At 48.8% G+C, this 71,116-nt stretch overlaps 2 protein-coding genes across 2 annotated transcripts; both read right to left on the minus strand.

The window, feature by feature from the left end:
- Positions 1-16,628: 16,628 nt before the first annotated feature.
- Rpl14 (ribosomal protein L14) lies at positions 16,629-19,767 on the minus strand. The gene is made up of 6 exons (XM_050141730.1): positions 19,676-19,767; positions 19,058-19,159; positions 18,474-18,568; positions 17,395-17,494; positions 17,257-17,310; positions 16,629-16,951 (listed from the first exon to the last, which is right to left on the minus strand). Exons 1-6 carry the CDS (start codon positions 19,676-19,678, stop codon positions 16,664-16,666), a joined length of 642 nt encoding a protein of 213 aa, XP_049997687.1. The 5' UTR covers positions 19,679-19,767; the 3' UTR covers positions 16,629-16,663.
- Positions 19,768-24,083: 4,316 nt separating this feature from the next.
- Entpd3 (ectonucleoside triphosphate diphosphohydrolase 3) lies at positions 24,084-51,312 on the minus strand. Its single transcript, XM_050141584.1, has 11 exons — positions 51,117-51,312; positions 50,340-50,391; positions 46,915-47,042; positions 37,307-37,424; positions 35,912-36,062; positions 33,914-34,073; positions 32,878-33,111; positions 31,229-31,501; positions 30,963-31,073; positions 29,873-30,010; positions 24,084-26,041 (listed from the first exon to the last, which is right to left on the minus strand). Exons 2-11 carry the CDS (start codon positions 50,377-50,379, stop codon positions 25,805-25,807), a joined length of 1,590 nt encoding a protein of 529 aa, XP_049997541.1. The 5' UTR covers positions 50,380-50,391; positions 51,117-51,312; the 3' UTR covers positions 24,084-25,804.
- Between the last annotated feature and the right edge of the window lie 19,804 nt (positions 51,313-71,116).

Raw genomic sequence — 71,116 nt, forward strand, 5'->3', positions numbered from 1 at the left:
AACTCATTCTGCAGCGCAGGTTATGATCCCCCTGTCTCAACCTCCAGAATGATGATATTATAAACGTGTTTTAGGTTTCACTGCCTGGGGGGATAAGCAGCTCAGGGCTCAAAGGGAAATCCATGGAGTCGGCATATTGTGACCTTTCTATCTCAAAAGGGTCAGGGAAAACCACACACTCTTGTTTTCCTTCTTCTTCTGTATTCTCCATTCTGTGTTCCACATTCTCTTTTCTTATCTCTATCCGGAAATGTCTCTTCTGTCTCTAGATGTTTTCCTTCTATCTTTGTTCTTCATTATTCGCTCATCTTGATGTTTTTCTTCTGATCCTATCTCTATTTTTCCTCTACAGCTTACATACCCCAGCAAAACCTTTCAGGTAATATAGAAATTATAGTGTGATTACATTCTTTTTCAAGTGAGTAATTACAATGACTACAAGTAAAGAAACCAGCATGTTTTCCATCTCCCTTACATGGTTAAACAGTGCATGTTTTACATGTGAAAAATAAATTATCCCAAGAACCATGTACATTCATACCCACGCAACTTGTTACAGATTAACAAAGGATAAGTGAGCAAGGTGTTCTTTTCCTGGCAGACTGTGTTTTGCAGTTGCAAAAGAACCAATCATTTTATTATTTATCTCAAAAGGTAATCTGATAATAAATCTTTTTTTTTTAAAGATTTATTTATTATGTATACAGTGTTCTGTCTGCATGTATGCCTGTAGGCCAGAAGAGGGCACCAGATCTCATTACAGATGGTTGTGAGTCATTATGTGGTTGCTGGGAATTGAACTCAGGACCTTTGGAAGAGCAGCCAGGGCCCTTAACCTCTGAGCCATCTCTCCAGCCCCTGATAATAAATCTTAAAGGAATCACAAACCTAAACTTTTATAAATGAAAACAATCAGTCAGCTCTACTTTTTTTTTTTTTTTTAAATTTTTCGAGACAGGGTTTCTCTGTGGCTTTGGAGCCTGTCCTGGAACTAGCTCTGTAGACCAGGCTGGTCTCGAACTCACAGAGATCCGCCTGCCTCTGCCTCCCGAGTGCCACCACCACCCGGCCAGTCAGCTCTACTTTAAATCTCTAGGGTGCATACCCACTCATCAAGAGTTGTTTTACCAGGAGTCTGAGGATAGAAATGGGTATGAGGAATTGATCATCAGCTTTGGTCATCAACCAATCCTAGCAAAAAAGTACCTCAGCTAATGATAACGGGGCTGCTTTCTTCTTGTTCCCTGACCTTAAAGAGTTCCACACTCAACTATGTGCCTTCCAAAAACTTTAGATTGTCTTCTCGGGTTTTTAACTTCAAAGCTGTTTGATAAAAACATCTTAGTCTAATTTTGTTATTTTCCAAACTTTGTTTCAGTTGCAATGCACCCCGAATCCTGTGAACACCATTCCCAGCACTGAGGTTAAAGGAACTGAAGCTAGCAGGGTTCCTGGGAGCGAACCGGTTTTCTTTAACCCTTTGTGGTGATATTTTGTTTGTGTTTTAACAAATAGAGCTTTCCTGAAGATAAGAGTGCAGAGCTAAGCCATGAGAGGCCAGGCAGTGGTGGCTCACATATTTAATCCCAGGACTCAGGAGACTGAGGCTGATGGATCTCTGTGAGTTCAAGGCCATCCTGGGCTACAGGAGATTGAACCTGTCTAAAAGACAAACAGAGCTCACACAGAGGTGATCCCAGTACTTGCAATCACACGCCTTTAATCCCAGCACTAGGGAGATGGAGATAGGAGTGATATGGCTAGGCAGACAGAGGAATATAAGGTGAGAAGAGACAGGCGCTCAGAACAGTTTGAGACAGCAGTCTGGCGCGGTCAGTCTGAGCAAGCAGTCTGGAGATGCAGTCTGAAGATTCATAGAGATAGGATCACTCCTTCAGTCTAAGGATTTGGTAGAGGTAAAAAAAAAAAAACCCTATAGTGTCTGGCTGCTCTGCTTCTCTGATATCTCAGCTTTCACCTCCTAATAATTGACTCTGGGTTTTTAATATTAAGAACAATTAGAATTCATGCTACAACCATTAACCTAAGCCACAGTCTACACTGCTCCTCAACAGAAACTCCTGTGTTCTAGCTGTGTGATTCTTCCTTGTTTTATTTTTAATCCTCTGCAGCCTCTGCTTTATCAGAGGCAGGGGCAATGTTTTATCCTATATGTTGATTTTCCCACTGCACTAACCTCTATCATTCATAACCCCTTACTATATTTACTTAAAGTCCTCGATCACAAAGTCCTATTTAAACTAACACTGTTATTGTATAAAATCATTGCTTCAGTTAAACAGCACAGTTTAGGAGGAAATCCTCTTCACAATGGTCCACAGGTGATATAAAATGCCCAGTAGAAAGGGGTATTTCCAAGATACGATTATACTGCATTAAGGGCAGTGGGGATCTCCCCACACCCGTTCATACCACTGCAGAGATACCAGAGAAAGACGGTGGTAGCAAACTTGTGAAGGCAGAGCAGAAACAAGAGACATTCTGGGGCCTGGGGTCTCGGCAGGGGGTGGGGGGCCTTGCCTATCTGAAATGTGCCCATCAGAGTTTTGTTCCCTGCAGCCAATTGCCATCTGCTGCTCCTCTGACATGGCCACCAACGTTAATGTAGGATCTCTTTAGACTCCTTTTCCTATGGTTACCTACTTATTTATTTAGGACAGGGTTTCACTATGTAGCTAGCCCTGGCTGTCCTGGAACTCACTCTGTGGACCAGGCTGGCCTTGAACTCACAGACGTCTACTGACTCTTGCCTCCCAAGTACTGAGATTAAAAGTGTGCACAACACCATGCCTGGCCTACAGACATATTAATAAATAAAATTATATGCTTTCTGAGAATCGCATCAAAATAACATCCAGGATTACTACACAGCAATAAGAACATACATGACTCCATGGGTGGTTATTATCTACACAGGTGACTTAAAGAAATGGGACTGGGGATGTGGCTTAGTCAGTACAGAGCTCACTTAGGAGTTATGAAGCCCTGGATTCAACCCTTAGCATCACAGAAACACAAAACCAGTGCCTGAGGTAGAGGCAGGAGGATCAGGAATTCAAGGTCACCTTCTGCTACTTGGGGAGTTTGAGGGTAGCCTGAACTATGTGAGACCTCGTGTCAAAAGAAAATAAAACCAAAAAGCTGATTGGTATTTGTAAGTAGCTAGACACAGACCTGTCATGCCGGCACCTGAGAGACTGAGACAGGAAGGTCGCCCCAAGTTTGAGATCAACTCAGGCTTCATGGAAAGATACCTCCTCAAAGAAACAAGCAGAGAAACAAAGAAGCTACGTGCTAACTGGGTGGTGGTACAGGCCTGTAATCTCAGTATTGGGTGATGGAGGCAGGCGGATCAGGAGTTCAAGGGCAGCCTGAACCACGGGAGACCCTACCCCAAGGAAGACGTGAAGGCTGAGAGCAAACAAATCAGCCCTTTGAGATACAAGTCAGCACAGTGTCCACCTCACAGGACAGGCCGTCAGAGCCTGCGAATGACCCTCCCTGGGTCTTGTTGCAAGGGGCTGGGTGTGAACTGCCCGCGCTGGTGCCTGTTAAAACTTCGTGCAACTTCTCCTGTTAAAACTCTTCAAACGCTCCCTATGCAGGGACTGGCGGGGTGGCTCAGAGGTTAGGAACAATCGCTCTTCCCAGACAGCCGCCATGACACCTGTCACTCCAGCTCCAGGGGATCCGGCACCCTCTTCTGGTCTCCAGTGGGCATGCATGCACTTGAGCATACATGCACTCGAGTGCGCGCGCGCGCGCACACACACACACACACACACACACACACACTGATAAAATTTTAAAATTTAAAATGAGCTTTAAGCGACTTACAGAGAAAGGAAGGGTTTCCCGATCTTGGGAAGAGAGGAGGGCTGGAGAATGACCCCAGCCAAGGTCGCTGGAGTCTCAGCAGGACCTGATGCTTGAGAACTTGCCAGGCTCCAGACTTTCTTGGACATTGTCTGTAGCTCAGCTTATAAACACCGGGCAGTGTTCGCCTGGCGCTTTGTCAATCAGTCCACTGGATAAACAGTGTGAGGTTGGCTGGCTCTCTGCCACCATTTGCTTGTCAAGAATAACTTAGTAGAACTATAAAACTGATTCAGCTTCAATCTCATGCTTCAACTCGTGCACAGATAGACATGAATCATCTTCATCCACACGCCAGGGTGGGGTTCCAGGGGGAGAACAGGCCAGACTGTCTCCCATAAAATCACTTACTGGCACCAGCAAGCTGGCTTGGTGTAGAAAACCACTGGCCACGCAAGCTGGATGAGTGGAATCCAATCCCCAGCACCCACGTGAAAATTCAGAAGAGCGCATGTGTCTGTGATGCCGGCATTCCTACCAGAGAAGCGAGGCGAGAGAACCACGCATCTCATGCAAACAGCCCAGGGGCAGAAACACCGTGACAGACCCTCCCCCAAAGGAGTGAGAAGGGAAAGGGCTCCCTAATGCTGTCCTTTTGACCTCCATATATGCACCATGGCATGTGTGTGCCATAGTCACAGACACACACACACACACATATCTTGTGGAAGCTGGGGTCCTCTCCTTCCCCCACATGGGTCCCAGGGTAAACCTTAGTTCCTCAGACTTGACAGCAGGCTCCTTTACCCACTGAGCCACCTCCCTGGCCCCGCGGCCACTACCTTTCTTGTGTTACAAGTCTGAAAAGTCCCATTCTGGAAACATTGTCCATCCAGTTCCTCAGGGAAGCCTATACCCCTGCCCTGGGCACAACACCAGCGGAGGCAAGGAGGAGGTCAGCCGAAGATTTACAGAAAGACAAATAACAAACAACAGAAAGGCTGACTGTTTCTGACGGCCAGTAAGGCTGCGTGCAGACTGCACGTGCCCGGAAAAGGTCGGCCGCGCTCCAAGAAGGACCTGAAGAGCTGCAGGCTCCAAAACAGGGCAACAGAAGGAAAGGCCAGACTTGGAAACTACAAGTCATCAGGTCCATGTCCCTTACCAAGACAGCTTTCTAGGAGCCCACAGGCGCATCTCCCCAAACGGGTCCCTGGAGTAGCAGGCACCCTAAACCGGATTTAACCAAATTGAGTCAGGAAACTACTTTTTTTTTTTTTTTTTTTGCAAGCACACCAGACTCCTAAAGTTTACATATGAACATAAAGGTTTCTGCACCGCATAAAGAAGGAGTGGGCGGGCCCACCAATGTCCAAGAAGGTCACTGCCATGAAGGGTGACAAACTCGGAGCCATTCTGTTTCCAGTCCCCTTCCTTGGGCCCTGTCCACGGCAGTACAGCTTTCTCTAAAGACCAACACCCAGAAAAACTTAAATGCACTTCATTAATATTCCACGCAAGCATTAAGGTTCCTACCAGGGGGCTCTGTATCGTCGCCTGTACTTCTCCAGTTCTCCCCCAAACTCCTGCTCCCTGGAGGCTACATTTGGTGGAGGCTAGTACTTTCCAAACAAACGGGGGGGGGGGGAACTCCATTGGTAAAGCACTCGCCTTACATGAGGACCAACGCGAGTTTTATCCCCAGAGCCCACCAAAAATAAAAAAGCGAGGTAAGCCCTACTAGTGTGGTGGCCTGAGTCAGACATGGTGGCCTGTGCTTTAATCCCATAGCTGAGGAGGCAGAGACAGGAACCTGGGCATGAGAGCCATCCAGTCAAGCAAAATGGTGAGTACCAGGCCAGGGAGACCTCAAGTCAAAGGTGGGCAAGGGCAGCTGAGGCTGGTAGTCCTCTGGTGTCCACACACATGTGCAACATGTCCACACACACCCACACGGGTGCCCATATACATACGAACACACACAAACACACATAATCTTTATAAAATGGCTTTTCTCCAAGAAAAGTTCATACAACAGATACAATAAAAATTAAGACATTTCTGCATATTTGTTTATGAAAACAAAAGTGGAAGAGAAACGGCTAGACATAAGGAGCAAAACCAAAGGAAAACTGTACGTGTAAAGACAGGACTGCACACACTGACATCACAGGTGTTAGCGCACTGCTGTCTGCACTGCAGGGGCCCTCTGACTGCCAGGGGCACCAGCACCCCCACAGTCTGTCGTCCCGACTCCCCTCCTAATCACATCAGCACTAAGAGTCCACAATAAGGGGCTGGAGAGATGGCTCAGCAATAAAGGCACTTGCTCTTCTTACTGGGTCCCCAAGTTCAGGGGTCAGCACCCACATCAGGCTGTTTACAACTACCTGTAACGGGACTTGAACCCCGCTTCTGACCTCTGAGGGCACCTACACACATGTGGTACCTGTACGCACACACACAGGCATGAACACACATTAAAAACAAAACTGAGAAAACTTGAAAAAAGAATCTGCATTGAATTCTAAATTGCATTATTAGAAGCTCACTCTAATTCTCTACTCCTTCAGGTGCTACATTTCTCCCAGCCCGCCTCTTCCTGTATAATTATTTTCTGTGTGTGTGTGTGTGCGCGCGTGTGTGTGTATGCGCGCGCGCGCGTGCGCGCATGGCTGTAGGGGTGCCCGTGTGCCAGGGCACCCATGTGGAGGTTAGAGGATAATTTGGGAGTCAGTTCTCTCCTTCTACTGTGTGGATCCCAAGGAACGGAACTCAGGTTGTTTGGTGTGCTTGCAAGAGCCATCTCACTGGCCCCCAGGTGGCTTCTAATTACAGCGGGCCAGTGCAGGGGCTTCCCAACCTGACCAGCCAGCTCTCCAAGCCCAACAGACTTATGGTGTGGACACAGTCCTTGTTGTGAGTCTGCAGGGGCCAGTGTTCTGTTCTCTGCCCAGGCACAGTCTTTAAGTGAATTCACTGAGTTTATGTGGCACTGAATATTGGTGGAAGAGCCAACTGAAGTGCTAAGACAGAACCGCAGAGGGCCGAGAAGGAACTACCACACCGGGAAGCTTTCACTGTGGAAGGCAGGCCCTGGAAGACAGGCACCATCTGTGCAGACTGAGAGGGTACTCCAAATGCAGGCAGCATCGTGAGCTAAGGGCTGGAAGCAGGAACCACTACCGTGCGAACAAAGGCCAGCGGAGGCAACAGCTGCAGGAGCACAGGAACCAGAGCTAAGGCTGGAGGGAGGTCCTGGGGATCACCCTGAGTCGCCTTGGTCTCCACAAAATTCCTGCGCCTCTTGAAAGCCTTCCTACACACCTTGCACTCATAGGGTTCTCCCCCGTCTGCTCTCTCTCTGGTGCCGGAGGGATGTCATGTGAGAGAGAAGGCCTCGCCACACTGTGGACACTGATAAGGTTTCTCCCCCATGTGGATCCGCTGTGACCTGCAGTTAAAGGCAACGTGGCACGTCTGACATTAGAAGAGCCTCTCCCCCATGCAGCCTGTGGTGCTGGAAGAAGGAGGAGCTCCTCCCGAAGGCCTTGCCGCACTCCCGGCAGACGCAGGGCTTCTCTCTGCTGTGGACCATCTGGGGCTGGGTTAAGACACTTCCCACACGGCTTGCACTCATGGGCCCCTCTCCAAAGTGACTCTTCTCGTGGACGATACACTCGCAGCTGAACTTGAACATTTGAAGGGCTTTGCCCCCGTGTGACGCCTCTGGTGACGAAGCAGCATGGCGCTGAATCTGAAGATATTCCCAGTCTTTACATTCACAGAACTTCACGCCTCCTCGAACGATCAGGTTTGGACTGAAGCTGAACATCTGCCCACTGTCACAGTGCTGGTTCTGTGTACCTCTCCCCTGGGCACGCCGCAGGCTGCTCTCTCTCCAGAGGCTTCCTGCTGCAAAGACGACTCTTTGCCCTTGGTCCAGGATTCAGCATCTAACCAAGTCAAGCATGAAAACAGAAGTCCTTAGCTAGTGCCCAGGAAGAGAGCAGGGCGCAGTTCAAGGGCTGCAAGAATGATGGTCCTGCGCACGCCTTTAATCTCAGCACTCAAGGCAGAGGCAGGCAGATCTCTGTGAGTTCAAGACCAGCCTATACAGAGTGCATTCCAGGAATGGCTCCATAGCTACTGAGAAACCCTGTCTCAAAAAAAACAAACAACAAAAAGGAGCAGCAGTTCTTAGCTGGTGTCCAAGAGGAAAACAGGGTGTAGTAAATAATCTCCCCTGCAGGGTGGTTTTGAGAGAAACCTTTGAAATAGCTACGAAATCTGACAAAAGAGAAGGAGAGGGGCTGAGAGATGGCTCAGTGGTTAAACGCACCCGTGGTTCCATTCAGTTCCCAGCACCCACGTCAGGTAGCTCATAACTGCCTATAACTACAGCTCTGGGGATCTGGACTTCGCATCACCCCAACATATGGATGTACTTAAAACACATACACTAAAATGTAAATAAATGTTTAAAAATTAAGAGGGGGATGAGAGGCAAGGTGGGTAACCCTACACAATGGAGAAAACACTAGAAGCAACCAGGACAGGATGACCAGGATGGGATGAGCAGGACGAGATGGCCAGGACAGGAAGACCAGGACGGGATGACCAGGATGGGATGACCCAGGATGGGATGGCCAGGACAGGAAGACCAGGACGGGATGACCAGGATGGGATGACCCAGGATGGGATGCCCAGGACGGGATGGCCAGGATGGGATGACCAGGACAGGATGGCCCAGGATGTACCCCACAGAAGGAGAGTGAGCTATGGCAGGGAAAATTGGAAGGAAAGCAGGCAACAAGGGTAGGGGAGGAAGGGTGACAGGGATAAGAGGGGTAGCACAGAAACCACCTGAACAGACAGAGAGCTTGATGGAGACCAAGGCCCAGAAAAGAAGAACAAAATAAGGGTCTGGGAAAAGCAGAGGAAGAGGCAGGTCATCGTTCCAGGAGGCCTCGGGCTCAGAACTACAACTCCCAGCACTGATGGAACAAACACTCTCCCTACCTAGAAGGAAAATGTCCCAAATTCTATGCGATGCCAAATAATCTTGTTTTCAATATCCCACATACTGCCTTAGGAGAAAAGCAATTTCTTTTCGCAAAGCAGCTCATTAGAAGTTGGCCAGACAGCTGTGAGCCTCTGTGGAGTCCCTGATAAAGAAGCTGAGGAACTCAAAATCCCAGCGTGCACCAGAAGCAAAGCTGGAAACTCGAGTCTTCCAGCAGGGAAATCCAGGCTGGGAGCGATCTGGGGGAGATGGCAAGTGAGCAGGCTGTCTGGATGGTTATGGTGGGAGGAAGTCCCCAGCCTGTCCTCTGTTGTCCCTTCTGTGGGAGGACAACCCCAGCCCTTCCTCTATGTCCCATCTCTGACAAATAGAACATAGTTCTAAAGAGGACAGCAAGGGAAAGTTTTAAGACAAAGCCACTCTTTCTACTGACAGCTTAAATGTGAAACCCTTACCTGTGACAAAAATCAGTTTGGCTCACCAAGTGGCACCTTCCTTAACACTGCTGGAACCCATATCTTTGCCATGCTTGACGAAGGCACAAGGACCTGCAAGTGGGGGGTGAAAACAAAACTGACTTGGGGCTCCTAGGCTGCCTGTGGACTATGGGAACTGCACACAGCAGGGACTACTCCTCCATGCTCAGGGCAGACCTGGAGCCGCCAGGCACTTCCCTTCCTGGAGCAAGAGACACTTTTCTATAGTGCATCTAGGACTTACTAGGACTGCAGAGGCTCAGATACTCTGAGACCCAGGGCGCTTCTCCTCTCTCTCGCTGGGAGAATGGGTTTGAGGTGGACATTCAACTACAGAAGAAAAGGAGGAAAGACGAGTGAGGTCAGACTGCCAAGGGGTTCCTGAGACTGTCAGCCCACGTTCCTTCAGGCTTGGTCCAGATGACAGAGCAGCACAGAGCGGTCTAACCTGGGCTTTATAATACAGTGTGACTTGTCTCAGGAAGGAACAAGGACCTGGGCTTCGACCCCAAAAGAGAAAGCTCCCTCAGGAAGAAGGATGCTGGTTCTGTTTCTCCGGGAGAGCCATTCCACAATGGGGGGCAGCAATTCTCTACCCTAGGTGGAAGGCTAGACAGGGAACTCCTTGGGGTGCCGAGAAGGCTGCCAGTTCTCAGGTAACTGAGCCACACACTCTCCTGGAGCAAGAGGATGTGCAGGCAGAAAACCAAGGTTACCAGGGATGCTCATTGTCCTAACTTCCTCACCAGGCTGGGATCTAAGTCCTTACTAAGGTGCTCCTGAGAGTTCATAGAATCCCCGAGGAGGCACCTGGGCTCTGACAAGGTCATACTCAGAGAAGCCACATGGGCATAGTTCTCCAGCATCATATCCCTGTACAAGGTCCTTGCACTGGCTGTCCCACTGACTCTGTGTTAAGTACACATCCTCAAAGATCACCGGCTCCTGAAACAGCGAACTCCTGGTCAAGCTCAAGTGAGGGCAAGAGGGGCCCTGAGGTCTCATGGAAGAGCAGCCAGCACCACAGCCAGGGGCCAATGCACCAATGTTCCCACTTTCTTTCTCTTTCTTAAGATTTATTTATATATTATGAATACTGTGTTCTGTGCCTGCATGTACACCTACAGGCCAGAAGAGGGCACCAGATCTCATTACAGATGGCTGTGAGCCACCATGCAGTTGCTGGGAACTGAACTTAAGACCTCTGGAGGAGCGGCCAGTGCTCAGAACCTTTGGAAGAGCAGACAGGGCTCTTAACCACTGAGCCATCTCTCCAGCCTGAGGTTCATCCCCTAGGTCCTATAAATTTCCAACCAGGAGGTCTGTGACCAGGTGCATAGTACCAGGTATGTGTTCCCTTCTGTGCAGCAACCCTTAAAGCCAATCAGAAAGCAGCTGGCTACCCCCGTTCCCAAAGGCACCATGCTCCTGTTGCCTCCATGGGCCATCTTGCCATGCTGGTCATTGCTGTAGCTCAGTGTCCACAGCCGGGTGAGACTGTTGATGACGACACCCCACCTGGTGATTGCTGTAGTCAGTGTCCACAGCCGGGTAAGGCTGTTGAAGACAACACCCCAAATGGTCATTGCTGTAACTTAGTGTCCACAGCCAGATTAGACTGTTGATGACGACAACCCACCTGGTCATTGCTGTAACTCAGTGTCCACAGCCGGGTGAGACTGTTGATGACGACACCCCCACACCAAGCATCCTGCATATCCCTTCTGGCCCCATGAAAACCAGCAGGAAGGAAGCGACCTGGTCAGCAGCACCTTGATCTGTTTGTGTCCTGTGACCAAAGGTGCTGCCTGTTCTTCTATGGGATTTATTACAGTTGGCTATTGCTTACCCTGACTCCACCCATCTACAGTGTAGGCAGTCAGCCTCATTTGCTCCTCCCCTAGTTCCTCAGACTCCCCAGCACCGACCATGATGGAAGACCTCAAGAAAGTTAGTGTTTTGCAAACTGCACGTTCCTGTCTTGCAAGAAAACTGGCTCTTTAAAAAAAAAAAAAAAAAAAAAAAAAAAAAAAAAAAAGTATGTGTGTTCTGCTTCCTTGGAACAGCTCTGGGATTGGGTCTGACCCCAGTGGGGTCACACAACTAAATTTGAGTCCCATACACAGCAGCAACAGCAAATGTTTCCTAAATTTAGTGACCAAAAAAAATTAAGACTAAATCACACACGTAACAGGTCCAAGCTTTTCCCACCCGTGTTGCAATGCATGAAACTCGTGGCAGCCCCAGCTTTGAGAACGATGAACTCTGCATGACAAAGATCCAAAAAGTAGCCTCAACATTCCAAGTGTGGAGAGCACCCACCGGTCACAGCAAACCTCACTCCCAGCCAGTTACATCCTCCTGAGCCCCTTCCCTCCCCCAGGGAGCTCAGAGGGTAAGGGTACTTGCTGCCAAGCCTGACTACCTGGATTCAATACCGTGAACCCACATGGCAGAAGAGTCGACTCGTGGAGGTTGGCATCTGACCTCCATACACCTTCTGTGACACACACACTTATACACACACACACGTAAATGTGGGGGAAAATGTTAAAAGAAAATACATACACACGAAACATTGATCTCTTGAGGACACACCCACAGTGGATGAAGATTTTGGATTTTTATGGATGAATAGGTGATTGGGGTCGGCCATACACCTGCCGAACCCCCACTGACCAGAAGAGGGCATGGGCTCTCCTGGAGCTGCAGTTACAGTGACTGTGAAATACCCAGCAGGGATGGTAATGCCTCCAGACGATCCTTTAGTGTATAGGATTGTTTTGGCTATCCTGGGTTTTTTGTTTTTCCATATAAAGTTGAATATTGTCTTCTCAAGGTCTGTGAAGAATTTTGATGGGATTTTGATGGGGATTGCATTGAATCTATAGATTGCTTTTGGTAGAATTGCCATTTTTACTATGTTGATCCTCCCAATCCAAGAGCAAGGGAGATCCTTCCATTTTCTGGTGTCCTCTTCAATTTCTTTCTTCAAAGACTTAAAGTTCTTGTCAAATAGATCTTTCACTTCTTTATCAGAGTTACCCCAAGATATTTTATGCTATTTGTGGCTATCATGAAAGGTGATGCTTCTCTGATTTCCCTCTCTGTTTCCTTATCCTTAGTGTATAGGAAGGCAACTGATTTTTGGAGTTGATCTTGTATCCTGCCACATTACTAAAGGTGTTTATCGGCTGTAGGAGTTCTTTGGTAGAGTTTTTGGGGTCGCTTATGTATACTATCATATCATCTGCAAATAATGAAAGCTTAACTTCTTCCTTTCCAATACGAATCCCCTTGATCCCTTTATGTTGTCTTATTGCTATTGCTAGAACTTCAAGCACTATATTGAAGAGGTATGGAGAGAGTGGACATCCTTGTCGTGTTCCTGATTTTAGTGGGATGGCTTTGAGTTTTTCTCCATTTAATTTAATGTTAGCTGTCGGCTTGCTGTAAATAGCTTTTATTATATTTAGGTATGACCCTTGTATCCCTAATCTCTCCAAGACCTTTATCATAAAGGGGTGTGTTGAATGCTTTTTCCGCATCTAATGAAATGATCATATTTTTTTTTTCTTTCAATGGCACTGGGTTTTGATCCTACTGCACGTACTGGCTGTGTGGGAGCCTAGGCTGTTTGGATGGTCACCTTACTAGACCTGGAAGGAGGTGGGAGGTCCTTGGACTCCCCACAGGGCAGGGAACCCTGACTGCTCTTCGGGCTGATGAGAGAGGGGGAGTTGACTGGGGGAGGGGGAGGGAAATGGGAGGTGGTGACGGGGAGGAGACAGAAATCTTTAATAAATAAAGAAATATATATATACAATAAAAAAAAAAAGAAATGCCCAGCAGGGACATCGGGAACCAAACTTTGTTCCTCTGGAAGAGCGGCAAGTATGTTTAAACATCTCCATCATACCAAGGTGTAACCCAGGCTGGCTCCCAACTCCTGCTCTTCCTGCTTCCGCCTCTTCAGCACATCCTACTGGCGACGCACGCCACAGTAGCTCAGTGAAGAACTTCTAACTTCAGCCAGTGACTCGGTCTGAGCTTCCACACTCAGGGATGTACAGGCGTGGGTATCCTTTCTTCCACTAGTATTTGCAACGCGAGCCTTACACTCCCAATAAGCATTTCCTCCACCACATAGTCACACGGGCCACAGCCTGGCCTTCCGTATAACTGACAGCTAGTCTGAGAAAGGAAGCTAACTCACCTGAGGCCAAGCGGTTTGGTGTCCCTGGCCTCAAGCACTACCTTCTGGCTTTGGCAAAGCGGGACCTTAGAAGCCAAGAGGACAGCGTGAGTGCTAGGAACCCTTCCGTTTCACTGAAGCCTGTGATGCTCGGGCTCCACACTTGCCACCGTGACGCCCCCACCCAAGAGCCTTCCTGTCTCCCTGCCTCCCACGCAGGGGCTATCGGGTCTCCACTCTGCAGGGTTTGCAGTGCGGTCTGACAGCGCGGGGCGACCCGGGAAGGAAGGAGCGCTGCAGTGATGTCCCGCGCCCCGGGACTGCCGCTGGCGGGAGCGCCCCCGTGGCGGGGGGAATTCAGAGGAAGGTCCGCTCGTGGCAGGCTGAGTGCAGGAAATCGGGCCGTGAGTGGGAACCGACAGCTGTAAGCCAACTCGCCGGAACCCTCTACCCTAGAGCCCGCCACACCACCGACCCGGAAGCGCGGGCGCACGCAGGCCGCTCTAGGCCGCCCGGAGGCCTCGTCTCGGTGGTATCGGGGCCCGAACCCACCCTTCGTTCTGGTGTAGACGGGGTTGTTGGGCCTCGGAGCGCATGCGCGCCCGATAGTAAGCGGGGCAAACGGGCTCCAATGCGTGTGCACGCTGAAGGTCTCTGTGGTACGCGTCGCGACATCTGGGCGCATGCGCACTAGGACAAGTGGCACGTTGGAAGACAGGCACATAAATTACACAAATTCGCTTTAATTATTTCTATGGCACCAATTTTAAATAGCAACATTAATTGAAGAAAAAAAAAAGGCCACACCTCTACAAATGATTGGACCATCGGTGCAGTTTCTTCTGCTGATGCGGTTGGAAAGGGCACCTAAGTCCAGAAGGCTCAATTCAGCTCCAGCCAATCTGAGGCCCTCGTGGACTGCCTGGCACCGCACTCACACACACATTCCCACACAAACATGTAACTTTTTAAAAAGTATTTTAATGATGAGGTTGGAGAATGGCTCAGCAGTTAACAGCACTTGCTGCTCTTGCAAAGGCCTGATGTTCAATTCCAGCATACACAATGGTGCCTAACAATCACCCATAAATCCTGTTCCAGGGAACCCAAATGCCCTTTTCTAGCTTCCACAGGCACCAGGCACGCATGAGGTGTATGCACACACACAGGGAAAACATATGCATACAAAATAAGCTTTTCTTTAAAATAATAAAGCAGGGGCTGGAGAGATGGCTCAGTGGTTAAGAGCACTGACTGCTCTTCCAGAGGTCGAGTTCAATTCCCAGCAACCACATGGCGGCTCACAGCCGTCTATGAGACCTGGCGCCCCCTTCAGGCTTGCAGGCATACATGGAAGGAATGCTGTACACATAATAAATATTTTAAGAAATAAAATAAAATAATAAAGCAGTAATTATAAGACAGAAAACTAGAGTTTATTTCTCACTGGGCATGGTGGCACACCTTAACGCCAGCACTTCAAAGTCTTCTCGAGCAAACCTGTTCACGGAGAAGCAGGTGTGGTGGTCGAGAGCCTATGCTGAAGGACAAGCAGGAAGTCTGCTGGAACTCAAGCTGGAAGCCAGGCAAAGTGAGACCCCAATTTTCTGAAAGTTAGCAAGTTCATTGCAGTCCCAATAGTAATCAATCCAATTTTCATGCCCCCAACTAATCACCACACCTGTGATACCCCCGTTTTTGAACCCAGGGATGGCTGGAGATTCCAGCTTGCACTGAGCTTCACAGTACTCTTCTGTCTGAAATGTTCCAGGGAGGGGCTATATTTAATCAGTTTTCTACTCAATTCTGTGGGGCGACCTCAGTCAAACATGATGGCTGAGACTGGATGATTATTGTACTAACTTCAATTAATTCCAATTCCATCCATGTTATAATTCCTTTCTCACCATCTCTTTAACCTGAGACACATACACAACCAAGTATGATTCAATGAATGGAGCTGGTCTTTTCTCTAGGCTATCAATCATCCTGAGGAGCTAACTCAATGTATACTCCGTAGTGCCTGGCCGAATGAGTACCTTCAGTCTCTTTCCCATCTAGACAATCGCGTGGGCTACGCTGAAGCAGCAGCTTCTATGACATGGCCTATCTCAGTTGAACTTGTCCCATCCCACTCCTTTCCAGGGCCCTGTGCCAGCATCACTTCCTTTTGGGATGCTAAGTCTCACTGTGTAGCCCTAGCTGGCCTCGCAGAGGTCTTCCTGCCTCTGCCTAGTTTATGCCTTTTCTCCCCTTTGGCTTTTTAAGTAGTGTTTCTGCTGGTGGTAATGCACACCTTTATTCCCAGTGCTACAGAAGAAGGTGGATCTATTGAGGCCAGCCTGGTCTACAGGATGAGTTCCAGGACAGGCAGGGATACAGAGAAACCCTGTCTTAAAAACAAACCAAACAACAAAGTGAAGATGTTTCCACTTTGTAGCCCCAGCTGTCCTGCAACTCACTCTGTATCCTAGGCTGGACTCAAACTCAGAAATCTGCCTACCTCTGCCTCTTGTATGCTGGGAATTACAGGCGTGCACCACCACCAGACTCATGCCCCTTCCTTAAAGGATACTTAAGACTGTTCCAAATCACACCATTACTAGGAGCAGCCTGAATTCTACCCTCAAATCTGCCCTCAGGGAAGGAGCCAGAGCCCTTAAAAGATGCTTACAAAGGCAGAACTGTCCCCTCAGCCCAAGTCATTTATTTCCAACTGTATTCCAGTACTCCACCGTGCCTAAGTAAGCAAACCAAAAGTCCCTATCTGCTGGAAATAATCCTGCAAATGATCTACCCACGTTCCCTAACTATGCGGCTTGTTTGACAGTCCAAATCCCACCACACCCCAGGAAGGCACTCAACTATGGCTCAGCCCACTGTCTTTACAGAACCTCACTAGACTCTCCAGTGATGGGATGTGACCTGTTTATGGTAAATACACGTACAAGGGACAGGCACACTGTTCTGTCAAGGAACCTGTGCATACAGGTTCAGTGATGACAGCTGTTGCCCTTAAGGGCAGGGTAGAGAGTAAGAAACTATCTTTTCTAATACCCACTCGGCGACAAGCTGAGTCCACACAAGATTTGCCAATGTGTCAAAAAACCTTTATTCCTTTGTACAGCCTCATGCTTTCTTGCCAGCTGCCTTTGAAGAAGGCGCTTTCTGGGCTGGGGTTTTCTGACCCTTCTGACCTTTAGCAGGAGGTGCTGCCTTCTGGCCTGAAGCCTTCTGGCCTGCAGCTTTCTTGGCGGGTCCTGTCGCCTTCTTGGGTGGAACTTTACCCTTAGCAGCAGCTGCTGCTGCAGCCGCAGCTGCAATGGCAGCCTTAGCAACAGGTGCCTTTTTGGGAGAGGCTTTCAGGATAGCTGCTCTCTGTAGTTTCTTGACTTCAGTCTTGATGATTCTGTTCCTCTGAAAATACAAGACAGCATTCAGGACAGGCATGCAAACCACTTCTTTCATTGTCTAAAAATCAAACTGCTTCTTCCACGCAACTAAACTTTAGTAAGGACACTTTTACAATACTTATTGTGTGTACATGATGGAAGGACAATTCTGTGGGATCAGTTCTCTCCATCAGTAAGTTCTAGTATCTTCACACACTGAGCTGTCTCACTGGCCCCAACCTAACAATTTAAGGTGCACAAAGCACCATGGACTGGCCAATATACCCTTATACCCTGTATATAACACAACACGTACACCTGAAAACTCACCATTTTCTTTGCCTTCATGACTTTGAAACGATCAAAATCTGTCATCTTGGCTTTCTGTTAAAAGAAAACTGAATGATCTCTCCCGTCATCCATCTCCACACCCTGGGCCCCCAAAACACAAAGGCTTTATGTCATTACCCTTTCCCTGGCATCAATCTTCTTGGCCCATCTTGTGGCTGCCCATTTTGTATTGATATCTGCCTTCTCCCAAGCTTTCCGTACATACTTCTGTCGGGCACTACGAAGAGCAAGACCAAGTTATTAGTTTTGCAGTTACACAGCCAAGAACAGCACCTCCCTCCCATCATACCCAGTTTTGGTTGGCTTCACAACACATAGGTATGGTAAACAATGCCCAAAGAAGATTAAATTTCAAAAATGGGGGGGGGATCACCTCTGAACACTTGCTACTTACATACTACATCTGTTTAATTTTGTACACTAACTTGGCCAAGTTTCTCGTCCACCACAAACTCCACTCCTGCTGCACCCACTCCAGTCTAAGGGGACTGTAACTACCTGGCTCCCAAACCACAGCAGCTGATCTACTCTGTGGTGGCAGCACCCTTTAATCCCAGCATCAGGGAGGCAGTCTCAGGTGGATCTTAGTGAGTTCAAGGCCAGCCTGGTCTACAAAGCAAGTTTGAGGACAGCCAGGGCTGTTACACAAAGAAACCCTGACTCAAAAACAAAAAGCCAACCAGTTCTGTCGCCTCCATGTCTTATAAGCAGGAAACATGCTTTTGTAGGTTAACTACTTTGTGAACAACACACACACACAAGTCCATCAAATCACGAGGAAGATTTCTGCACTTTAAAGCAGGGCATGGTAGCACCCAGAGCTCCATCACCAAGGAAGGCCAAGGCAGGAAGAGATAGTCTGGGCTACACAGCACGAAACCATGTTAACACCAAAACAAACACAGGCCAACTTGGCTACTGCTCAGCCAAAAGCAGTAGTAACACAGCAAAGCGACTCATTCAATTTATTGTATGAAAATGAAATACAGAGGAAGGGGGAAGAGACAAAAATACGGGTAACTTCCATGACAAAAATGACTGGGCGATTTTAAGGAATCCTTTTGTTCCTTAGGAATGTTTGCTAACTGTAAATCCCACTTTCTGGGTTGGCTCTGAACCTCTCGTACTGTCTGTACATTCTCAAGGGGAAATAGACAGTGGCACAAACTGGAAGGTGACTTAGAACCAGGCCTTACCTGTGTGGGAACTTGAGGATGAAGTCAGTGAGCTGCATGCATTTGAACGGCATGGCCTGTCTCCTCACCCGAGTGCAGGGTCCATCCACTAGAGCCTAGAATACAGAACCAGGATCTCAGACGGCTACCTAAGTCAAGATGGCTGAACATGCTAACTCACTCCTCTTGTACCTTTCAGGACTAAAGGGATACCACTCTTCTAACAAGGCCAAAATGCTTTCTGTGAGCTCAGTGTCCCAATCTGGTGGCAATCTCCTAGTTCTAGCTCTGCCTCGCTCTGCCTCACAGAGGTAGCCCTAACCTCAGGGCTGGGAACCAACTCCAGAGGCTTGGGCAGAGCAAACGCTCTACCAACAGCTGTTTCTCTAGCCCCTCTCAACTCCTTTAGACTGACCTGCATTTTGGCCGTGACTAAAGCATCTGCCTAGTTTACTTCGTAAGATAATCTAGGATGAACTCTGTGCTTCGGACCCCGTACCCAGGGGTCTCTCAAAGGTAAAGCTGTATCCTAAAGAACCCCACCCGAGAACCATCCATGGTGTTGCCAAACCTACTGGCACGTAAAACACTCTTTACACACGTACCCGGTTCTGATCAATAACATCGACAATCGCGACCAGCTTTCCAGCATGAGGCCCAAAGGAGACGTAGGCCACCCGGCCAACCTCCACGAAGCGCCGGAACACCTAAAAATGGAAGAGAAGAGACAGGGGTTGGCTTTAACTATTCCGAGTCCGCTGCTTACCGGCAATATAGGGCTCAGGAGCCGCCCAGAGGCCGGAACTGCACTTAGTAACCGGCATTTTTTTTTGGCTAAAATGTCCTGTAGCCACTTTCCCCTCCATAAAGTCTCCTGGGTTTGCCCTTACCCATCCTCGAAACTCTCTGGCCTCCTACGCTCCCTCTGGTGTTCGGGAGATGAGCGCACGGATCGAGCCTGACCTACTCCCCGCCGCAGCGCCGCCATCCCCGACCCTCGCCCCCGGCAACTCCCCGCCACTGCGCACGCGTGGTCCGGGCGCCCGGCAGGGCCTTCCACGCGACCGCGAGCCGCGCCCGCCGGGGGCTGTATTCCACGTCCCGCCGCCTCCCAGCGCGCGGCCTGGGTCACGCAGAGCCACCCCACGCCGCGGCTCGCCCGCCCGGGGCGGAGAGCGAGCGTCACAACGGCCGCGCTGGGAGCCCTGAGCACACACACTCACCATGTCGGCGGCGTTCAGCGAGAAGGAAGAGGGCCCGCCCGGCCGTGCGCATGTGTCGGCGGAAGCTCCGCCCCGACGTCCTGCGTGACCACCGATTGGTCGAGGGGACGGACGGACTGACGTGCGTCTGCGCATGCTCGGAGGCTGAAAGCATGGCGGTGGCTTCTTGGTTCCGGTTACAGCTTCTAGGACACGTGCTGTGAAGTTGGCGTTTCAGTTTCTCGTTTATTTGGTTTTGGTTTGGTTAGGTTTGAGACAAATCTGTCAGTGTTGACTCTAGGCAGGTCTCTCGCTCACAGCAACGCTCCTGCCGTAGTCCCCCGAATGCTGGCATGGCAGGACGGTCACCCCTGAGCACTTTAGGGACAGGAGGGCCACAGGGCCTGTGCGTTCTATTCAAACTGCCGCCCCACTTCACTTTGCTTCTGTATCCGCGGATTTGATGATCAGCCGAATTGGTGGCGCGCGCCCTTAATCCCGGCGCTCGGGAGGCGCAGGCAGACACAATTCTAAATTTCAAGCCTGCTTGCTCTTCAAACCGAGTTCTGTGCCAGCCAGGGATATATAGAGTGACCCTATTTTAAAAAGCAAATTTAAGGGACATTGGGAAGAAAAGAGGGATGTGATTGGGTCCAGAATCCCAGGTGTCGCCATACCCATAGAATAGTCACATTTCCGTTTCCTTTACAGATCTTAGATCGAATCATTTGAGAAGAAATCTTCCCCCTCCACCCTTTCATGTTGCTTCTTTTGCATTTATTTATTTATGCTTGTGTGAGGGGGCGTGTGTGGAGGTCAGTAGGTCCCTGGGACTGAACTCAGGTCGTGAGACCTGGCAGCAAGCCCCTTTACCCACTGAGTCATATCACTGACCCGAATTATATAGTTTTCAAAGACATGAACAAGAGTGGCCATACCAGTACTTTTTCGGATTTTTGTTGTTAATGTAACCCTGGCTGCCCTGGAACTAGGTAGACCAGGCTGACCTTGAACTCAGAGATCCAGCTGCCTCTTTTTCCCAGGCGCAGGGATTAAAGGCGTGGGCAACCACGCCCTACCTTTTTTTTTTTTTTCTAATAATAGCACAAACTGGGAGCTGTAGCGACCCATAAACAAGAGAATGGATAACTTTTGGTAGCCTGTAGCAGCAAAATCTCTGAGACTTTGGAACAGAACCCTAAGTGAAGTAAACAGATAAGAAGGATAGTTACTATGTGGTTTTATTTTACATAAGATTCACAGCCCACAAAGCCCTGAGTGTCTGAAGTGTGAATCGTAGCTCTGAGAGGTGTCTCAGTGGGTAAAGCCCCTTAGCGCTAGGTCAGGAGTTCAGATCTCCTATCACCCACGAAACTATTCTATGGTTATGGTGACCGGCCTCTAAGCCCAGCCCTTGAGAGGCTGAAGCAGTCAGATCCCAGGGGCTCACTGGCCAAAGAACCTGGCCTGCTTGGTGAGCTCCATGTCCCACAGTAGACCTTGTCTTAGTAAGACAGAAGGGAATGAAGGCAGATACCGGGAGCCACCCACTGGCTTTTGCAACGATGCACACACAACTGAACATGCATGCAGGTGCACACGCGTGGGAACAAGCAAGAAAAACCAGCAAACTAGTGTCAATCTTGTTTTTCCATGGTGCAGGCCACCGTTGCTGGAGGTGGCAGGCTTCTGAGTCTTGCCATCCCTTCACCCACCAGTACGATGCAGGAGTCTTTACTTTGTGCAGCTGTGCCCTTTTTTTTTCTCCAAGTGTGTATTAATTTTTAAAAATTTTTTTTGAGGGATGGAGGGATGGCTCAGTGGTTAAGAGCATTGCCTGCTTTTCCAAAGGTCCTGAGTTCAATTCCCAGCAACTGCATGGTGGCTCACAGCCATCTGTAAAGAGGTCTGGTGCCCTCTTCTGGCCTTCAGGCATACACACAGACAGAATATTGTATACATAATAAATAAATATTTAAAAAAATTTCTTTTAAAGAAAAATCCTTTTTTTCTTTATGAGAGTTCCCTGGCCCTACCGCAACCAGAGAATTGAAGGCAGTTTGGGGGAGGGCTGAGATGGTTTAAAATCCAGTGGTATAGTGAGCACGCTTTGAGAAACACTGGGGAAGTCCCTCAGTTTACAGGACTTTTCCATGGATACGAAGTTGGATTATGTCACCTCATTCCCGTCCCTTCACTGTTCTCCTTTGCCTTGAAGATGGACAACATAACCCCATCATCTCACCCAGACACCCTCCAATGTTCTTTGCCTTGAGGATGGACAAGGTCCCCCTATCATCTCACCCAGACACCCTCCGATGTTCTAATACCTTCTGCTTCCTCCTGGAAAGACCAGAGCGCATCCTTGACGGGATGTCTCAAGACCTTTACCAAGAAGCATCAGGCTGTTTCAGATTCCTTACAAGCTCCATTTTGTTGTTGAGCTAACCTTCTCCAAGCAAGTCTTGTCCTTGGTCTAGTCCAAAGACTCATAGGGGTTGTCTTAAGACCATAGAAAAACATAGATATTTACATTATGATTCATAATAGTAGCAAAATTACAGTTATGAAGTAGCAATAAATTTTATGGTTGGGGGTCACCACAGCATGAGGAACTGTATTAAAGGGCCAAAGCATTAGGATGACCCTAGCTTGTGTCAAGTAGACAAAAACAAAACAGCACACTGGGTGCCTCCCTCAGTCACTCTTTACTCTGTTTTTGTTTTTTGTTTTTTTTTTTTTTTTGAGGCAGGGTCTTTCACTGAACCCAGAGTTTGCCAGTTCTGCTGGGCTGGCCACTGAGCCCCAGAAATGCCCTTGTCTCCACCTGCCGGCCCAGCATGACCGCTCAGCCCATCAGCCCTAAGTTCTCATGTGTGTGAAGGGGAACCAAGTTCAGGCCTTTATGTTCATTAAGCCCTTTATCTAGTTTGTACTAATGTGTGTGGGGGAAGGGGTCCCCTTGGAGGTCAGAGAGGTACAAGTAGCTGTGAGCTGGGCACTGAACTCTAATTCTCTCAAAGAGCACAAGAAAGCTCTCAACTTCGGAGTCATCTCTGTAGCCCCAGATGAGCCCCACTTCAGTTTCTTAATTGCTACATGTGTGAGCGTTCTGCACACCAGCTTCCAAGCACCAAGCACAAACACACTCAGTACCCGCAGAGGCCGGAAGAGGGCATCACATCCCCTGGAACTGGAGTTTAATAGCCGGTTATGAGTTGCTATGTAGGTAGGTCCTCCGCAAGAGCAGCAAGTACTAGAAACCGCCGAGCCGTCTCAGCCCCTCTCAATAAATCCATCAGCCTGAGATGTCTGCCTTTGCTGGAGAGCGAAGAGCAAAGGGTGCCGTGTGCGGAGAGCTGAGATAAGGGATATTCCTGGCAAGAGGGATTGGAAATCCTTGCCACCCTGCTACTCCCTGCACAAGCCCCTCTCCACCCTGGCCCTGTCATATCATACCCAGAGGGCAGCGGAGAGGGCGGATAGAGAGGCAATCTGGAGGACTGACAGGACGTGATTGGGCTAGCTCCAACCAGTGTTTCTCAAAGTTTGTTTGTGTTCTGTTATTTGCTCACACACAGTGGGTGTTCTGGCCCTGTCTTCCAGTGTAGACAGAGCATGCGGTACTTGTGTTCTGTTAGTAGAACTAGGTCCTGGGAAGCTCCACTGCCCCTCTCTGGCTGTGTGATGTTAGCTAGATTAGCCTCTAGTCCCCTCTGTGAAACTTCAAAGCTCTCTGTATGCAGGGTGTGGTGGTGCACACTTGTGATCCCAGCTACTTGGGAGACTAAGACTTGGGAGCAGCAAGGCTGGACTGTACTGATGTGCACAGGTCTGAGTTGGAGATCAGGTGTGAATGTGTGCAAAACAGTGCCTCAGTGTGAGCAGCAGTAGTGATAGTCAGTGGTGTGTGTGTATGCATGCATGCATGTGCATGTGTGTGTCTGGGTGGTAGACATTTGGGGGTATAGCATAGGGTCTGGGTATCTGTAGGAGGAGCACAGATGTAGGGGCCATGAGAGTTAGAATAGCTGGGACAGTGTATGAGTGTGGGATGGGTGTGGCTTTATGAGTGTGTAAACACAAGCAGGGTTGAGATATCTGTGATGTATATAACGCGTGTGGAACACAGCTGAGTGAGGGCTTACACACAGGTGTGAGAAACAAAGACACATTAAAGGACACATGACTTTGGCAGGGGAGATACTTAGAGCTGGCTTTCTTACCTGTACAACTAAGAACTTATTATCTGACCATGATCCTGAGCCCTCAAGAGCTTTTACAGTAAGCACAGAGAATGTTCTGGTTTTATTAGACACGTTTTTAAAGTCATAAACTGGGAGGCTTCTAGAAGTCAGAGATTAGCAAGTAAAATCAAAATATTTGACATTCTTTTTTAAGATTTGTTTTGCTTTTATTTAAAAAGATTTTTATTTGCTAACTTTATGTATGTGGCATTTCATTTGCATGTCTGGCTGTGTACCACATGCATTCAGTGCTGGAGGAAGCTAGAAGAGGGATCAGGCCCCTGGTACTAGAGACACAGACAGTTGTGAGCTGCCATATTGGTGTGGGGAACTGAACCCAGGTCCACTAGGAGGGCAGCCAGTACTCTCCCCAAGGAGCCACCTCTAGGAGGGCAGCTGGTACTCACACCAATGAGCCATCTCTCCAGCGCCTGTTTTTATTTCTGCTTTATGCATCTTTGTTAGTTGTGCAAGACCCTGTCTCAAACCTGAAACAAGGGCTGGGGGAGACAGCCCAGTTGGTCAGTAAAAGACATGCAAACCAAAAGATCCATGTTCAATACCCAGAACTTGTTACTCAATAAAAATAAACTCTGGAATCCCAGCATGGAGGAGGCAGAGCAGAGCTACGTAATAGGAATGGTCTTCTTTTTAAAAATACCACCCTGTCTCCTTAGGAGAAAGGGCTGCATATTTAAATTAACAGATAAGCATTGCAAAATAAAAATAAGAGTTTATTCCATATGGTGCCCACAACCAGCCATGCGAAATAGCATTGATGTGTAGCTTGTAGTTACCAGGCTTGCTGAAGCCCTTTCTCTTCCCACTTTGGAGGGAAATACTCCCAAGACTGCCTCCCCCGCCCCAAATCAAGTGTGGCAGCTACTCGGGGAGAACTGTAATTGGGGTAAGTAATTGGTCAGAAATTCCAGACTGGGCTGTCTTAGGACAGGGTCGCGTATACCCGTGAGAGTGGCGGGAAAACCGCACGCCATGAGGACAGCAGAAAGGCAGCCCGGGCAGTGGACTGGCTGAGAGCACACACGAGGATGATGTAGTGGCCCCATGACCAGAGCCCCAAGGGGGAACTCCACGATGAGAAGAGCTACCGTTCTAGTGACTCAGCGTGTCTTCATGCTTCAGGTTCTGCCTACATGACAAGGCCAGGCGTCCCTGGGGCTGCAGTTTTCTTAGGCTAGGACTATGGCTCAGTTGGTAGAATACTTGCCTAGCATGCATGAAGCCCAGGGGTTCTAGCCCCAGCACCTCATAAACTGGGTGTAGTGATTCATAGCCGTAATTGCAGCGCTCAGGAGTAGATCAGAAGTTCAAGGTCATTCTTGGCTACACAGTGAGCTGGAGGCTAGCATGAGCTCCACGAGACTCTACTATCATCTTCCCCACTCAGTGCTACATCCTACCAGCCAGGGAGCTTAATGCTTATGGGATTGCTAAGAGAAGTGTCAGTGATTTGAGACAGGGCTGGACTTACAACTAGAAGACTTACAAAGGACCTATAGGATGGCGTGGGTGAGATGTCCCAGTCAGAGCCTTCATGGGCGCCTTGCTAGGAAGAATAGTGAGGGAGAGAAAATGGAAGCCGGGCCCTGTGGTCAGTTCTTCCATGTTAAATTATTATGTTCCTGGTTTCCTCTGGAGTGATGGAGCGAAGTCCCTGAATATGATGTGACTGCCCGTGTCTCCTTGATTCCCAGTGGATCAGCAATCAGGTGGGGAGGGGTTGCAGGGGCAACTCTCACAGGCGGTGCTCTGATGGGAGCCAGCAGCTGAGAGGCACGTGACCTTGGTGTGAAACCATGGAGCAGGTCCTGGTGGCAGCCACTTTGCTCACATTGTCCGATGTCATTCTGGTGGGTTACAGGCAGTCTTAGGCTTGGAAGGCTCAATCCGAATCCACTGCTTGTTCGAAGGCGTTCTCAGAGTGTCCCTTTGTCCTGAATGCTAAACATAGATACAGAAGAAACGCCAGGCACAGCAAGGCGATGGCCGTGAAGAAGGCCAGAATGCCCATAAAGACAGGGGGCTGAATCGGCAGACGGATCAGGGTACTTCCAGCTGGGATCTGGTTGGTCAAGCTGAGCATGTATCCTAGGGACCAGGAGATGCTGCTGTTCCCCACCTGCGGAGGAGAGCAGACGGCTCAATTCCCAGGCAGAGTTGCAGGCTGGTCCCAGCCCACACAAGGTCATTGTAAACAGAGACTGTTCCTTCATTCCCCAGCCACCCAGACCCAAATAATCACACAAAACTATATTAATTATAACACTGTTTGGCCAATACCTCAGGCATATTCCTAGCTAGCTCTTACATCTTAAATTAACCCATTTCTATTAATCTGTGTATCACCATGAGGTTGTGGCCTACAAGTAAGGTTCCAACATCTTCTTCCTTCAGCAGCTACATGGTGTCTCCCTGATTTGGCCTTCTTTCTCCCTGCATTCAGTTAGTCCCTCTCTTCCCTCCCCCAGCTATATTCTGCCCTTCCATAGGCCAAAGTAGCTTCTTTATTAACCAATGGTAATAAAACATATTCACAGCATACAGAGGGAAATGCCACATCAGGACACCCTGAAGAGAAGGTCAAAGGGTTTGCTATGTTCTGATACTGCACCATAACCACAAAGAATCTGGTTCCCCCTTCAGTACGATGATCAGAAAACTGAGTTCCCTACAAGCCCAGCTAAGCGGAGGCACCGCACCGTCCCAGCAGTGAAAGCATTGCTATTGTGAAGGGTGACGGCCTGTTTGTGCTTAAGGAAAGGGTTAGAAGGTCTGGGTCCTAGAAACAGTGTGTAGCCCAAATGGGAAGCCCACTGTGTTCATGTCTTCTGATAGGTACCCCTTCCCTCCTCTCCCCTCCTCCCCCTTCCCTTCCCTCCTCCTCTTCTCTCTCCTTCCCTTCCCTCCTCTCCCCTTCTCCTCCCTCCTCTCCTCTCCCCTTCCCTTTTCCTGTCCCTATTCTAAAACAGTCTCATTATGTAATTCCGCCTGTCCTGGCACTCACTGTGTAGACCAGGCTGGCCTCGAACTCACAGAGATCAGTCTGTCTTTGCCTCTAGAGTACTGGGATTTAAGGCATGCACCACCACATCCGGCCTTGCATCTGCTTTTTAACTATCATATTTCAAAGCTGTCTTTTTAGACATCTCCATATTTTGAGTTTGCGATCTATAGCGAATCACATTTATCATCTGTACCCTTCATCTCAAATGACGCTCTTCTTCAAAACTTTTGCTTAGTGTCCTGTGCATGCGTGTGCGTGCGTGTGTGAGTGTGTGCGTGCGTGTGTGAGTGTGCACGCATGCGTGTGCGTGCGTGTGTGAGTGTGTGCGTGCATGTGTGTGTGCACGCATGTGTGTGCGTGCGTGTGTGTCTTCGTGGGGGTGCATGCATGCCACAGCATGCATGTAGAAATTTCATGACAACTTTCAGGGGTAGGTTCTCCCCTTCCACAATGTGGATCTGAGAATGGGACTCCATCGGGCCCAGAGGCAGGTGCTTTTACCCACTGAGCCATTTCACTGGCCCTTGGCTTGACATTAAGAAAACTTTTTATTAAACTTTCAATTTGTATATTACTCTTTTTAACTTTTCATTTGTATATTAGCATGGGACAGGATCTTCTTCTTCTTCTTCTTCTTCTTCTTCTTCTTCTTCTTCTTCTTCTTCTTCTTCTTCTTCTTCTTCTTCTTCTTCTGACAAAGTCTCAAGTAGTTCAGGCTGGCCTTGAACTCCTTCCTGCTTCACCTTTGCTTTTCAAGTGCCAGGATCACAGCTCACAGGCTCACAAGGTCACAAGTTCATGGGATCACAGTGTTACTGGGATCAGAGTGTTACTTTTCTTCCTAAAAATTGCTCATTCTTGCTTTTTTCTCTATCTTTGTAGTATCTCCTTCCTATTTGACTACTGTCTTTAAAGTGTATTCAGTGCTTGTGTAGAAAATCTTCTTGTCTGTGTACACCCTTTTGCCTTGTTTTGTTTTTGTTTTTTGAGACAGGGTTTCTCTGTGTAGCCCTGGTCGTTCTGGAACTCACTTTGTAGACCAGGCTGGCCTCGAACTCACAGGGAGCCTGCCTCTGCCTCCCAAGTACTGGAATTAAAGGTGTGTGCCTCCACCACCACCTGATTGCTTACATTCTTATTACCCATCTCTCTCTCTCTCTCTCTCTCTCTCTCTCTCTCTCTCTCTCTCTCTCTCACACACACACACACACACACACACACACACACACCAGCACTCAGGAGGAAGAGACAGACTGATTTCTGGGAGTTCAAAGCCTGCCTAGCCTACATGAGTTCCAGGTAAGCCAAGGTGACGTAGGGAGATCCTATCTCAAAAACTAAACTGTAAATAGATGACCACTTGGCCAGGAGCAAATTCTTTACCATTAAAGAAAAGTAAAATTTAAAAATTTTACAGTGTGTGCCGTGTGTCTGTGTGTATGTATGTATGTGTCTGTGTCTATGTATGTATGCCTGTGTGTGTATGTATGTGTCTCTGTGTGTGTGTGTGTGTGTGTGAACATAATACATGTGGCAGCACCTCACCAGCTGAGCCATCTGTCCAGTCCCAGGAAGGAAATTTAAACCCAGAGTGTCTCCTCGGTGCAGAGATATTCTCCATTCCTGCAGTGTGCTTGGCAGATGCTCGCACTTGCTAGGAGAGGGCTTGGCACATCCCCACACCTCCAGACAGCCTCATTGTTTTTTTTTTTTTTTTAGATGACTCAATTTTACTTACATGAAAATAGACAATCCCAAGCTTAATTCGGAATATTGATTGGATTAATCCAATTTTACCAAAGCTGGAACTGAACAGCATGGCTCCAGACATCCTGTAGCCTTTGCTCCAGCCATTTCTGAACTGAGAACATCCTATTAGAACCAGGAACACAGCAGTGGCCAACCAGATTCACAGGCAAGCTCTGCCCGAAGCAGCTGTCCCTCTGCTTCCTAAACATCTTAGCTCTAGGCAATATCTATCTATCTATCTATCTATCTATCTATCTATCTATCTATCATCTGTCTGTCCGAGTACCTAATTATCTGTCCATCTCTTTCCGGTATCTATCTTCCATCTATCTATCATCATTTAATCTATTACCTACCACCCGACCATCCGGCACATCAATCTACCATCAATATATCATCTATCTAATCTACCTATTGTCTATATAATCGGCTATCATCTGCTATACTATCTATCTATTACTGAGACAAAAAGGCCCTCCCCATCCCTCAGTTTAGTCTGTAATCACAGTGACCTCAGGTTCTCTTAAAGAGAAAATTTTCATTTAATGAGAAGGAGCTAATGTGAACCCCTCACGCTCTCAACACCGTATCTTACCTTGTCATTTGTATAACATGGAGAGTACTTAATTATTATGTTATAAAACAAATTATAAGCCAGGAGAGGTGGTGTACATCCTTAATCCTAGTACTTACATAGTGAGCTCCAGGCCAGCCTGGGCTACATAGTGAGCTCCAGGCCAGCCTGGGCTACATAGTGAGCTCGGAGCCAGCCAGGGCTACATAGTGAGCTCCTGGCCAGCCTGGGCTACATAGTGAGATCATGTCTCCAAGAAGAAAAGAAAAAAAAAAAGAAAAACGTGAATTCAACTTGCAGTTCTTTTTCTTATATGTCCCAGTCTCTCACCAGAATGTCCTCAGTACCGACTATACTCCACACTGAGCTGAAGGCTGGCATCTCTCATGCCCAGACTCCGCCCTTCTTGAGCACCCATCCATTGGCCCTCAATTCTAATCTTCTCATCAGCAGCAATCTCCTGAGAACAACGGCTTTAAATTCTGTCACCTCTTTTCCTGGGGTGTTCACAGGCGATCGGCAAGATTTGGTCATCCTTTAACCTTTGACCTCTCCTCTACATCCACACATATAAACCTTTCTATGGCAAGGAAAACAAGAAACCGGTATGTGCTTTGACTTACTTCCTTCTCAAAACGTATCTGAGGCCAAGTCTCCTCCGTGAATTTGTATCCGTTCACGAGCAGGTGGTAGATATAGTGGGCTGAGAAGCAGTAGGACCGGGCATACACCTCATCAAATCTGGGAAGCAGGGACGGGAGCTGGAAAGGAGATAGAGGCATCTGAGAGGGGGGCAGGCAGGGGAACCCCCAAACGTGCACCTGGGAGCACCTGAGGGTGACAGCGGCGTCTCAGAACCCGTCACTCAGAATGTCAAGATGAAAATGACAGGTAACATACATACACGTACACACACACACACACACACACACACACACACACACACAAACAATTGCATAAGACCAGAAGTATCTGCCCAGTGTTGCTCACAATCCAGGTCACGGAGATTGCCCACACCAAGGCTGCTTTGACCTGCCCTGCTTTTTCTCTTTCATTTATCTATTTTCAGGTAGGGTCTCATATAGCATGTGCTAACCCTGAACACACAATGGACACACACACATGTATACACACATATGGACACACATGCTTTCCTATATCACACATACATTCACATGTGCATTTTGGAACATGGTCCAAGAATGGAGCCGCGTGAAGGGAATTCTGAGAGCTCGTAAGAAGAGTCCAAGAAAACAAGACAAGAGTCTTGTGACCCACTTTCTCCAGAACGCAGACCTGTTCTTGGAAAGTGTTTCTGTGCCCTCCCAGGTGTAGGAGTGAGATCACTGCAGGTTACTCGTCACAAACGGCTGTTGTTGTTTATCTGCCTCTTTGGGAAAACATGCTTTGCCACGTGTGGCTTGTCCTTGTGATTGCACACTTCACTCAGGTGACTCTTCTTAACCCCCGGTACATAAACTGTCTGCTGCTCTGAATAAAGTTGGCTACTGCATGGGACTTTCGTCCACCTGACTTATCTATCAGCTCCATTCTCTCAGGTCCCACCACCTCTAGGGGGTAATCACACGCATGTACACAAAGATACACATACGTAAATATATGTACTAATACATGTTTACACACATATACAATGTTCAGTTCAGCTCTATTGTCTATCCAACGCTCACTCACCCTCTCTTTTTGAATACTGACCTCGATCCAGGCGTGTCTGCAGAAGTCCCAGCTGCTGCTGTTGAAGGACATAAGGGAGAAGCTTCCAGAGAGGTTTAGTGCGCTGGCTGTGTAATAGAACCCTGCAAATGCCTGTGAGCAGGACAGAGGCAGTGAGTTTGCCAAGTATCTAGGGGGTGGGGAATAAAGACAGCAGGACAGAGAAAGGAAAATGGATGGGGGAGGGGCACTCCCCTGGGGGTGCAGAGCATGCCCCCCCCCACCTGCCATCTGGCCCTTGGTCTCACCACAAATGGCCCTTGAACCTTGGGCTGATAAATGCCATCAAAGGAACAAGCATCTTGCTCCTGGCAAGCTTTGAAGTCAAACACAGATGCCACCTTCTCCCTGCACAGCCATGGGTCTCCAGTTCCCGTGAAGGTGACAATATCATACGGGTTGTAGTTGTCCGGCCTCTGCTTCTCGGTGCACAGGCTGCCGAACACATGGCCCAAGTCAAAGGAGGTGCTGTAACCCCGCGGGTAGCAGGGGTTGCTGATGTTGGTTTCAGTGGGAGAGTTCTGGAAGCAAGACAGGGAGGTGTGAGATGGGACAGTTTCCTTCTAGAAGATTCTCCCTGCCACTACCCTGCAATGCCCAAAAAGAGAGGATGAGAGCCACCACTTTACAGTGTGCACCACTGCCCAGGAGAGCAGGAGTCCTAAGAACCCTGCCCAAGGGCATTTTTAGACAACTTGGTATATATATATGTATAAAACAGGCAGACAAATCAAGCATTGGCTGTTAATAAAAACAATAAAGATTGATTTAATGAAAACAATTTGGGAGGGTAGGGAGATAGATGGCTCAGTCAGTAAAGTGCTTGCTTCTCAAGGAAGAGGACCTGGGTGTGTGTGTGTGTGTGTGTGTGTGTGTGTGTGTGTGTGTGTACTCACAGGTACACTTGTGTACCACCTGTGGAGCCCAGAGATCGATATTAGGTGTTGTTTCTCCAGTGTCCACTTGTTTATTTGTTTTAGTTAAATTATTATTATTAATTATTATTACTGAGAAAGGGTTTCACTGTGAAGCCCTGGTTTGCTTGGAATCACCAGGCTGGCCTCAAATTCATAGGGATTTACCTGCCTCTGCCTCATGAATGCTCAGATCAAAAGCATGTGCCACTCCACCTAACCTTTGTAAGCATTTATTTTATTTGTGCGTGTGTTTGTGTGTGTGCACAAAGCACATGTGAGCATTTGGGTGCTCACAGAAGCCAGAAGAGAGTGCCAGATCCCCCGGAACTGGAGTTGTAGGTTGCCTTGAGCCGCCACGTGGGTGCTAGGAACTAAACTCCTGCCTTCTGAAAGAGCAGCGAGTGCTCTTAACTGTGGCGCCATCTCTCACTCCACACCTTGATTTTGGAACAGGTTCCCTCACTAGCCCGGAGCTGACCCAGTAGGATGGACTGGCGGGGCAGCGAACCGAGGGATCTGCCCGCCTCTGCCTCTGGAGCATCGACAGTAGAGCACACGTGACCATGTCTGGCCTTTTCTCATGATGTAGTCTTGGCTGGCCTGGAGCTCACAGTGTAGACAGGGCTAGCCTCAAACTCACAGAGTTCCTCCTGCCTCTACTTCAACAGCCTGGGATTAAAGGTGTGCACCCAGCCATGCCTGTCCAGGGAATCAAACTCCTGTCCTTAAGTTTGCCCAGCAGGCATTTTCCCAACTGAGCTATGGCTGCAGTCAGGATCCTCCTTAGTTTTTCTCACTCCTGTTTGCTGGAAGCAGTTAACACAACTGAGGGGGGAGGAGAGAGGGGAGGGAGAAAGAGCAGAGGGAGAAAGAGATCCCGGATGACATGAGGCTACGATGCTATTTCTATCCACTTTGCAGACTGGAGTGAGGATGGACACTCAGGGCAGGCCCCCTCCCCTGGCTCAGACCCTCAGCACCTGCAGAAGCATCGCCAGGAACTTCTTCTCTGCTTCATTGCGGCCATAACACTGGAAACTGTGTGTGTAGAGCGTGTACGTGTAGCCGTACAAGGACACCTGCACCGTGTCGCTGGCGTTCGGCTCCATCTTCTCTCCTGACACGAAGGATATCTGGGTGGAGGCGCCGCCCAAATCCAGGGCTCCCGTGGTGTCTACTCCGTGTGGGTGAACCCACATGTGCCACAGGTTCTTCTGCATAGTGGGGAAAAAGAAATGAGAAGAAAGGCCAAAGGCACCATCTCCACTCGCCGGGGCTCTCCACCCGAGTTCCAAGTCCTACTGATAGGCAGGGACAGAGCCCAGGGCTGGTTCTCTCTTAGGTTAGGGATTATAAGCTGAATTGGTAACACAAATGCTGCAGCTCACGAGCTGTGTGTGACGTACGCAGGCAGGGAGGCAACAAAGCAGAGAGGGCCTACTTGTTTGCTGCCCTGCTAGGAGCTCCCGGCTCGCCTGTTACTGAGTCTAAGACCTCTGACGCCAGGAGGGGCTACATGGGTGGGGTTTCATGTAAGAGTTCCAAATATTAATTATGCCAATTAATTTGAAAATTCAAAATATATTTGTGGGGGAGTCAGAGGTCTAGTCTGGGATGTGGTCTGCATGTCCTCTGCAGGGAGGGGACTGTGAGGAAATCAGGGACATGAGTGAAGACTCCTTCTCCCTGGGGACACTGGACAAAGATTGAGGATGCTAATTTCCAGGCAGTCACAAGCCTCTTGGAAGGGTCATCCTCTCGCTGCCCTTCTAAAGGAGCCCAGGGTTAAATTTAAATCCCTCCCAAATTTGTTATGGAAGAGCAAAGCCATGCGATTCTCGCCTGGTCCATGCATTTGGTCCAGTACGTAACTGTCCTTCCTTAGCTGCTGTCCCCAGGGCTCCCCAGTGCACTGCATGGAAGGAATGCCCCCTGAGCAAGGACCCCCACCTCAGCTGTCACCCCCAGGGATGGGATACATTGTGAGCTTAGAAACCATGCACTTCTTCCACACACCTCCAGGAAGTTTCCCATTATATAGTTGGCTGTAATCCATCCATACACCCCTTCCTCTTGCCCAGAAATGATTTGAGCACCCCTAAAATCAAAAGGCTGGGACTCGAAGTAGCTTTGGATGCTCTCGAGGACTTCGTGAGCTGCTGTCTCGTTCTGCAACCTATGCAAGGCACAGAACACAAGAGACTGAGCGCCGCCAAGCCAAGGTGGGCTTACACCCTCCTCCCAGCCGTCCGCAGATCTCCCAGGGTGGCTGGGAAGGGGGGGATGCACCAAACTGCCAGGTGGAAGCCCCATTTGTCATCCCCTCCCCCGGCCCCTGGTCCTTCCACCAGGTGGATAATCAGAAAGACTTCTTATTGGTTTTGCTCTAGCTCAGGTCAGCAGAGAACATTAAGACTGGAAAGGACATAGCAGTGACCTTTTTGGGGGGTATCATAGAAAGGAGCCTCATTTGGCCAAAAACGGTGAGTTTAGGGCATAAGGGGAAGGGAGAGGGCCCAACCTTTGGATTCCTTGAGTTTCACCCAGGAAGGGACACGAGGTCCCTGAACAGAAAAACACCAGATGTGACCCTCAGGGCAGGTTACCCAGGCACCACGTCACCAGAGCTCCTTTCTGCCTTGTTACTCTGTAGAGCAGTGGTTCTCAACCCGTGGGTCGCGACCCCACTGGGGGTCAAACAACCCTTCCACAGTGGCCACATATCAGATATTCTGCATATCAGATATTTACATCATGATTCACAGAGGCACAAAATTAGAGTTATGAAGCAGCAACGAAAATAATTTTACAGTCGGAGGTCACCGCAACATGAGGAACTATATTAAAGGCCACAACATGAGAAAGGTTGCGAGTCACTGCTCTAGAGAAAGCTCACGTGGAGACAATTCTCCCTTTGTTTGTGGGGAAAGGAAGCTGGGGTGCTTGCTTGCTCAGTGAGAAAAGGAGGAAAAGGCCCTGGTTGCAGAGGCAATGGTAAGGATAAAGAAACATCCAGAAAGGTCTGATCCAGCAGCAGATGCTCTGGGCTTCTTTACATGACGGTGTTCAAGCGCCCGGTGCCCGGGCTTGCCTGGTTCTTTCTCCTGCTGGGTTCACAAACAGGGCACCATACTTCCAAAGCCCTGAGAAGCCCGAGCCCTGGACAAACTATATTTCCATTGTTGTTCTGGAATTATTTTAAAAATTCTGTTTTGAGGCCAAATCAACACTAAAGAAATGGAGAGGGCGGGAGAGGCCCCTCACTGGCAGAGCGCTTGCCCAGCAAGACTGGAGACAGACCTCACTTGCCTAGCAAGGTCCTTGGGTTCAATGCACCACACAGGAAGACAAGACAAAACAAAACAAAAGAATAGAAAAGAGAAAAGACATTAGACTTGGCATGGTGGATCACACCTATAATCTGTAGAGGCAGGACAATGGCTGTAAGTTCATGGACAGCCTGGGCTACATAGCAAGTTGCAGGCTAACCTGGTCAACAGAGCGAAACCGCGTCTTAACAAAACAAAGACACAAAAGATATCTCCCTGGGATCAATATCCTGTTCTACAGATTCAGTAGGAACAGAGTGGAGAGAACGAGACGTTTGTTCCTTAAAAATCCCAAAGACTTTGACCTGGGTGAGGGGTAGACATTGCATTGTCTTGCAAAGTTCTGGAACATTCTGCACAGAGCCGACGTGGCTAAGGGCTGAACTTACCACAGAATTTAACTGACTGTTTACCCATGCCCCAAACAACTATTCTCCAAGGAAGTACAGGATCCCCTGTGACCAGATGTCACGTCAGTCTGACCTTTTCTAGACGTCTTGGTGAAATCACCACAGAGAAGAAACCCATTTTAGAAGCATTTCTTACTCACTGTGAAAAGAATGGCTAAAAGTTTCCCAGCGACCAATGCCTAAATTTACAGCAGAATATGGGCTTTTTTTTTCCCTCTGGAGCTTGCTCCCAGAAACAGAGTAACACGAACTCTTTGTGTGGCGTTGGTCCTTACCTCAGCAAGCGCATCCCGGCCGTGGCTCCCAGGTAAATGCGGGTGGACCCATGGAGGGACTCTGGCACCTGCTCCTTGACCTTTAGCATACAGTCATCAAAGGCCTTGGGGGCCTCCTGGGGATTATTCTCATAGCTGGAGATTCCAGAGCCTGAGGAGCAAGCGGTCAGAACTCACTAGCCTTCCTTAGAACAAACAACAGTAAAAGATTTCTAAATAAAATGTCGGGGGGGGGGACCGAAGGAGGGGGGGGACACAATTTGGCCTTAAAGCACTTGCAAGGTTCTGTCCTCCAGAACCCAAGTAAAGAGCTGGCAGTGGTGTGTGCTTGTAATTCCAGCTTTGGGGGGTGGGGCAGAGATAGTAGGGTCCCTGGGGCTCCCTGGCCAGCTTCCTAGCTTACAGAGACAGACAGACAGACAGACAGACAGACAGACAGACAGAGAGAGAGAGAGAGAGAGAGAGAGAAACCCCAAGGTGGGGGTGGGAACAGCCGAGGAAGTCCCCTGGCTGCCATAGGCATGTATACACACATGCACACCTATACACCCTCATGCACTAGCTGTCCATGGGTGGAAGGAGTTCTTGATAGCCTGGATGCCGTCTGTGACTCGGGGCCAAGATGGAGTCATGGAAACCTCAGAGCACCCAGGGATGAACCGTCTCTCCTTTGATCAGCGTTCCCTCAGGAATCCATACACACTCTGAGGGATCAGAAACCACAAACTCCAGCTGAAATTACATAGTGGAAGTTTGGCAAGTGTCACACCCTGGAGGACACGAGGCTCCTCCAGCGCTAATTTGGGTTTCTGTTTTCTCAGAGTGGTGGCCAGCCTCTGGGGTTGGTGAACCCAAGCACATTCCAGCAGTCTAGACCCTCAGGATGTCCTCGGTGGGTATCAATCCCTGTCTCGGTTGGTGGTCTCCATTTAAGTGTCCAGTTCTGCTATGGGGGAGCCCCCCTGCATGACCTGGTTGCCAGCATACTTGTGTGTGTGTGTGTGTGTGTGTGTTGTCTGTGTGCTTGCACTACTGTGTGTGTTCCTCTCCTCCAGCATTGCCCACCCTTCAAGCATGTACCACCTGGCTTGCTCACATCCTCCCACGCAAACTGGGAGCTGAAAAATCTGCACAAGAAAAGGTTGAACCTTGGCTCACTGCTCTCGCACGCTGTGCGGAGGAAGGCCCTTCCTTTCTCATACACAAGTTTTCACGGTTCCCACCATCACCCAGGAGAGCACTGAAGGGGAAATCTCAGACCATTCACTGCCCCAACATCCCCGCCAGGCGGAGGGCTGAGGTGAAAGGTTCCAGACCAAGCTGGCTCCACAGATGGGCAGCAACAGGGCACTTCCCGCTCTCTTGACCCCAGCCCAGGCCTCCTGTCCCCTTTACCTTTCACGCTGCATTTGAAGGTCTGGCTGACCACTCCTGTGTTATTCTCCTTCTCTGCTGGCCACTGATAGACGTAGATGGTGGTTCTGGAAGAGCCAGCATCCAGCACGATCCCATACTGAAGGGAAAAGGAAAAGAGCTGGGCCCTTCATGTCATTGTGGATCACTGAGAACCTTGGATGGCATTCTAATTTATTCTTGGAGAATTGCACACGTGCATAAAATTCTTTCAGTCGTATCAACTCCCAATTCCCTCTCCAACTCTTCCCCTATCATCCCCCCACCCCAATGTTGTCTTTTCATAGCCCCGAGTCTAGGGTCATCCTTGTTTGGAGGTATAGGGCCATCACTGCAACACAGGCATCCTGCCTAAGAAAGCAGCCCCTCTCTTCCCAGCAGCCGTCACCTTCCCAAAGCTCCTCAGCTAGCAGTAGAGTCCCTTGAGCCTCCCCTTCAGCTACGCTAGAATGTTGACTACCCTGACCTTGAACACACCAGAGCCTGACCTTGTACACGCCAGAGCCTGACCTTGTACACACCAGAGCTGGCAGCCACCGTGAGCTCACAGGTGCAGTGGCTCTGGGGTGCCCAGCAGACACCATCTCTCAGTAAGCCTTCCTGGCCTCTGGCTCTTACAGTCTTTCCACCCCGCCTTCTGCAATGCTTCCCGAGCTAAGTCGGGAGAGGATTTGATACAGATATCTCTCGTTTAGGACCGAGAACTCTGTGGTTTCTCATCCTCTGCATTCTGACCTGCTCTGGACCTCTGTATTAATAGCTGTCCACCACAAAAAGAAGTTCCCCAGACAAGGATTGAAAGCTGTGCTGACCTATGACCGTAGATGTATTTAGAAGGCAGCTTGATACTGTGTCTGGTTAGCCAAACAGCAGAAGGGGGCACCCGGCTCTCTTAATGCACATGCTTCCTTTAGGTAGGGACAGATCAAGAAGAGAGGACTCCTTGTCCCCAGACCAGCTGTAGTTCCCTGGACTCTGGGGAAGGATGAGATGGGTGAGTCCAGTTCTCTAAGAAGAGGCACAGAAACCTCCCCAGGTAATTCTAATGCATAGATGACTTTGAGAACCGAATCTGAAGGATCCCACTTCATCCAGACCCAGAGATAACCCCGGGATCTCAGCAAATGCCCAGGTTTACCGTGGAGATAAACAACCAAAAGAAATCATGGAAAGACACCCAGGAAGAGCCATGCTAGGATTCCCATCAGCCCTCCGATGGAGAAGTGTCCACAATTGAGGGCAGAAGAGCAATGCAATATTGTCAACTGCTCCCCCTGTGTAACACGGATGTGACAAGTGGGCAGGCAGGGGTCGCCGGGCAGAGCTAGGGTTGTCCAGTATTCCTGCACTGGTCGGCTCAGCTCGGGGTAGGCACCAGGGAGCCATACCTGCAATGCCAGCCCAGCTCAACCCTGGACCAAACTGGAGTATCAAAGGATGCATGTTAGACGGTGGAATTAGGGATGCTAACCCAAGGCCAGAGACACCTGGGGACACCCCGGGGCTTCAGGAGGCCTCAGGTGGCAACCTTCCGAATTCCTCTGCTTTCAATCTATCTTTGCTTGATCTACAGGAGAAGATGAAGCTGGGTCCCAGACAGGATGTTCTAAATGGGTTCCCCGGTCTCACAATGCCGAGAGACAGTTCACCTCCCTGGGTCATCTTAGGTGACTTACTGCAGAGGTAAACAAGGGGCCATATGCCCGGTGCTAAGTGGCTGCTTGTTTTTAATAGGCCATGATTGCTGAGTATGGTTGTGTTGTCCATAATCTAATGAACTGGGGAAGTTGAGGCAGGAGGGTCAGGAGTTCAGTGTCATCCGAGGCTACCCAACAGGCATGAGGCCAACCTGGGCTACAGGAGACCACATAAAAAATAAAATGATTACTTTTGGTCATGTGTGGTAATCTCAGTATCTGGACACTGCACACCCTAGGCTAGCCTGGTCACAGGGTGAGACTTGTCTACAAAAGGGGGTCATGAGACAGAAAGAAGGTGGGGAAAGTTTTTTTCTGGACAAACCCAATGACCTGAGTCTGTTCCCTGGGAGACAAGTTGGTCAGAAGGAGAGAACTACTCCACGTGTGCACCAGGACATACATGTGCACCCACCCATCTCTCTCTCTCCACACACACACACTCCACATGTGTGCCAGGACGTACATGTGCACCCACCCATCTCTTTCTCTCTCTCTCTCTCTCTCTCTCTCTCTCTCTCTCTCTCTCTCTCACACACACACACACACACAGGCCAAGGGCTCCTCAGATTTAATTATTGTCTTAACCTCATGTCATTCATCACGTCTGATGGCCTGCAGATGTATGTATCTGTTTATTTAGAGCCAAGATCCTACTTTGTAGCCCAGTCCGGCCTTAAACTCTTAACCTTCTTTGCCTCAGCGTCCTATGTGCTAGGATTGCACGGGGGTGCCAGTACACCAGGCTATGATTGTATATTTTTATTTTTTATGTGCATATTTGCCTACATGGATATATGTGTACCACATGCATGCCTAGTGCCCATGGAGACCAGAAAAGGGTGTCAGGTTCCCTAAAAGTAGAGTTACAGATAGTGTGAGCCACCATGTGGATGCTGGGAACTGAACCTGGGTCCTCTGCAAGAGCAGCCAGTGCTCTAACCACTGAGCCATCTCTCCAGCCCCAGTTACATTTCTAAATCAGCATGGGATTATACTGCACGTATGTACCCAGGATTTATGTGTTTAATGGTCTTTCCTTAACAACTCTTCATGGAATCCTCTCTCCAGCAAACCACTTTGAATAGCTCCACCACGTCTCCGCTTGAGCACTTCTCTGGGTCGAGGCCTGCAGGAGCATTCCCGTTCTCTCTCCTGGGTCACAGCTCCTCTATTCTACAGAACTAGAAAACCAGTTGTGTTGGCTCTCGGACAGCTCCTTAATCTCAGCCCTTCAGTTTGATGAAACTGATAGGGATCCTGACAGGACATTCCCGTGGCAAACAAGGCTGGCATTGTTCAGATCTGTCCTAGGCAGAGACTCCAAGTGAGATTAAAGTGCAGGTAGAAACTGAAGCCAGGCACGGAAGAGGCCAGGGCCTCTGGAGGATCAGCTTGCTTTCTCCCCTCCCCCATTACAGATGAACTCATCACCACCCATCACTGGCCCTCCAGACCTGGTGCCAACACACACACACACACACACACACACACACACACACACACACAGGAGTGGGGAGAGAGTGAGAAAAATCTGCCTTTCCCCAAGTCCTCGTTCAAACCTTTGCAAAGGAAGTACACATTCCCAGAGTGTGACAGCTCAGGATTGAACCTAGGATGAGACTGGAAATAAGGTAGAGCGTTCAATCTTTGTAACTCCAACTGGTATTGGGCTTCTGACAGTGCATGGACTCTCCAGCACCTGCTGGTGGGGTGGACAGGACCCAACTGACTCCACTTCCAACACTGGCCCCCCTCTACTGGCATATGTGGTGTCTGTGCAAATGTGTATATATGTGTGTGCCCATGTTGAGCATATGTGGTGTCTGTGCAAATGTGTATATAGGTGTGTGCCCATGTTGAGCATATGTGGAGGCCAGAGGTTGATACCAGGTGTCTTATTCTATGATTCTTCACTTTATCTTTTTATTTTATATGTATGTATGTTTTGCCCACATGTCTGTGTACCATGTGCATGCCTGGTACCCACCAGGAGTTCAAAAGAAGACATCAGATTCTCTGAGACTGGAGTCACAGATGGCTGTGAGCTGCCATGTGGGTGCTGGGAATTGAACCGAACCCCTTAGAAGAACAGTCAGTGCTCTGAACCGCTGAGCCCTCTCTCCAGGGGCTCCACTGTGTTTTTTGGGAGAAGGTTTCTCATTTTACCTGGCACTCACCAACTGCCAAGTGCTAGAATTGGGGCATGGGCCACTGGCCCTCTCCCCTCAGTGCCAGAACTGGGGCGTGGATCACTGGCTCTCTCCCCCTCGGTGCCAAAATTAGGGCGTGGGCCACTACACCCGGTCTTCATTCCTGTGTAGCAAGCACCTTACCCACTGGCCATCCCCCCAGATGTCCTGCATTTGCAAAGTGAAAAAAAAATATTTTAACCTGTGTTTAGAGATTTTTTTGCTTAAATCAGTGGACCCACTGTGGATTCCCTGGTGATAAGGGGATGGGAGAGCAAAGCTTTTTCAACTCAACAAGGAGATGATGGGTTATTCAAGGTCATTGTGCCGTCTAAAAAGAAGTGTGGCTTGAACGTGGCTCTGATGACACATTTAGTGTGTTCCTCAAGGTGTGGTAGTGCACACCCCTAGCCCCGGCACTCACGTGTCCAGTGTGTTTGTTCCTCAAGGCATGGCAGTGTACACCCTGAACGCCAGCACTCAGGAGGCAGAGGCAGGCTGATCATTGTGAGCTCGAGGGCAGCCTGGTCTACACAGTGAGCTCCAGTCAAGACTACACAGAGACCCCAGAGACCCCATCTCAAACAAACAAACGGACAGTCTTCTTGTTCTACCTTTTCTTCTTTGGTTTTGTTTTTGAGTTTTGCTTGTTTGTTTGTTTCAAGACTGAGTTTCTCTGTGGAGCCCTTGCCATCCTGGGACTCGCTCTGTGACCAGACTAGGTTGGTCTCAAACTCAGAGATCCATTTGCCTTTGCCTCCTAAATGCCAGGATTAAAGCATGCGCTACCACTGCCTGACTGGAGCAGTCTTTCATTCTTTCACACTGAAGCCCGTGGTCACAGCATTGCGTGATCTTCTGCCAAAAGCAAGAGTGCAGCTGATGGGTCCCGGGTCACAGGGTTCATTTTAGAGCTGTTATTAGCGCTCTCAGAGGAGGGGGCAGCAACAGATGCCTGAGCAGACGCGCCCTGGGAACTAACTTTACCCGGTGCTTTAATAAGCTCTACGGCCTTCATAAGGCTAGTATAACTAACCATCACCTTATTCAACACAAGAACAGACCTGGGATTAAGCTGCACTCATTCTCAGACCTGTCTGTGTGGAGTCCCAGGAAGTCAGGCTTGATGAGCCGAATGTGGAATGAAGTGCTGTGATCAATATACATATACGGCCTTTGTTTGGACAGAAGACCCCTTCAGACCACACCCCAGGGGCAAAACTTGCTCGAGGCAAGGTAGAGCAACTTGTTTAAGGAATCCAGGCCTTACACTGGGAGGAACCACTATGAGAGCAGGTGGGGAATGGCTTTCACCCAGCCTGACTCAGTGACTGCACTTCAGAGAACATCAGTAGAGCATGGGCGTGGGAGCAAGAGGCCCGTGATCTTCTACCCAGCACGTGGAACTAACGTGGCCTGAGCAGCTCAGAGGGAAAGCCTATCCCTGAATTTTTAGGACTATTCAGTACCCTCTTCAATGGTGACAGCTACTGGCTACAAAGGGGGTATGGCACTGGGATACTGGGAATCCTCAAACGTGGATGGTCAGGTTGGGGAGGGTGAGGAAACCCTCAAAGGGAAGATTCTGGAGTTCGTGGTAATAAAGCAGGTGGGGGCCTAAGATGTGAAAATGAAAGTGATGACATCACAGTTCCTCCAAGCTTGTGGAGCAGGTCGAACCAGTAATGCAAGGAACCCAGGACATTTCCGACCCTAGACTGAGTTTTTCTTTACTGGTTCTGCTCTTAAACCAGCAGCCAAGGTCAGGCAAGTCAAGGCTGGATTTAAGAACAGGTGTCAGACCCTTTCACGGGGGCAACAAACGCTGCCGGCCCAGGGGAAGCCGGTGCTTCATAACCCACAGCCGGCTGCACAGAAGCAAGACGGGGCTTGTGGCACAAAAACACCAACACTACCAACACTAAAGGCCCCCACCATCATCCAATGGCACCACTCTGCCCTTCCCTGGCACACCAGGGAACACCGAAGTGCAGAGGTCTCGCAGACCTAAGCAAAGCTGCACATGGGACTCCCTCCGCCAGCTGTCAGTCATCCGCCCAACTTCTGCCCAGAGCATCTGTCTCCTCTCACATTTCATCCACCCACTCAAGAAACCGGACCATCCAAACCGGCAACTTCCTGTGCCTGTAGCTGTGGCCAGGGCTGGCAGCTATTTCAAACTGATTGAAAATTCTCTCCTCCCCCCTCCCTCCCCCCCCCCCCCCCCCCCCCCCCCCCCCCCCCCCCCCCCCCCCCCCCCCGGCAGTATGCAGCCCAGGCTGGCTTCATCTTGTGAGTGCTGGGATTAGAGGTACATGCAATCTTGCCAGCTGTTTGGCAATGGTGATGACACACTACCATAACAATATAAAGTATGGTGTGATACTAACAAGCCAGCGACAGTCATTTGTTAATGCCAGCATGCACCACGCCGTCCTTACTCAGCTGGCAGCACAGTGGGTTTGTTGGCACCAGCATCACCCAAACGCATGTGTAATGAATACTGCACCATGATGTCTATTTTAGTCAGGGTTTCTATTGCTGCGAAGAGATACCAGGACCACAGCAACTCTTGTAGAGGAAAGACATTCAAATGGGGTAGCTTACATTTGTTTGGGCCCTAATTCCTAGAAGCAGCTACTTGCAGCCACCTCTCAGACCAGTGGTAAGATCCACCCTCTGAGACCCTGACTTAAGGATCCGGTCACCAGAGCACAGGCTCAGGACAGGCATTTCCTATGGAGAGACTCAAACACAAAGCACAGTTAAAGCAGGCAGGGTGGGAGCCAGGAGTGTGGCTCTAATCACAGCATTCTAAGGTGGTCCCGGTTTTCCCTCCCATCCCTCAGCTCTTCCTGCATCTGTGTGTCTCAACCCTCCTTGCTTCCCGTGCTCCTGTTTGGGTTGGATTCACTGCTGTCTTGTCAACTTGGCTCAAGCTGAAGCCTTCTGGGAAGAGCAAACCTCAGCTGAGGAACCGCTTCCAACAGACTAGTCCATGGGCTTGTCTACTGAGCATTTTCTTTATTCATGGTTGTTTCCTAGAATGTTCGAGGGCTCCGCCCACTGCCGGAGGTGCTATCCTTAGCAGACTGTCCTGGGGTATAACGAAGCAAACTGAGCAAACCCTGGGGAGCAAGTCAGTAGGCAGCACTACTTCCCCACGGCTGGCTTCTGCTTCAGCTTCTGCCTTCGGGGCTCCTGCCCTGGGCTCCTTCCCTGATTGTCCTTCAGGACGGGCTGGAAGCTGGAAGATCACCCCTCCCCAGCGGCTCTTGGTTATGGTTTCTGTATCGTAGGGATAGGAAGCAAACTAGGGCAGCTCCCACGGCTCTCACGGAGACTCTGCTTCTGGAGTCTCACTCAGAACTCAGGGGAGCAAGAGGAGGGAGGCCTTGGGAAGCAAGGGCTGATGGTTTCTGGTCTTGCCACTCACTAGACAACCATCTCTCTTTTGGTGTGCAAAACAGGGGTCACCAGTGGTGGCACTGCCATCCCCACAGTTGGCACAAGGGTTAAGAAAGACAAATTGCGGTGTGTGTGTGTGGGGGGGTGCTCACTAGAAAAAGGCAGAGCCCAAACCATGGAAGAACAGCTTCTCTGGCCTCAGCTGATGGCTTGGCCAGGGTCATTTGTTTTTCTCTCATCACTGGACAACTGCGAAGGTTAGACAGTTTCTTTTCCTTCACATTCTCCATAAGGACCGAGCTTTCTTTTAAACATTTTGTTTTAATTTTAGTTGTGTGTGTATCTGTGTGTGGGAATGTGCATGTAAGCACAGGTGTCCTGCAGAGCGGAACAGGGCATCAGATCTCCTGAAGTTACGGAGGTAGAGGTGGCTCCACGTGGGCTCTGGGAACTGAGCTCAGGTCTTCTGCAAGAGCAGCAGGTCCTCTTACCACTGAGATTTTGTTGTTGCTTTGTTTTTTGTTTGTTTGTTTGTTTTTTAAAGATTTTATTATGTATACAATACAGTGTGCTGCCTCCATGTATGACTGCAGGCCAGAAGAGGGCACCAGATCTCATTGTAGATGGTTGTGAGCCACCATGTGGTTGCTGGGAATTGAACTCAGGACCTCTGGAAGAACCGTCAGCGTCCTTAACCTCTGAGCCATCTCTCCAGCCCCCATGTTTGTTTGTTTTTTTAGACAGAGTTTCTCTGTGTAACAGCTCTAGTTGTCCTGGAACTCACTCTGTAGTCCAGGCTGGCCTCGAACTCACAGAGATCCTTCTGCCTCTGCCTCCTGAATGCTGGGATTAAAAGCGTGTGCCATTATCACCTGGCAAACATGGAGCTGCTCAAGTAAAATATCCCACAACCCTTAATTCCAGTACTAGGGAGGTAGAGGCAAGTGGATCTCTGTGAGTTCAAGGTCAACATGGTCTACAGAGTGAGTTCCAGGACAGCCAGGGCTAGGCAGAGACCCTGTCTCAACAAAGAAACAAACAAACACAACAAAAAGCCACCACAACAAAAAGATCTTATTGCAACCATTCCAAAGACCAGGCAACGCCGCTCATGGAGCCTCTGGTAATATTACGTCCTCATTTTCTGAAGCCATTTACTCCAAACACAGCCCGCGAGTGAGCAGTTGCTGGTGGCAGGAAGAGGGAGAAAAGCCACCAAGTCCAGCGTGACCGCTACACAAGAGTCAAATAACAGCGGAGCAGCTTGGCTCCCTGATGGAGCTCTCCGGCTGAAGAGACTTCATACATTTCTAATGAGCCCCAAACCTAACAGCAGCATGCAGCAGGGCCTCTAAGTGGCCTTCAGAGCCTAAAATATTCCTGTTTGGGGTATTACGTAAAATGTTTGTTGACTGATTCCCAAAACGACTGAAGGGCTCCCTGAATCATCATTTCAAGGCCCACCCGCCTACCCTACCATCTCTCCTCAGAGAGGCCAGCAATCAGGCACAAAGCCATCCGGGGATGAACTCGGAGAGGTCCCTGGACTTACATACAAAGTCCCGATGGGACTGGAGTGGTCACACATGTCTTAGACCTAAGAGAAGTGGTACAAATATGGCTCAAAGATATTTCTCAGCCCTCTTAAAACCAGGAGTCCATATCGTTAGCATTCAAGCGTCCGTACTGGCTGCCCTTGAGGTCCTGCAGGATACTTCCTCAGCTGCAGCCACTAAGAGCACCTCCTGTGTACATTTGCTACGTGGGCCTTGCCCAGCTCCTGTCTCTTCCTTTCTCTCTCGACGATTCTCTGCCTGTCTCTGTCTCTGTCTCTGTCTGTCTGTCTCTTCTCTTCTGTCACTCCTGTCCCCAGAGGCCGGGCTCCCCTCCCTTCCCCCCCTTTCCCATTCACTTTCCTCCAATAAAATCCCCTCCACCTGAGCTCTGTCGCACGGTGTCTTTCTCTCGCATGCTGCTTTTTCTAAATTACCACACCTGTCTCCTGCTGTTCACTCATGATCAGAGTGCATGCTGTCCAGGAACCCATCGACAGGTAGAAGCCAGCACTGTACACCTGCAATTCTTGGGTACACATTCTATCGTTGTATCTATGGTAGAAGTCAAAGCAAGGCCACCCAGTCTCTGGAAAAGGTCCCGCTCCTCAATCTGCAGCACAAGTCCAGCCCCCCCCACCATGGGTCTCACTGCTTTCTCCAGCTGGAGGCTGGAAAGAAAGCTTTCCCTTTAAGAGTGGCTTTAGGATAGCTGACAGCTCTGGCCCACTTTGGCTTACCTTCAGCCCAGGAGGGAGGACCTGCGGGTGGCGGATCTGGATGAGTGTGAGTGTCACAAGCACCACGATGCTCACAAGCAAGACCACCAAGGTGACGATGGCTGGAGTCCGGGAGAGGGCCCTGAAGCCTGCAGGGGGAGACCAAGCATCACGAACCGAGTTCCCAAAACTGTTCTCTGACCTACACACTCACCACACACACACACACACACACACACACACACACACACACACACGTAAATAAATATGTAAATGCAAAGTGAAAATTTTAAATGCAGATTGAAAATCGGGGTTTCAATTGGGTGGTGGCAGTGCACACCTTTAATCCCAGCACTCAGGGAGCAGACACAGGCAGAACTCTGTGAGTTCAATGTAAGCCTGGTCTACAGCCAGGGCTACACAGAGAAACCCTATCTTGAAAAACAAAAACAAACAAAACAAAGCAAAAACAAAAAAAAGAAAGAAAAAATCTGGGTTTTTCTATGATCTTTTGCTTAATCTCGGTATAAGAAATTAGAGTTGTAGATTTTAGCAAATGGAAACGATTTTATTTCTCCAAAGCTTGGAAGTGAACAGGGAGCACACATGGGAAGAATGATCGCCTGAAGGTTTGGGGAAGGGGCTCATGGGGAGGGAAATGTGGGCACTTCCTGCAGTGATGGCCTTGCTCTCCATAGTAGCAGGATTATAGGATGTGAGGAAGCCTGTATTTGTGAAAACTCACCAAGCCCTTCATTTCATAGCCCTTGGGGGGCAAACTTGAAAATCAATCGAACTAGCGTCTTCTCTACAACCGGCCTTTCGAATTTCTTAGTTTCTATAATTTCTTAGTAATTGCATACACACCGGGTCTGAAGGCACCCAGTACTAGGTAGGTACAGGTAGAAGGATCTCCGAGTTCAAGGCCAGCTTGGTCTACATAGAGTTCCAGGAAAGCCGGGGCTCCACAGTGAGATACTGTCTCAAACAAACATGAAAGAATTGCATACACAGTCCTAAAACATATGCGTTCAGAAGGTGAGACTACCCAATTCGGGAGTGTAACATAAGAACTAACAATTTCTATATCAATTATATGTAGTTTAAAAAATAACAGCTAGTTAATTAAAATGTTGAAGTTGGCTGGGCTTGATACTACATGCCTATAATCATAGAGGGCCCAGAGGAAGGAGGACCAGAAGTTCAAGTCCAGTCTTAGCTATGTAGAAAGCTCAAAGTCAGCCTGAGCTGCATGAGAACCTTCATTTTAGAAAAACAAATAAACAAACCAAACCTTGACTAAATAATAGTCTTTGTTGCTGGGCAGCAGTGGCGCACACCTTTAATCCCAGCACTCCGGAGGCAGAGGCAGGCAAATTTCTGAGTTCGAGGTGAGGACAGCCTGGTCTACAAAGTGAGTTCCAGGAACAACAACAACAACAAAAGTCTTGGTAAACTACTGAGGCATAAATACTAATAGTACCCAATAGCTAAAATATAATTATAGACGATGAGAAAGTATCAGTATTTCTCTTGAAATTGGCTGTTTAAGTGCAAATTAATTAAAATAAGTAAATAATTCCTCAGTCCTATTTCAGCGTTCAGTCCCTCAGGTGGTCCTGTGGTGGCTATACAGCATGAGGATGCTGCACTTCATCTCCATCACCCCATCCCTCAACAGCCATGGGTGTAACCTGCCCTATTCCAGAACTTTCCTCTTGGATCATTGTAAACTGCAGTTTACTTCCTCTTTATTTCTAGATTTTTTCCTGGAAGAAAACAAAGGCTGCATGCACCACCTTAACCAAATTAGTCGCAGCCCCATATCCAATTGCACTGCCTTGTTTGCTGCTTGGAGAGTTGAGGGCGGGGGGGGGGGGGGGGGGGGGGGNGGGGGGGGGGGGATGCGGATGTGTGGCTCAGAAGAGCCAACTCCTGCCTGTCAATATAGACAAGCAGCAGACACTTCCTGATGTCAAAGGTAGCCACCTAGCACCTCCCTCCCCTCCCTTGTCGGGACTGTAACTGGTATGGCATCCACAGAAGACAATTTGTCAGTGTTTACCAAAGCGCAAAGAGGCTCAAGGTACTACCACCACCACGCTGCACCTCTGGAAACTCACCCGACCCCACTTAACCCACGAATGTGAGGGGACTAATGGACGGGTTACTCATTGTGGAGACACCCATCATAGATCTGGAGGAGAGCCTAGCCCTGTGGCGTTGAACCTCAGAGCATCCAAGGGGTCCTGGCCAGCCAGCCAGGAGCCAGTAATCCACAAAGATGAACTCACTCCTACTTTCAAACCTCATCAGTGTCAGTAACAGAGGTTTGAGGGATTTTTCCCCCAACAAGACCTGGTAGAGTTAATCTGCCAAGTTTAATCTTCCTTAGGAAAGAATGTAAGCAATTAGCCAGTGTGCGGAATGTTACAGTGTGAGTGTTAAAATTCCAATGTATCCAATGCAATATAAACCAGTCCTTTAGTGCGACTTTAGTATATCTTTCCAAAATAGTTCATATAAATTGGTCTTTAGGTCCTCAGGCCAAGAATCAGCAGTTTAGGGCAAGGCTAAGGAACCTCGTCAAGAAGAGGGTGTGTGAAATGTAAGTCTCCTGACCACAACCATGGGCTGGCCTCGGAATCCTTTGGGCTTCAGCACTTTCCAAGTGAAAAGCTATGATTACCCTCAGCAAACACTTACCCAGCAAAAAGAAAGAAAAATTACAAAGGGAAAAGACTAGGCTAGGTCTCATTCATGAAGAAACACAGCCTAGAGCTGTGCAGCAGTTAGGGCTGGGCAAACATTGTTTAATTGCAGGTGCCTACCTGAGCCCGGAGAGGAGGTGAGAGCCTGCCCAACACACACCTCCCAGCTTCACGTGGATAGCTGGGGGGCAGCGCTGGGAAGCCGGGAGCCTGGCTGGGCAGGCTTGGAAGTGTGTGGGAGGGGGAGGGAGGGAGAGAGAGAGGGAGGGAGGGAGGGAGGGAGGGAGGGAGGGAGGGAGAGAGAGAGAGAGAAAAAAAGAGAGAGAGATTCCTGCGCAGCCTATCATAACACTGTCCCCCAAAGAATGGAGGGTGTAGCAGGCACTGTGCGAGAACAGATCCAACTCTATCAGGATTCAGCCCCAAGTCAACAACACATAGCACAAACCTTACACATAGCTAGGTAAGGAAACCACAAGAGCCAAAATAATGGATTATACAAACAGGAAAACCATTTAAACCAATCATTTGTGTTAGCCTTGTTTCGTGTGGCTTTGTGGAGAGAATTACTTTTATCTGGAGAATGTCAAGGGTGAAACCCAGCTGAGCCATGGCGTCTAGGAACAATGACAAACAGCCATCCACAGGAGGCATGGATGGAGACGGGCGAACCCAAACTGGGATTCTCCCGGGATCTGACAAAACCAGGCTCCTCATCCAGTGAGCGACACTTACCTGCTTGCTCACAAGGCTGACGCGCCACTACAGTAAACATCTTCTCTCCCGGCTGAGGGGGAAAGAATATAGAATGAGAGTGTGGCCAGCCCCTGACTTCGGAAGTTCAAAAACAAACTTGCACGTATTAATATCGGCTCTAAATCGAAGCCTCTTTGGGAACTCAAACCCAGAGCTTCAGAGACCAATGGGAGTTGGACCATCAAGTCCAGCGTCCTCTCCCCAAAAGTAAAGCTGGAAGAACGGATAGGTTAAAACTTTACGGAGCAATTTTGAAAATAAAAACACAAAGGAATGCGCGTGCTTTTTCCTTTTTCTCTCCTGTAGGTCGCTCCACCTGTGAGCATCTCAGGGCCACAACAAACGCTCCTCGCTCCTCTCAGGAACATTCACAAGGCTCATGCTGGGCTGTACTTTAAAGCGCACCAGCAAAGCCGGTTCGCAGTGGTGTGTGCTGGTTGGTGATTGCCAGCATGCAGTCACCCCTTAAAGACCTGCGGTGTGTCTCCAGCTCCCTAACCGGAACACCTGCAGACAGCTGTCAGCCCTGGGAATCAGAATAGGGCCCCGGGAGCCGGCCGATCCCCTACATTCGTAGGTCTTGGGGTGCTTCGTGACGCGGTGTCCCCTCCCTGCCAAACCACAGTGCCCAGCTCCCCGAGGTTTCGGCTCCTGCCTGTGACCCTCTGCGGGAGGCGACGCCTAGTCCTTCCCTCCCAGCTCCTAACCTCCCGCAGCCCGCTCCATCCCACCCCGGCGCGCGGCTCCAGACCTTACCTGCGCGCTGCGCTCGCTGCGGGTAGCTGAACGGCGGCGGCGCCTCCAGGGTGCGGGAGGCGCGGGAGTCCGGGAGGCGGGGCGAGGCGGCGTGGGTGGCGCAGTCTGCGGGGACCGCCTCTGCGCTGAGGCCAAGACCTCTTCACCTTCCCCCGGCTCCTCCCTCTCACTTCACCCCAGCTTGTCCTGGAAGAGGAGGGAGGGGGTCAGCGCCACGTGGGGGACAGTCGATCCTTGCCGGCCCCCGTATTAGTTACTTCCCTCGTTGCTATGACAAAGTACCTGACGAAAGGAACTTGAAGAAAAGGTGACTCACAGCTGTAGGGTACCATTCTTTACGGGGCGGGGTGGGGAAGGCGCGCTGCCAGGAGCTTGATCAGCTGGTCACCCTGCCCCTGCAGTCAGATACCAGAGAGAGATGAGGACCCCAGCCTAAGACCTTGGTGTCGCCTTCATTCAGGGTGGGTCTTCCCACATCAGTTAGCCCAGTCTAGGTAACAGTCTCAGACATGCTCAGTTTTGTCTCCTAAGTGATGTTAAATGCTGGTAAACTGACTATTAATTATCACAGAGTCCCACCAGGACCCAGCCAGATAGCTCTCCACATCTTTATCGTCTAACTCCCTGAGCCCAAGGCAGAGGAGGAGATGATGTGACCTTGCCCCCCCACCAAGAGATCCCGAGTGGGAGTCAAGTACCCTTTGCCTGCCAGTCCTCAACTGTCAATACAAATAGCCCTTTAGAAGAAGAGATGCATTTATAACACTTAGTTGTGCGTGTACCTGCTTGAGTTTATGTGTACCATGAGTGTGCGGGTACCCTCTGGAACTGGAGTCACAGGCAGTTGTGAGCTACCATATGGGTGCTGGGAATTGAATGCGGGTCTTCTGGAAGAGTAACCAGTGCTCTTAATTGATGAGCCATCTCCCCAGTCCCCTGTTTAGTATGTTGTTTTGAGACAAGGTTTCCCTATGTTGCGGATGCTGGATGCTTGTTCCTGCCTCAGTCTTCTGGTGCTGGGGTCACCCTTGGGCCGCCATACTTGTTACAAGGTAACTCTGATTTCCTAGTTTCCCTGTCACACCTTTCTGGAGGGGAAAAACAGGATCAAGAGCCAAGAAGGACCGGACAAGCCACTCAGAGAGCACACATGATTTTTTGCAGCCCCCTCCAGTCTCCCTGCATATGGGGGGTAGCGTATATCAGAGCACCCAGAAGGGTAAGTGGACAGGTGGGTTCCTGGGTAGCTTGGGTGCACATTGGGGAGCCCAGAACAATGCAGACCCCCCCCTTACATGGTAGCGAATATGTGGTGCTGATACTCAAGGACTTCCTTAGCGACGAAGGAGACACTCTTCTCCATCCTGAGTGTCACTGAGCCAACAGTCAGGACAATAACAGCCTGGAAGAAGCCACATAGAACAGATGGTAAAGTGGGCAGCCCAAGGACTGCAGCGACCAGAAGGGCCTCAGGGTCCACTTCTGGTGCAGCCTCTTGGTGCCTCTGAGGGCCTCCAGCAGAAAGTCTGAGAGGGAGGCTATCCCATTGTTCTATCTGTCGGTGTGATAAAACACAAAGCCAGTTTAAGGGAGGAAGGGTTTCTATGGTTATACTTCCAGGTCACAGGCCATCAGTGAAGGAGGTCAGGGCGGGAACTCAAGCCGAATCTTGAAGGAACGTTGCTGGCTGGCTGTCTTGCAGGCTCATGTTCTGTTAGCTTTCTTATATAATGCAGGACAGCCTGCCCAGGGAATGGTGCCACCCACAGCGGGCTGCGCCCTCCTACATCAAGACAATCCCCAATAAATACATCCACAGGTCAGTCCGACCTGGGCGATTCCACTTTTCTTCTCAAACGACTCTAGGTTATGTCAAAGTGACAACCACAACTATCTGGGACAGAGGTCTCTCCTTATGGTTCAGTATTTCTGGGAGGAAAAGCTGAGGGCAAGGTCCTCAGCGTCCCTGCCCTTTCCTAAAGATCTACCAGTTTGCTCCTGTGAAAGTGGGCTGAAGTCCCTGTGAGAGAAGAGGGCCTTAAGACAAGAATTCCCCGCTTTCAGACATCCCAGCCCAGAGAGGAGAGCCCAGGCCACAGCCCCGCGGTGAGTGTGTCTGTGTTCACAGGAGGCAGTGTTGGATGAAGATGGGTCCCTGCTGTGAGACAGGTACATGCTCTGCAGTGGGGTGGGGTACTGGCTACATTATGAGACTTATTTTCCTTGAACACTAAGGTCACTGGAACACAACACCTGTGGTAGAACCCCAAGTCCCTAAGCATCCATGGGGACAGTGGTCCACTGCCCCCAGCTGGCACTGCCCCCAGACCTGAGCCCAGAGAGCTCTGCTCCAAGGTATGCATCTAACAGTAGCGACTCTGGTGAGTTGCTGGGGGCTGCGAAAGGTTCTGGGGCCCAGGGGCCTTTCAATGCATCTAAAAAAATAAATAAAAATAACTGGGCCAACTTTGCTTTTCGCTTGCCTCAATCTGCGAGCCACGTGAGCCTGAGTGTCTTCACCTCTTCTTATTTTCCAGGACTTCCCTGGAAGCTCTGCTCCAGGTTCAGACTGAACAAACATCTCTGTAGCTCCCAGGCTAGCCCCAGGCTAGCCCCAGGCTAGCCCAGTCATTCAAATGGGCTTCACCATCCTACTGAAAGCACGCATACTGAAACACACACTCGCACGCTGCCTTCATTCACCCTCCACTCGTGAATACACGTGCACACACACACAAGCCTTCAAAGCTCTGATTAAAAAACAATACAGATATTTTACTTGTTATTGAGGCACGTTAGAAAGAGACAATGATTAGACAGGAATGGGTACAGGAATCTAGGAAACTATCTGAAGAGCAAGAGAAGCTGAGCCATGGCGGACCAATGGGCACACAGTTTAGACTATGCTGAAGGAGAGGCTAAAGTGATGTGTTATCCGAGGACTCAAACTGAAAGTGCTGGCTCACTGGGAAAGGATCCTAGCACTCACTCTGTCCCAAAATAGATCTTAAATGGATTAAAAGTTGAAATAAAGAAGGAAGAATGCAATGTACTAAGAAAATTCTGAACATTTCTATCATTGGGGAGGAATCAGCTCTTCCAGCACAGGATCAAAGCAAGAAGATAAAGCCAATCAAATTGGCGCCTGAGCAGGAAAACTGATGCACTGAGAGGCAGCAGGAGAAAGACAACGCAGGCAGGTGTAAGAATGTGGTTACAGAGCCAGGAAAAGACGGCTGGTGCAGAGGGGAGTCTAAGTCTCCTGGCCTGAATTCTGTCCCCAGGACCCACATGGTGGATGGAGAGAAAAAAATCTTGCAAATTGTCCTCTCTGCCCTCCACACATATGCTATGTCATGAGCCTTGCCACCCTCAAGACAAAACGAATACACAATTCTAAGAAAATAGTGCCAGCCGGGCAATGGTGGCGCACGCCTTTAATCCCAGCACTCGGGAGGCAGAGGCAGGTGAATCTCTGTGAGTTCGAGACCAGCCTGGTCTACAGAGCTAGTTCCAGGACAGGCTCCAAAGTCACAGAGAAACCCTGTCTTGAGAAACAAAAAAAAAAAAAAAAAAAAAAAAAAAGGGCCATAGCAGAGAGCTTCCACTATAATAGTGAGCGAAGTTCTGTTAGGCTGTAGAAAAAGTGGGAATATCTGAAACAGAAAAATAAATGACGTGCAATAGCCAGTTTTAATAAAATGTAAATGGGCAGCAAGTTTAGAAAGAGACTCATTTCCACCGGTCTCCATGCAAACATGATCACATACGAGTGTGTCAAGTGTCTTAGGGCTTCTGTCATTGTGAAGATGCCGTGACCACGGAAACTCTTAGGAAGGAAAACATTTAATCAGAGGGCTTACCAATCATGCAGGGACATGGTGGTGTGTAGGCAGACACAGTGCTGAAGACGGAGCCCAGAGTCCTATATCTTGACCCACAGGAAGCAGCAGAAGAGACTGAGCATGGCCCGTAGCTTGAGCATACATGAGACATGAAAGCCCACCCCCATGGTGACACGCTTTCTTCAGCAAGGCCACACTCACTCCAACAAGGCCACACCTCCAAATAGTGCCATTCCCTATAGGCCATACCTATTCAAACCACCACACTAAGTAAATACACATTGTGTGTGTGAGTATTTGAGTGTGAGGGTGTATTTGTGTGTGAGGGTATATTTGTGTGTGAGGGTGTATTTGAGTGTGGGGGTGTATTTGAGTGTGAGGGTGTATTTGAATGTGAGCCACTAGATGCAGTTTAAAATCTTAGCATCTTTAGACAAGATTTCTTTTGTTTGCTTCGCTGTGATTTTTGCTGTGATTGTTTGCTTGTTTTTTGTTTTTGGAGACAGGATTTCTCTGTGTAGCCCTGGCTGTCCTGGAGCTCACTCTGTGGACCAGGCTGGCCTCTAACTCACAGAGATCCTTTTGCCTGTGCTGGGATTAAAGGAGTGTGCAACCACTGTGCACCTTGACTTTTTGTTTGTTTGTTTGTTTAAGATAAGAGCTCTTTGTAAAGCTGGCTCCCCTGGACTCACTGTGTAGGTCAGGATAGCCATAAACTCGGAAGAAGAAATGCAAATGACCAACAAATACTCTAAATAGTGTTCAACATCCTTAGCCACCAAGAAAATGAAAAGTAAGGCTGCCTTGATTTCATCTCACCCCAGTCATGACAATTATTATTAAGAAACAGAACCCTGAGTTAAGAGCACCCGACTGCTCTGTGGACAACCCAAATCCGGTTCCCAGCACCACATCACAACTGTATATAACTCCAGCTCAGGGAACTGCACCCCTTTTCTGGTCTCTGTGATACCACCTACACACCCACACGCCCACACGCATAAATAAAACTTGTAAAAAATCAGAAAATAAAAATGGTAACACACGCTAGTGAGAAAACAAGAATCCTAACACACCATTGGTGGGAATGTAAGTCTGTTCAGTGACCGTGGGAATTAGTTCAGTAGTTCCTCAAAAAGTGACTGAAGAACCACAAACCAGAGAACTCTTGGGTGCATAAGTGAAGGATTCTAAGTCAACACCACAGAGATGCTTCCACATCAATGCTCCTAGCCACACACCCACTAGCCAGGAAACGGAACCAGCCCAGGCCATCCATCCAAAGCTGAAAAGTTAAGGGAGATGTGCTACATGTACTATAGACCCGAGTTATGTCATCTGCAAGAAAATGATGGCTCTGAAGACACCACGTTAACAGAAATAAGCCAGTCTCAGAAAGACAAATATTGCATATATTCTTCCATATCCTAGATTTAAAATTATATGTGTGTGTATATATATATATATATGTGTGTGTGCGTGTGTGTGTGTGTGTCAATCTCAAAGCTAGAAGGGGAACCAGGAGTTAGGAAGAACAGACCCCAGGGGAAGTGAGAAGTAGATTAGTAGAATACTTGTTACAAGGAAGCAGGAAGTACCAGATATGGTGACACACACCTTTAATACCAGCACTATGGAGGCAGAGGCAGGAGGATCTCTGTGAGTCTGAGGCTAGCCTGGTTTATAGAATGAGCTCCAGGACAGCCAGGGCTAAAGAGAAAAACCCTGTCTCAAAAAGAAAAAGAAAGAAAAAGTGAACAGAAGTGGGGAACTAGGTGGAGGGAGAAAGGAAATCAGCTGGAGGGTAGAGGGAGGACAGTGAGAAGGAATGACTGAATATAAAGTGTGATGATAGGACACGATCATAAAACCCACGACTGCATGCCAACCTGAAGGAATGAATAGCAAGAAGCTGAGTGCACTGCTTTGGAACGGGTGTAGGGAGGGCATCCTGTAAATGGAGGCTGCTCGTTCATATCCCAGCCGTATCAGCATCCTCTTTGGGGTGATGTGGAATAACTCTTCTGTGCACTGTAATTGGCATTAGTCTCATTTGTTCATAAAGAACTGACAGGCTGGTAGCCAGTCAGGAAGTATAGGCGGGGCAGCCAAACTAAGAATGCCAAGAGGAAGAAGGGTGGAGTCTGAGGCGATACCACAGATGCAGAGGAAAACAGGCCAAGAGCCACATGGCAGAGGGTAGATAAGAAATATGGATAAATTTAAAGTGTAAGAGTTAGCCAGTAACAAGCCTGAGCTATCAGCCTAGAATTAGTAATTAATATAAGCCTCGGTGTGTTTATTTTGGAGCTGCTGGTAGGACAGAAACTTCCACCTATAGTGGGGGAATTGTCTGCGCTCTCCAGAGGCTTCGAGCTGCCTGCATTCCTATCCTGGGATCATTACAAGGCTTCCCCTTGTCCGTGCAGATCTGACTTCTTTTGGGTGTCTCACAGGCATCTCACATTCTTGGAGTCTCAAACTGAGAGCTTCCTCTGCCCACCAGAGCCATCAGCTCCACCAGATTTCCTCCAGTGAGAGCACAGACCCATACACAGCTAGGAGGGCAAACCTGAATGCCAGGTGATCTTCCTCCATTTCCTAAGGTCAACCCCTCACAGTTGTGGCACCTGCTGGCCTCTGACTCGCTGCTCCAGCTCCAGCCCTTGCCCCTCTCCACCATGATGGGGTGGCAGAATCCGGACCAGGAGTTACAGGTAATTGTGAGCTGTCATGGGAGACTGAAAACCAAACCAGCAAGCGTTCTTAGACTCTGGGCCATCTCTCCAGCCCTGTGTTATTATTCTCAAATAACTAGTTTTTGTTTTCCATGTGAAACCCTCTTATAAAACGTGGTCCAGGGAGGCACAGGCAGCCTGGCAAAGCCTTGCAGTGGTTCCTGTGGCTTCTGAACACCTGTGCTAATTGGCGTCCCTCTAATCTGAATCACCTGATTTGGGACCTGACCCCTGAAGCTCTGGTTGTCTTACTGCTGGACTTGACGGCCTGGACTTCCTCTCCCAGCAGGCTGAGTTCTGCATTCTTTCCAGTTTTCTCATCTGGCTGCAGCCCCCACCCTGACGTCACTTTGCTGATGGTTCTCTCTGCGTGGGCCCTTTACGATCACAGCCAACTTTGTTCTTATTCATATTGGCTCTTTCTTTCCACTTAAAAGTTTTGTTGTTTAACCCCTTGTTTAAAAAGTAAAGAAATATTTGGTTTCTAACATGAGTTAGAAACAAACTCTTTTGTTTGGAGTCTCTTGGACTCCCCTTGGCCAACAACTCAAAGACGGACTTCATGCCTGACGCTAGGGTTCTTGTTAGAGGGGCTTGGTGTGTGTGTGGGGGTCCATTATCATCAAGTGGCATAATTTCATATATGTCTGTGTGCGTGCGTGTGCACGTGTGTGCATGTGTGTATAACAATATTATATGTTAATTTTAAGTAAACATAAAATGGTTCCCTCTGGATTTTTCTAATGTCCTTGGTGTCATTTATCCTTCCCTTCCTCCATGTTGCTGTCCCTCCCCCTCCCCAGCCATCTTTCTCATTTCCCCCTTCATAGCACCTGTGTCCTCCCAGTCTTTCTAGTGTCCCTGTCATTTTAAAATCCTGTCCTGACTTGTCTGTGTCTGATATGAACCCTGTCGAAAGCAACTTGAGGGAGGAAAGGGTTTCTTTCAGTTTTCAAAGCATGGTCCGTCATAGAGGGATGCCAGGGCAGGAGCTCAGGCAGGACCTGAAACAGACACCAGGTAGGATGCTGCTGGCTGGCTGGCTCCCTTAGGTTGGCCTTCAGTTAGCTGTCCTGTGCCACCCAAAGGCTACCTGTCCAGGTGTGGCTCTGCCTACAGTGGGTGGGCCCTTCTACATCAATCAGCATCAAGAAAATGCCCCACGGACAGAAGTGCCCACAGGTTAATCTGATCTAGTTAATCTCCCAAGCGTCAAGGTGACATCTAAAGCTTGCTAGTTCTCTGGATTGTGCATAAACTCTTCTCTTGACGCTGCTCCCACTAATTCTCCACCCTTGTCTTCCCGGCTCTGACCACAACAGTGTCACCCAAGCGCCCTTGCTGGCCGCTTGTGGTTAGATGGCTAATGGAGGAAGAAGGGTGGGGGAGAGGGAGCTTAAATACTTCTTGCTCCCTCTTGCTCACGTTGAGTTGCACAATCCAGCAGAGAGCTTCTCAAACTGTGGGTCATGACCCTTATGGGGTCACATGACTGAATGTAGAGGTCATAAAAAATTCAGCAACAGTAAAAGCTTTCTGAAGGTTCAATCAAATATGAATTCAATTCCGAGTAAATAAGGAGTCTGAAGTGCTAAGGACAGCCCCAGCTTGCGGCGTCGCCGCACCCGTGACACGTACATTCCATGTGTATCCTGTCACGCCATGCAGTGTTAGGGGACGCACCTCAGTTCAGGTTACATGTGCGTGTTGTTGTGTGCGGTTCTCCTCTGCCTTGGCCTGCTCAGCTAAATCCTAGGAATCGATATGCCAAATCATCACCAACTATTTTTAAATTAATTGTTTTTTATGGATGAGTCTTTTGTTTGTGCCTGGTGCCCACGGAGGCCAGAAGAAGGCATCAGATTTCCTAGGACTAGAGTCACAGATAATTGTGAGCTACCTCGTGGGTGCTGAAGATTGAATCCGGGTTTCCTGGTTCGTATGTGTGATTATCATGTGTTATGAGTCACGGTGTTTCTATTGAACACATAAAGCTATTGGCTCTTAGAGAAACACGATGGCTTCATTATGGACAACACCGACTTTCAACATTTTCCTATCGTCAGCACAGCTTTATCCCGTTATCACATTGGTGTAGCTGCAGATTTCGTTATGTTCCGCAAACAAGCAAGTCCGTCTTACTATGCAAATTTTCTCCTGTCACTGGTAAACGGTGACATTTATTCATCTTTCACTTGAAACTTGCTATGCTACAGGGAGGCAAGGACTCACCCATCACAGTGGGAGATGACGAACTGCATCAGATGTCAAGAGTTGGGGCTGGAGGCCTGGAGAGATGGCTCAGAGGTGAAGAGCACTGGCTGTTCTTTCAGAGGACCCAGGTTCAATTCCCGGCACTCAAATGGCAGCTCACAACTATAAACAGAGACTGCTCGTTCGTTTCCTGACTGCCCAGACCCAAATAATCACACAGAAACTATATTATTTACAACTGTGTTTGGCCAATAGCTTAGGTGTATTTCTAGCTAGCTCTTACATATTAAATTAACCCATTTCTATTATTTTGTATTTTATCAGGAGGCTCGTGGTTTGTTACCTCTTGCTTCTTGGGCAGCTACATGGTATCTCCCTAACTCTGCCTACTCTCTTTATCTCCTCCAGCCTGGCCATATTCTGTCCTGCCATAGGCCAAAGCAGCTTTATTCATTAACCAATAAGAGCAACACATATACAGAAGGACCTCCCACACCACAAAACTGTCTATATCTCCAGTCCCAGGGGATCTGATGTCCTCCTTTGAGCTCCTTGGGCACCAGGCACAAACAAAATATCCACATACATAAAATAAATAATTAAAGCACCTCTGGTTGGCCCAACCATGGCAAGCATGGCTCTGCCAGGCCTTGCCCTTCTCCCCCATTCCCTCTGCCTTGCTAGAAACCATTAGATTACATTCCTAAAGTTAGCCACCAAGGTCTATTCCCTTCTTTGGCCACTTCTTCCTCCTGAGGCTGACTACAAAGGTCCAGCTATCAAAGTATTGAAGTCCAGCAATCATAGCCCCCTTTGGCTCACCTAATTAACTTGCCCAATTAAAATGAAACACCTCATAGTAAGACAGGAGTTTACTTTTTTTTTTTTTTTTTTTGATTTTCGAGACAGGGTTTCTCCGTAGCTTTGGTTCCTGTCCTGGAACTAGCTCTTGTAGACCAGGCTGGCCTCGAACTCACAGAGATCCGCCTGCCTCTGCCTCCCGAGTGCTGGGATTAAAGGCGTGCACCCGGCTTAGGACTTTACTTTTGTAAACCACCATTTTCCTATGGGCCATGTCTGCCTCCTCTCTATCCAGAGGCAGTCTGATGTTCCCTTCTGGGTCAAGTATCCCTGCCCCCTTTCCTTCTCCCTAGTCCTCAATCCCCTGCCTTTGATGTTCCCTTCTGGGTCAAGTATCCCTGCCCCCTTTCCTTCTCCCTAGTCCTCAATCCCCTGCCTTTGTCTCTTATTTCTTGCCCTCTGTCCCTCTGGGGAAAGTAAATCTCGTTTGTGCTGAGAATTTGGTCTTGGGGTCCTGAACCAGTAATGATCCATTCATTAATAGTAGTAAAGTTGGTGATGAGTTAGCAGACTACTTTCTAGGATTTAGCTGGGGAGGCCAAGACACAGTGGAACTCTGTTGGGACCCTAGTTTTATAGAAGTGTCAGCCTGGGTAGGAGGTTCCTGGAGGAGGCTGACCATACTTTGGTTGAGGGTAGTCATTACTAACTTTCTCCTCTCGATCTTCCAAGTCAATGATTTTTTTTCTTCAACTGGGTCTATACAACTAAACCTTCGTAGTCTAATCCCATTATCTGCTTAGTGACTTCTAGACAGGGAGCGGAGTAGAGGAAGTCTGTTGGACTGCATTTTATATACAGAAAAAAAGTATCCTTTGTAAGGGCTCAGTATTTGTGGTGTGAAACATTACCCGGTTCATGAGATACTTTAACATCACACCAGCACATCCTCTTGTAGCTCCTCATCAGGTGACCTCACGGCTCCTCAACAGGTAAGTTCATAGCTCCTTAATGGGTGAGCTCATAATCCCTCAACAGGTGAGCTTATATTCCTCAACAAATGAACTTATGACTCCTCAACAGGTGAGCTCATAACCCTTCAACAGGTAAGTTCATAGCCCCTCAATGGGTGAGCTCATAGCTCCTCAATGGGTGATTAGTATTTTGATGTCTGTGCCTACCAGCAAGGTGTGCTCAGTCTAAACTTACCAAGAGTGTGATGGCACAGTGTGTGCGCTTGAGTGTGGCTGTGCACTCCAGGTAATGGGCGTGCACAGGTTGGCTTATGGGTGGCTGCCGCAAGTCTTGTTTTGGCCTTCTGCATGACATACTGCATACAAAGCGGCAAGTAAGCACTAGGAGCCCTGAATGGATGTGCTGAGTCACGGACGCCCTGAGGAGCTCTGGACTCCAGTTTGGGGTCAGGCAACATTTTGAGCCAACTGGCTACATCTCTGTTTCAGGCATAAAAACAACAATGTCCGGGTGATTTTTAATAACTTCTGTTCTTTAGTTGCTAAAGATGCTTGTTTAGACAGCCCTGGCTGGGTGACAGCTGGCAGGCTCTCTGGAAGGCCCGGGCGGCAGTGGGTAGCATTGCCGGCTCACACCGAGGAAGGGTGGAGGCTGCCTCCTGCCTCACCTGCCTCTTGGCACTGCTCTGGGTGAAAACACCAGAAAGGGAACAAGAACTGGTTTTGACTTAGGCGGGAGATGCCTAGCGTTCCATTTTTCTTTTCTCTCCCCTTTCATTACAGTTTCCAAAAGTGCTGGTGTGGGCAAAAGAGAGGCCTGCTGACTTTCCCCAGGCTGCTTCCCTGCACCGACTGCAGTGGAGCTGCGGCAGGAACAAGATGTTGCTATTGTTCTCTGTGTGGGGGCATGTATGTGGTGTGCGCGCATGCGTGCATGCGTGCATGCGTGCGTGCGTGCATGTGTCTGTGTCTGTGCGTCTGTATCTGTCTCTGTGTGTCTGTATGTGTGCTCATTTACACAGGTTACTTTTTGTCAATTTGACACGAATTAGTCCCCTAGGAAGATGAAACCTCACCTGTGGAATTGCTTTCATTAGATTGCCCTGAGGACCTACATACTGGAAAGAGAAAACCAAATCCCAAAGGTTGTCCTCTGACCTCCACATGCTGCATGCTGTGGTACCTGTCCCTGCCTCACCCATACACACAATGTTTTGTTTTTTTTAATGTTTGTGTGGAATATGGGGCCACTCCTTCAATTGCAGTACTGGGGAGGCAAAAATAGGTGGATTCGGGGGATCTCTGTGAGTTCAAGCAAGGCCAGCCAGGGCTACAGAGTGAGACTATCTTAAACAACCAACAAAGTCGTGTGGTGGTGGCGCACACCTTTAATCCCAGCACTTGGGAAGCAAAGGCAGGCGGATCTCTGGAAGGAAAAGTTCCTTTGTCTCCTACTAATCGTTATAGAGAAAAGAAAGGGCAAAGTGCATCACATTGGATAATGTAACTTAAAAATTTCTTTAGAGTTGAAAAGATGTGATCAGTAGCCTACTAACTTACACTTTTAACTTAAACTCTGGTTTTCTGGGTGGAGGATCATGGCTGTTTTTAAATATAGCAACATCGAGCTCTAAAACCATCAGGGGAAGATGACATTGGTAATTATACTGACAGCGGCAGATATTAGCATGAACCCAATACCAAAAATAAACCAGACCGTGGAGAACGGGAATTTGAGAAAGCGGGCAGAGGCAGCGAAGTTAATGTAATCTGACTTTTCTTTCTCCGAGCTGGTTTTACTTTGAAATGTGAAACTTACCTTGCTTGGCTGAGTTAAGATGATGGAAGGAGAGGTGTCCACGGACTCTAGAAAAAGCAACGGAAACTTGGAATCTCGATACAGCCTTAATTATTATTTTAATTATACAGTTGTGTGGGGGTCACAGCACTGAGCATGTGCAGTGTGAACGATCAAGTCAAGATGATGTATCCATCCAGCCATCCCTCCTCATCGCTAACACGGGGAGCCCTTACTCCTTCCTAGTTAATCACGGCCTGTGTAAGAGCTTCTCGGGGACAGTAGTGCCCTCATGAGCTGCGGAACACACGTATTACTGTAGAGTTCATTACTTATGTCTAACTGCTTTGGGGCACTCTGTATGCAGCTTCCACTACGCCACCCTGTCCTTCCCAGCCTCTGAGGTTCACAAGGACACATTATGATCATCCATTTTAGCTTTCCCATATGACACAGAACAAGAAGGGTTTGTCTTTCTGCATCTGCGTCTCACAGAATCTCTTCCAGCTCCTTCCATTTTGCTGAAAATGGCAGGACACCTTTCTTAGGGAGAAACTAGTATTCCTTCACATAGCTACACCACAGTATACATCCATTTACCATGGACAGCCTCCAGGTTGATTGCACATCTTAGCTACTGTGAGTGGTGCAGTAGCAAGCACACTGTGCGCTGCTTCGGATATGCTATCAATGTTATTAACAAGCACACTGTGTGCTGCTTCAGATATGCTATCACTGTTATTAACAAGCACACTGTGCACTGCTTCGGATATGCTATCAATGTTTGTTATTAACAAGCACACTGTGTGCCGCTTCAGATATGCTATCACTGTTATTAACAAGCACACTGTGCGCTGCTTCGGATATGCTATTGATATCATTTTCTTTAGGTGTATACCTGATGGAGGAAGGTCATTGGTTAATTAAATAAAGAAACTGCTTGCCCTGATAGGTTAAAACATAGGTGGGAGGAGTAAACAGAACAGGATGCTGGGAGGAAGAGGAAGTGAGCTCAGACTCGACAGCTCTGCTCTGGAGCAGAGACGCCAGGCTCCACTCTCCCAGGTAGGCTCGATAGCTCCTCTCTGAGCTCCAACCCAGGATGGACGTAGGCTAGAATCTTCCCGGTAAGCGCACCTTGGGGTGCTTACACACATTATTAGAAATGGGCTAGTCCAGGTGCGAGAGTTAGCCGAGAAGAGGCTAGATATAATGAGCAAGCAGTGTTTAAATGAATACAGTTTGTGTGTTGTTATTTCGGGGCATAAGCCACCAGGCGGCTGGGGTACTGGGGACGCAGCCCTGCCACTCCTATTACTACATATACCCAGAAGTAGATAGCTGGATTGTGTGCTCACGAGTTTTCATCAGTAGGAATCGCACGCGCACTGTTCTCTGCAGTGGTTAAACCAATTTACATTCTCATCAGCAGTTTGGGAGAATTCTCTAGCTCCAATTTCAATTTTCCCATGGTTTATCTTTTGTTAAAGAGGAAGAAAAGAGAGCAGGCTGTGGTAGTGCACGCCTTTAATCCTAGCATCCAGCACTTGGAAGGCAGAGGCAGGTGAGTCTCTGTGAGTTCGAGGCCAGCCTGGTCTACAAGAGTTAGTTCCAGGACAGGCTCCAAAGCTACAGAGAAACCCTGTCTCAAAAAACCAAAAAAGGAAAAAGAAAAGATTATTTGTGTGTGTGTGTGCACGCGCATGCAAAACAGAGAGAGAAACAGACAGATAGACAGACAGACAGAGAAAGTTTCTGTGTACCACATGCATGCAGTACCTTCAGAGGTTAGAAGATCTCCTGGAACTGGAATTGGATAATTGGGAGCTACCCTAAGGGTGTTGGGAACTGAACCTGGGTCCTCTGCAGGAGCATCCAGTGCTCTTAACCACTGAGATATCCTCCAGCCCCTTCCCATTTTTTTCTGATGACAAACAGAATGATATGACCACATCCAAATGAGGATGGTAGAATTTTTTTTTTTTTTAGAAATCAGAATGTTTTTATTAAATTCATTTATTTGGTGTGTGTGTTTTGTGTCATAGCGTGTGCGTGGGGATTGGAGGGTAGCATGCAGGAGTTGGTCTGTAGGCCCTAGGGAGGGAGCTCAGGTCATCAGTGTGTTTCATTGACCTGCTGAGCCATTCGCTGACCCCCCTTACTGTATCTCACGGGATTACTGTTTGTCTTGACTAATGGAATTCTCACCATTTACCTACGTTTCTATTAGTTTCTTCATCTCATAAATACATTTTTGAAAAGATTGAAAAGAAGTTGCATGTCCAGAGATTGTCTGCCCACAAAGGTATTTCAAAGCCTTGGCAAGTGTTCCGGAAGTCCAGCTCAGACCACACAGCTATTACTCTATCTTGTCTTGGTGATGTCATTGGGACTTTGCAGGTGTGGATGGATGCTCCCTAGGGGAGGCACACTGGGCTTGATGACTCCACAGACCCCCTGATTAGAACTTATGTCAATGTGGAGAGTTGATCAAGGGTCAAGATGATCTCCACTGTCTTTAATCTCACCCCCGTGTCTGACTTCACATCCAATAAAGACACTGGGAGGCATGAACTTGGCAGACCACTAGCTTCTGCCACACAAGGACTACGATGCCACTGGTTAGCACTGGAACTTGTAGCAGAGGTATCTCAGCTTTGCTGCAACACACCTGCCTAAAGCTCCGACCCATGCATTTGATAAATGCCTTGATTTAGAACTTGCTTTTATTTGGTATTATAAAAATATCCACCCAACCACTTCCCCAGTGGAATACGCCATACAGGACATCCCGAATCCATGTCTCAGGCCATGGTCATTGCGTTTGGCTCAAAATCAGTGATCACTTCTTCCATTTGGAGCAAAAGGTTGTTTGTTGTTGTTGTTGCTGCTGCTGTTGTTTTGTTTTGTTTCTATCAGTGCAGGCCAGCATGGTCTCTGAATGTCTGTCCAGGCTCAAGCACTGTACTGGCTCCCAGAATGAGTGGTTCACACCTGCAAGAAAACCACACCCTGTGGGTTTTCTTTACTAGGGCCACTTCTCAGATTTCACCCTCTGTCAAGTGTTCCTTTACCCAGGATACCTTGGTAAGTGCTCCCTCAGCAGGACGAGGAGGGGCTTGATCCAGCAGATGGACCCTGGCAAGGTTGAACTGTGGATCTGCTTATGCCCTACTTCTCCAGCAGAAGCAGCTGCTCCAAGGACTGGAAGTGCACAGTAGGATATGACCAGCGCACAGTAGGCTATGACCAATGCACACAGTAGGGTATGACCAGCACACAGTAGGGTATGACCAATGCACACAGTAGGGTATGACCAGCACACAGTAGGGTATGACCAGCGCACAGTAGGGTATGACCAGCGCACAGTAGGCTATGACCAGTGCACAGTAGGGTATGACCAGCGCACAGTAGGGTATGACCAGTTGCACACACAGTCAAGGCACACTGCCATCCCCTCAGTGTAGACACCTTCATATCTGTCACTACTACAGAGTAAGTCACTACTGTGAAGGATTGACTGCTGCTTTCAGATGTGGCTCATCTGGCCTGGGCCACCTTAAGGAAGGCAGTCTGTCTCATGACACATGTACCAGAACCGGCGGGCCCTGTGAGGCCAGCCTCTTGTCAACCCTTGCTTTCTCAGTCCATGTTTGGAGCTCAGTGTATTCCAGAAGGCCTGGAGCCTGGGCTCCCAGACCCTCAGTGCCTGCTCCAGGGCAGGGACTCAGGCAGGCAGGAACATGTATGTGTGCCTGTGCACAACAGGGAATAGATGGGAAGAGAGACGTGTCTACTTCTGCACAGCTCTGTGACACGGGATAAAATGAGAAGTCAGACTCACATTATGCTTTGTTTCTTGTTTAAAAAAAAAAAAAGAACCAAAGCCAGGCAATGGTGGTGCATGCCTTTAATCTCTGCACTCAGGAGGCAGAGTCAGGCAGATCTCTGTGAGTTCGAGGCGAGGCCAGCCTGGTCTACAAAGTGAGTTTCAGGGCACTGAAAAACCAAAAACCAACCAAACAAATGAACAGAAAACAAAAACAAACAAACAAATAAACAAAAACCAAACAAAAAAAGAAACCAAAACAAAAGTTGGAGAATTCACAGAGAGCTGGTCCATCACATCTGTCCCCTAAGGTGCAGCAAGACCTTGATTTGGGTCACAATGGAGAAGGTGTGCTCTTTTGTGAAGAAAGCTCTACCTGAAGGTTTGAGTGCATTCAGTACAGACGTGTGCTGTGAAGGTTTCCTAGACAACTGGATTCTGAGCATCTGGCTTGAACCTATCTGTTGCCTGGTAGCGACTAAAGGCCTTTATTCCAGCTGAATGATTCATCTTACATATGAACCAAGAGCCGAGGCTGAGAGTAGCATCAACACCGATGGAGAAAATCAAGAGAGCTAGAAATAGAAAAGGAGAAACAATAAAAACATCAGCAACACCAAAAAGTAAACAGAAAACCTCGGAGGATGAAGACGTGTGCACAGAAGAAGCAACGCTCGAAATTCCAACCCCATCGTCGGGCTCCTCAGTCAGACTTGGAGCCAGTGTGTGCACGGAAGGAGGTGCTGTGAGCCAGTGTGTGCACGGAAGGAGGTGCTGTGAGCCAGTGTGTGCACTGAAGGAGGTGCTGTGAGCCAGGAACAATGACAATGCACAAAACACTGTACTGTGGCAGATAGCGGACCACTTGGATAACGGAGTCCATTGGGACGTGTTATAAAGAGGCAGAAATGTGGACATGGGAGAAATGACAAGAAAATTGAGGAATCAGCTCGAGAAGAAGAGTGTCCATTAAAACATTCTAGAAATAGAGCTTGGGAAACAGATGGAAGAAATTTTCAAAGAAGTCAAAACAGAAAATTATCAGAATCATAGAAAAGGAATTTCCAAGACTGAAAGTGATAAATTGAGCCGGGCGGTGGTGGCTCACGCCTTTAATCCCAGTGCTCTGGGGGCCAAGGCAGGTGGTTATCTGTGAGTTCAAGGCCAGCCTGGTTCACAGAGTGAGTTCTAGGACAGTCAGAGCAGCACAGAGAAAACCTGTCTCCAAAGAGAGAGAGAGAGAGAGAGAGAGAGAGAGAGAGAGAGAGAGAGAGAGAGAGAGAGAGGAAAGTGGTCAGCTGGTGTCGCCTCAGGAGGTGAGCACTTGGCGTGCAAGCACAAGGACCTGGGCTGGGATCCCCAGACCCACATACAAGCTGGGCAGGCAGCACACACCTGAAATCCCAGGCTGGGGAGGTAGAGACAGGGAGAGCCACAGAGGCCATTGGCCAGCTGATCTAGAAATAAGTAAATTTGGGTTCAGTGAGAGACCCTGTCTCAAAAAAAATAAGACAAAGGTTGATTAAACGCAGTTTATAAATGTTCTCTGTTGCAACTCAATGCTCTAATAATATAAGGTGAATTTTTAGTAATAATTTATTGCCCAAATCTCCGGAAATCCCAGTTTTCTTTTTCGCTCAATGTTTCAAAATGCTTTCTCATGCAGGACGGCACTATTCAATGCTTTCAGAGCCTGTGTGAGCGTGTTTCCCTGTAATCTCTGAAGAAGATGTTGGGATACACTTCCTGCCGCAGTTTTCAGCTGTTCGTTCCATTCACCTGGGATTTTGATTGCTCTTGCAATAAGAAATGGCAGAGATGAACCATGGTGCTACACACCTGGAATCCTAGCTCTTTGGAGGTGGAGGCACGAGATCAGGGATTCAGGGACAGCCTTGGCTAGCGAGTTGGTGGCAAGCATGGGCTACCTGAGACTCTTCTCAAAGCAAAAACAAAAAAAGGAGGAGGAAGACAAAGAGAAGGAGCCGCAGAAAATAAAACGAAGCCTGTCTCAGAGTTTACATTCTAACAAGACAAAAACAGGCACGTTTAACAAACACGTATCTTGTATTATAATTGAAAAAAGCGAGCGCCAACAAAGGCAGCTCTGGGGCAGGGGTGAATCATGTTGGGGCGATATAAGCAATTACCCTAGGAAAGCCAGAATGGGACAAAGCTGGAGCACACTTGATGTGCTTGTGCGTCTGGAACAAGCAGAAACGGAGCTGCTGTATTGAGTCATTTGAAAAGGACCTTGGGAAGCTAAACACAACAGAGGAAAAGCACACAGGAAATAAGAAAGCCACAGAAAGGCTGGGCCATGAGCAGCTCTCTTCATGGCCACGAAATCAAGGGAGTATAATATGGCCGTGGTACCAAGATGAAGACAGGGAGGGATGATGGCGGCCCCTCGGTGTGAAAGGGGTCAACTTCCTGAGGGCGTCATTGGTGATTGACAGTCTCTACCAGTCTCATCAGAGAGCAGTAGGAACGCTCTGCTGAGAAATGAGAGGCCAAACCAAAGCAGCAGCCAAGAAGACTGAAAGCGGAGGCCCCTGCGATGAGGGGAGGGTGGGCAGGCCAGAGACCTGTAAACACAATTGGCTTTTAAAATCGGCTTCCTGTTCCGCCTTATTATTCCAGTTTTTAACCACAGAGTCCTGTTCTGTTTGCCCCATCTCCTTCTCGGCTCCTCTCTCTGAAGAGGAGCTGGGCACTGCCCTTTTGCACACTGTCCCAAAGGTAATTTGCTTGTATTATTTTCTTTAGCAAGATAAATATTAGTTTCAAAGGCGCTGAAGCAGAAAGAACATCTGCAGGAGTGCGGTCTACCTGGTCTAAAGCTACTCTCGTGGGAAGTGTGCTAGACTCGCGTCAGTCCTGGAGACCGTAGGTGGTCTTCCCACGGCTGCTTCTGGAATAAAGGAATCATGCCATTCAGTCAAAAATCGAGGGATGTATGCTACTCCGACTTCCATTTCTGCTTAGGACTCATGGGCCCCAGACTGCAATTCACTTGTATTTTAGAAGGTTGAGGTCAAATGTTAAACTTGACTGAGAATTGCCGTAGTGCAGCTCAAGGTAACTCTGGCTGCTATTTACCCAAAGGCTAATTACAGGTAATGGTGCCGAGAAGGCACAGTGTGGGGGCGGCCCGATCTGTTATCCATCACAGTGGGTTTGATCCAGTACTGCCAGTGCTCCCCCAGAACTCGGGATGGATTCACTCCAGTGGGTATGAGCAGAGAAGACTCAGGAGGAAGAAGACAGCCCTTTCACTGCTGGTGGACCTAGAGGAGGCTTGACCTTTGAACTCGACGAAGGTCATGTCCTTTGACACGACCACAGTGAAGCAGTTCCAGGTTCTGTGAAAACCTGTCATACACTCACTGGAACATCAAATACCATGCCAGTGCTGGCCTACGCGACAGTTGGGAAGAGCAAAGGTAGGCAGGGTGTCTAAAAAGACACTGCATCTTCATTCAGGGCCTTGCTTTGTATCCCCCGCTGGCCTTGAACTTGAGATGTAGCCCAGGCTTGGCTATGAACTGACTCCTCCTGCCTCAGCCTCCCCACTGCTTGGGATCACAGGCAAGCACTGTCATGCCCCGCTTGGCAAGATAATATTTTTTGAGTGTGTGTGATGTCAGCTAACCTGAGAACGTGACTGAGTCATAAACCTTGGAGCTGGACACTCATTTATGATGAATCTTTCCTGCTCAGGACTTGAGTTCCGATTCTCCAGAAACCACATTAGTCAGATGTGGTGGTGCACACGGCAATCTCAGAGCTTCATGTGAT

The sequence above is a fragment of the Alexandromys fortis genome, unplaced genomic scaffold (assembly GCF_014885135.2).
Source record: "Alexandromys fortis isolate MF-2015 unplaced genomic scaffold, M_Fortis_MF-2015_v1.1 scaffold_44, whole genome shotgun sequence".
Lineage (NCBI taxonomy): Eukaryota > Metazoa > Chordata > Mammalia > Rodentia > Cricetidae > Alexandromys > Alexandromys fortis.

Excerpts from the sequence above, each read along its gene's own strand:
- Rpl14 (XM_050141730.1), bottom strand. Across the intron at positions 18,569-19,057 it reads ATGTTATTGATCAGAACCGG|GCTCTAGTGGATGGACCCTG; the intron begins GTACGTGTGTAA and ends TCTGTATTCTAG. Across the intron at positions 16,952-17,256 it reads TCATGAAGGCAAAGAAAATG|AGGAACAGAATCATCAAGAC; the intron begins GTGAGTTTTCAG and ends TTGTATTTTCAG.
- Entpd3 (XM_050141584.1), bottom strand. The coding sequence starts at position 50,379 with ATGTTTACTGTAGTGGCGCGTCAGCCTTGTGAGCAAGCAG. Across the intron at positions 31,502-32,877 it reads TCCTGGCGATGCTTCTGCAG|AACTCTCCCACTGAAACCAA; the intron begins GTGCTGAGGGTC and ends TCTTGCTTCCAG. Across the intron at positions 26,042-29,872 it reads AGATACGTTTTGAGAAGGAA|GTGGGGAACAGCAGCATCTC; the intron begins GTAAGTCAAAGC and ends TCTCCTCCGCAG.